This window comes from Equus przewalskii, chromosome X (genome assembly GCF_037783145.1).
Source record: "Equus przewalskii isolate Varuska chromosome X, EquPr2, whole genome shotgun sequence".
NCBI classification, from domain to species: domain Eukaryota; kingdom Metazoa; phylum Chordata; class Mammalia; order Perissodactyla; family Equidae; genus Equus; species Equus przewalskii.
The window spans coordinates 113,981,591-114,053,679 of NC_091863.1; positions in this window are offsets into that span (position 1 = coordinate 113,981,591).

Sequence of the window (72,089 nt, forward strand, 5' to 3'; positions counted from 1 at the left end):
GACCCACAGATCAATGGAAGAGAATTGAAAGCCAAGAAATAAAACCATACATCTACGGAAAGCTAATTTTTGACAAGGGTACCAAGAACATATGAAGTTTCTATGTGCTTTCCATTCTGAGAATGGAGAATGGAAAGTCTCTTCAATAAACGGTGTTGGGAAAACTTGAGAGCCACATGCAAAATAATGAAAGTAGACCATTATCTTACATCATACATGCAAACTAACTCAAATTGGTTTAAAGACTTGAATGTAAGACCTGAAATCATGAAACTTCTAGACAAATACCTAGGCAGTACACTCTTTGACATTGTTCTTTGCAGCACATTTTCAAGTAGCATGTCTGACTGGGCAAGGGAAACGATAGAAAAAATGAACAAAGAGGACTACATCAAACTAAAAACCTTCTGCACAGCAAAGGAAACCATCAATAAAACAAAAAGACAACCTAACAATTGGAAGAATATATTTGCAAACCGTACATCTAATTAGGGATTAATATGCAAAATTTGAAAAGAACTCATCCATCTCAACAACAAAAAACCTAACAAGACAATTAAAAAATGAGCAGAAGATTTGAACAGATATTTCTCCAAAGAAGATATACAGATGGTCAACAGTCACACAAGAAGATGTTCAACATCTCTATCAGGGAAACGCAAATCAAAAAGACAGTGAGATATCAACTCACGCCCATCAGAAAGAGTTTAATTAACAAGATAGGAAACCACAAGTTTTGGAGAGGATGTGGAGAGAAGGGAATTCTCATGCACTGCTGGTGGGAGTGCAAACTGGTGCAGCTACTATGGAAAACAGTATGGAGATTCCTCAAAAAGTTAAGAATAGAACTACTGTACGTTCCAGCTATTCCACTTCTGGGTATTTATCCAAAGCACATAGAAACACAAATGTGTAGAAGTGCATGCACCCCTATGTTCATTACAGCATTATTCACAATAGCCCAGACTTGGAAGCAAACTAGGTGTCCGCTAAAGGACGAATGGCTAAAGATGTGGTGTATATATACAATGGAATACTTCTCAGTCATAAAAAACGATGAAATCAAGCCATTTGTGACAACATAGATGGACCTTGAGGGTATTATGCTAAGCGAAATAAGTCAGAGGAAGAAAGTGAAATATCATATGATCTCACTCATGAATAGACGAAAACAACAACAACAAACACACAGAGACAGAGATTGGATTGGTGGTTACCAGAGGGGAAGGAGGGAGGGAGAAGGGTGAAGGGGTTGATTACTCACATGTGTATGCTAATGGCTTGTAATTAGTCTTTGGGTGGTGAACATGATGTAATCTACACAGAAATTGAAATATAATGATGTACACCCAAAATCTGTATAATGTAGTAAACGAATGTTATTGCAGTAAAAATATATTTTAAAAAAGAAAATAAAACTGTGTGTGTGCGCGTGCACAGATAAAAGCATCACGACGTTATGTAGCCACATGTTTGTACCTTTTCTAGAGAATTTTATATTAATATCAAAAGAAGCTGTACTCACAGGATATATAAATGTGTGGAGAATAACAACCCTCATTTTTTCTTGACATGACCTTATTGGATGTGTGGACAGAGAACAATTTGCCCAGCCAAAGGAATATAATGGTTTCCTTCCTGGCATCTGGCCATTACATTCTGATTCTAGCATGCACATAAATATTAGTCAGAGGCATAAAATGACCCAGAGATTATGATTCTGACAAACCATCTATTTCTATTAGTGTTGTCACAGACATAAATAACCTATTGTTTCTTCAACTCTTAGGTTGGCAATCTGCTAGTCATTCCTGACAAAGTAAAAATAGTTTTCCACAGAGTGTACAGAAAATGGTTTCATATGAAAATACAGCTTCAAGCATACAATCATTGTGCATGTAAGTGTGATATCACTCAGTTGAGAATGAACCATAGCCATAGATCATAAGCATTTTGTTTTTTCATTAATGTACACCAGCTGGCAAGATACGCTGCCAAGCCCCTTAGAAGACTGGATGTGGAAATAATTCTTTACCAAGGTACAAACTGTCAAGATTGCTAAAATGATGAATTGGCACAGATGGAGCACATTGGTGATAAATTGAAATAAGTCTTATTCGACTAAGAGACGCCTAATATCCACATAATATGATTTATGAATTTTTCTGCATTATGGTTGATCTAATATCATATATTTTGCAGAACTCCATTCAAGAAAAATAAAGTAAAAAATTAGAGTCAAAATAATATGACGTAATACAACACCCCAAAATAGTGCGTGGAAATCAGACTGTTCTGAGTGTTCATAATGTTGAGTGTTTCTTCATAAGACAATGATAATCACTAATTTACCAAAATATTGAAAAATGGTCACAAAAAGCAGATGAAAAGACTTTGTGGAGCTTTTCTGTAGTTTCTAGACTTTCCAATAAATCCTATTGCCCCAATAGATGTTTATGAATAAGTTGCTGTCAAAAAGCTAAATTCTCAAAAGCCAAAATCAACATTGTTTTGTGAAAACACACCCACGGCAGACTGAGCTTTTCTTATTGTGGAAAAATTATCTGTAGAGGCAAATATGGTATGCTAAGAAACGTATACACAAGTCATGTGTTGCTTAATGACAGGGATATGTCCTAAGAAATGCATTGTTAGATGATTCCATTGCTGTGCAAACATCATAGAGTGCTGGGGCTGGCCCCGTGGCTGAGTGGTTAAGTTCGCGCGCTCCGCTGCAGGCGGCCCAGTGTTTCCTTGTGTTCGAATCCTGGGCGCGGACATGGCACTGCTCATCAGACCACGCTAAGGCAGCGTCCCACATGCCACAACTAGAAGAACCCACAACGAAGAATATACAACTATGTACCGGGGGGCTTTGGGGAGAAAAAGGGAAAAAAAAAATAAAAATCTTTAAACATCATAGAGTGCACTTACACAAACCTAGATGGTATAGCCCACTACACACCTAGGCTTATGGTACAGTCTATTGCTCCTAGGATACAAACCTGTACAGTAAGTCACTCTGCTGAATACTTTAGGCAAGTGTAACACAGTGGTAAGTACTTGTGTATCTAAACATGTCTAAACATAGAAAAGGTACAGTAAGAATAGAGTATAAAAGATAAAACATGGTACACGTATATAGGGCACTGACCATGAATGGAGCTTGCAGGAGTGGAAGTTGTTCTGGGTGAGTCAGTGAGTGGTGAGTGAATGTGAAAGCCTAGGACATTACTGTACACTACTGCAAACTTTATAAGCACTGTACACTTAGGCTACACTAAATTTCTAAAAAAATATTTTTCTTTATTCAATAATAAATTAATCTTAGATTACTATAATATTTTTACATAACTTTTATTTTTATATACACATTTTAATTTTTTTAACTTTTTGACACTTTTGTAATAACACAGCCTAAAACACACATTGTACAGCTATGCAAAAATAGTTTTTTCTCTATATCCTTATTCTATAAGTTTTTGTCTACCTTTAAAATTTAATTAATTCTAAACTTTTTTGTTAACGACTAAGACTCAAGCACATTAAACATTAGCCTAGGCCTACACAGGATCAGGATTATCAAGACACATCTTGATGTGTCTTCCATCTCCACATCTTTTCCCACTGGAAGGTTGTGAGAAGGTGTCACTCTTTTCAGAAATATGTCCATGGTGGTTTACTCGGTTTCTTTCTCTTTTTCTTCATAGATTTGCTTGTAAGCAGATAATGCACCATGAACCTTCCTCTCTATTAATGAAAACTTTTCAATATTGGAGTCTGCTTTCAAACTTTCTAGGGAGCTTGTTAAGTTCTGCAAAAGCTTCTGCTAAACCCTGCACTGTGAACTTTCTTGGAGGTTCTTCTGTTTCTTTTCCTGCAGTTTCCTTTTCTCTTGCTGTGACACTAAGTTGGCTATGACGTCACTAGGTGATAGAAATTTTTCTGCTTCATTACAATCTTATAGGACGACCACTGTTGACCAAAACATCGTTATGTGGTACCTGTGTATTCAAGTCACCAATGGACTACTTTTTCATTTATGAAACCTCCATGATTGGTTCTACTGGGTAAAAACACCATATCTACCTTTTTGCTAACCACACAAGAGTTTGGATACTTTCATTTAAATCTAACTGGTCCACATATTCATCTCTTTCAGATCATCTGTAAGCATGTTGCTGCCAACTGGGGCTGACTTGGCCTTCTAATGCTTGAAAACTTTTGAGAATTGCAGAAAAGTCACTGCTCTTTTAGTCGCTGGCATCCAATGAGCCCTAATTATAATTGACTAGGGAACAAGGAGGCCCCTTGAGAGAATTTCTTAAAGCTTAGTTGTTTAAATGGTATTGTAAGGAAATGAAATAGCTGAGCAATTTAACTTAATTTCTTCAACCCTGGTTCATGTTTTCTAAGCAGAAGCCATTCATAAGAACCAGAAAAATCTCAAGTATTGATTACAGTGCATTTCTTTCTGAGTAAAATGGGTCCAGGAGATGATTTTTCATATTCAAGATTTTTCATATTCATTTAATAATCAAAAACATTAAAAAGCAAGGCGTTTTTAAAGAAAAATTTGTTTGGAAAACTTTTTGATGGAATTGTCAAATTACCAGTCCTTCCTCCTCTCGTCTATGGAGATTTCCTCTCCAATTTTATTACCTCAAAGCAAAACCACAGAGAGAGGTTCTGTACCTGTTTTTAAATATATTTTTGGAAGAAATTTTCCACAGTTTCATTGTCACACAAAAAAATTAAAGTGTACAATGATTGATAAAAGGATGTGGCATAAGGAGAAGTCCACAAAGAGCAAAAATATATACAAATATAAGAAAACTAAAATAAAGATGAAAACTATAACAAGAGAGATTTAACAATTCTTCTAATTATAGAGGAAAGAGGGTAGAAGAGAGAGGGAGGTTGGCTTAGTAAAGCACTGATGGATAACAAAAATATGGAACCCTGCAAAGTGCACCACATGGGGAATTGGTAGAATTGGGTTGTAGTTTAGGCTGTGCATCTAAGCAAACTTAGGCATTCACACTATCCCTCTGTAAAATGAGGGAACAAGCAGAGTTAGATCTCCTTTTCAACTCAAACGTATAAACTCTAATAAATCATTCTAACATCCACCACTAGTTTTTCAAGTTCTCAAATTCAGAAACAATACTGCTCAGCCTATGGGACTTGCACTGCAAATGAGGAAAAAATATTTTTGAATAAAAATGTACGTATCTACAACTTTCTTAGTCTATATTTCAAATGCAAACTATTTTAGGTGGACTCCATTTTTTAAAAAATTAAACATCTAGAGAGATTTTGCTCATGTTGTGACAAATGAAATTTTTCTTCTTTTGATTAGCGCTTCTTTTTTTTTAAGATTTTTTTTTTCCTTTTTCTCCCCAAAGCCCCCCGGTACATAGTTGTGTATTCTTCGTTGTGGGTTCTTCTAGTTGTGGCATGTGGGACGCTGCCTCAGCGTGGTCTGATGAGCAGTGCCATCTCCGCGCCCAGGATTCGAACTAACGAAACACTGGGCCGCCTGCAGCGGAGCGCGCAAACTTAACCACTCGGCCACGGGGCCAGCCCCCGATTAGCGCTTCTTATGACATATAGACATCATTTTTATCAGTATTGAAGAGAAATCTTGCTGTATGCCCCATAAAGGCAAGGGTTCAACCAGCAGATATTATAGCCCTAAGACCTGTACCACCATCATGCAAGGCTGAAGCCTCCTGTCCTACTCTGCTCCAACTCACAGGTGAATAGAGTAGACAAAACAAAACTTTCACCTAACCTGATAACTTGCTAAGCAACTTAAATGTAAATCTAATTTTGTATCATATGTAAAATAGATTCCTAGCAAACTAAACAAATTTTGATGCTATCATACTGTCTTTCCTGCTTCTTTGTTTTTCTCTTCTTTGCTGATGTATGGACCAAAGGTCCTGCCCTTAAGGCTACAGATATGGAATGAAGTATCTAAGTATTATAAAAGTATAAATTCTCCCATAATTAATATATAACTGCAACACATTTTCATTTATAAGTCAAATGGACTTTTAAATGAAAAGTAATTTTTTAAAGATTTATTTGAAAAAAAATACTCAAGATTAGCCAAGGAAAGTGTATCATAGAGGGATGGTAAGTGGTAGAAGGATGACTTGATATCCATCTGGAAAAACAAATCAGACCCTTACATTAAATTATTCCCCCAAATGAATTCCAGTTGCACTAATGACTTCTTAGAAGAAAATCTAGGAAACTATATGTACAATCTAAGGGAGGATGATCTCTCAATAAGAAGAGTACAAACCCAGCAGTAATAATGAAAAGAGGGATACAGATGACTTTATAAAAATGAAAAAATACAAAATACCACAAAATTATAAACAAACTCTATAAATGAAGCATATGCAGCTTACCTCAATGGTAATACAGTGAAAAACTATAATACAATGTCATAAGCAGGATATTAACATTGATACAAAGGTAAAGAAGAGTTCTGTCATGGCGAGGACCCCTCCTCTTTCCCTTTTATAACCACACCCAATTCCTACTTACCTCCACCCCCTCTTAAATCCCTGGAATCCACTAAATTGACCTCCATTTCTAAAATTTCGTCATTTCAAGAATGTTATATAAATAAAATCATGCACTGTATAAGCTTTGGCATTGTCTTTTTTCACTTAGCATAATTCCCTGCAGAGTAATTCAAGTTGTTTCCTATATATAACAATAGTTTGTTCATTTTTACTGTTGAGTAATATTCTATGATATGGATGTATGATGCTAACAATTTTTGGATATTGCAAATAAGACTGTTATGAACATTCATGTGCCTGTTCTTTGGTACGTGAACATAAGTCGAACATTTCTCTGGGAAAAATGTCCGGGAGTGCAATTGCTGGGTCATTTAGTATTGTCATATTTAGTTGTTTGTGGAACTTCCATACTGTTTTTCTAGAGTGGCTATAGCATTTTGCATTATCACTAGTAATGTATGACTAATTCACTTTCTCCACATCCTCACCAACACTTGGTATTGTCACTACTTTTTGTGTTAGCCGTTCTGCTAGGTGTGTAGTGATATCCCGTTGTGGATTTAATTTGCATTTCTATCATGGCAAATGAAGTTGAACATCTTTTCATGTATTTATTTGCCATCTGTAGTTTTTCTAATTGGAGATTTTCTTTTCCCATTTGTTTTTATTGTGGTAAGACTGTTGAGTTTTGAGAATTCTTTATACATTCTAGATACTTGTTCTTTGTCAGATATGTGGTTTACAAATATGTTCTCTCAGTCCGTATTTTGTCTCTTCAACATTTTAACAAGGTCATTCACAGAGCAAATTTTTTTTAATTTAATTTAATTTTTAATTTTGATGATGTCCAATTTATCAAGTTTTCATTTTAAGGATGGTGCTTTTGGCTTCATTTATATGAACTCTGCCTAGAATTGCAAAAACTTTCTCCTACATTTCTTCTAAATGCTTTATAATTTTACATTTTATCTTTAAATCTATGATCCGTTTTGAGTTACATTTTGTGTAAAGTGTGAAATTTAAGTTGAGGCTCGTCTTTTTGCCTTTGGATATCCAATTGTCCCAACACCATTTGCTGAAAAGACTTTTCTTCTTCCATTGAATTGCTTTTGCACCTTTGCAAAATCAGTTAAAAACAATAGCGTGGGTCTATTTCTGGATTCTTTATTTTGTTCAATTGATCTATGCATCTCTTTCTCTATCAATACCACACTGTCTTGATTACTGTAGCTCTATAGTAGGCCTTAATAACACATAGACTGATTCCACCAACTTTACTCTCTTTTTCCAAGATTGTTTTAGCTATTTGAGGGACTGCGTTATTCCACATAAATTTTAGAATAAGCTATGTCTATGAAAAAACATGCCTAGGTGAGGATAGAAATTGCATTAAACTGGTAGAAAAATTGTGGAGAATTGACATCTTTACTATATTAAGATTTCCAATCCATAAACATGGTATGTCTCTCCATTTTTTGGGTCTTCTTTGATTTCTTTCATCAACATTTTATAAATTTCAGCATACAGATTCTGTATAAGTTTTGTTAAGTTTATATTTAGTTATTTCTTTATATTAGTTTGCAATCTGTGCAATTTTTTTTTTTTTTGAGGAAGATTAGCCCTGAGCTAACATCCACTGCCAATCCTCCTCTTTTGCTGAGGAAGCCTGGCCCTGAGTTAACATCTGTGACCATCTTCCTCTAATTTATATGTGGGATGCCTGTGACAGAATGACTTGATAAGTGGTGGGTATGTCCATGCCTCGGATCCGAACCAGCGAACTACAGGCTGCTGAAGCAAAGTGTGTGAACTTAATCTCTGCACCACTAGACCAACCCCCTAATCTGTGCACTTTTATTTCCTTTTCTTTTTTTAATTCACTGGTAAGAATCTTAAGTACAATGTTGAATAAAACATTGTGACAGTGGACATTTATGTCCTGTTCCTGATCTTAGAGGGAAACCATCAGTCTTTCACTGTTAATTATAATGTAGCTGCAGGGTTTTGCATATGTCTTTTACCAGGCTGAGAGAGCACCCTCAGGACTTCCTTTTCATGAGGAATGAGTGTATGATTTTTCAAGTGCTTTCTCTGAGTATATTGAAATGTTCACATGGTTCTCTTAATTAGTCTGTTATTATGGTGAATTTCATTGATTGATTTTGGAGTGTAAAACGAATCTTATATTCCTGGTATAAATCCTACTTGGTCATGATATCTTTTCATATATTTTAACACATTATATCATAAGTATCATATATATATGAATGTATATATAATACAACGTGTTAAAATTTTATTAATTTTAAACATTTAAACATTATTAATTTGTGCATTTGTGTTCATAAGAGATATTGGTCTGTAGTTTTCTTTCCTGCTAATGTCTTTGTATCAGAGTAATGTTGGGTTATAGAATGACTTGAGATGTAGTCCCTTCTCTCTAATTTTCAAGGAACGTTCATGTATAGAATTCTAGATAGATAGATATTTTTCCTTCAGTACTTCCATGATGTTTCTCCATTGTATTTTCTCTTGCATTGTTTTGATGAGAAAAACCTGTTGTCATTTTTTTCTGTATCTTTCCATACATTATTTGTCCGCTATAATTTTCTAACCTCTTTGAGGATTTTCTCTTAATATCTTTTTTTTTTTTCTTTTTTGGAGAGGGAGATTGGCCCTGAGCTAACATCTGTACCAATCTTTCTCTATATCATATGCGGAACACTGCCGCAGCATGGGTTGATGAGTGACGTGTAAGTCCGTACCCAGGATCAGAACCTGTGAACCCTGGCTGATGAAGCAGAGCTCACAAACTTACCAACTATGCCACTGAGCTGGCCTCTAATCATTGGTTTTGAGTAACTTGATTTTGTTGTTTCTTCATGAAATTTTCTTAATGGTTCTTGTGTTCAGTGTTTTTGTACTTCTTAACTCTACATATTTATAGTTTTCATCAAAATTGAGAAAATGTGTGCATTGTTTCTCTAAATATGTTTCTGCCCCTTTCCTCCTTTGGGCACTCCAGTTACATGTATATTAGGCGGCTTGAATTTTGACGTTCACCTATGCAATATTCACTTTATTCAGTTATGTTTTCTCTCAGCATTTTATTTTAAACAGTCTTTATTGCTGTGTTTACTAAGCTTTTCCTTTGCAACATCTAATTGATTATTCATCCTACCCAGTACATTTTTCTTCTCTGACATTGTAACATCCATCTCTAGAAATTCAAATGGTGTCTTTTTTATATATCCCTTACCTCTACATAACATGTTCAATCTCTCCTCTAGTTTGTTGAGCATATGGAATATAGATATAATAAGTATTTTAATGCCTTTTTTTTTTTTTACTAAATCTATGGTCTTTGTTATTTCTGAGTCAGTTCTAATTCATTCATTTTTCTCTTTATTATGGATCATATTTTCCTACTTAGTAATTTTTGATTTAGACATTGTGATTTTACCATTGTACAGGATATTTTTATATATCTTTACATAGTTTTGAGCTTTGTACTAGGAGACCATTAAGTTACTTGGTAATATTTTAATCCTTCCAGGTCTTGCTTTCTCATTTTGCTAGGCAGGACCTGAGCAGTATTTAGTTCATGGATAATTTTTCCTTGTTACTGAGGAAACACTTTCAGACTTCTCTATCCAATGCCTTATGAATTATGAGGTGGCTGGTCATCAGGGAATCTTCCTAGCTCTTTTTGAACTTTGAGAATTACTTTCTATAATCCTTTTTCCCCATTGGCTTTGGACGTGTTTTCCATACTTATGTGATGGTGAATACTCAGCTCAAAATTCAATCTCCAGAGTTTTCTCTCTGTGCGTCTCTCTACTCTTCAGCACTCTGCCTTGCGTTCTCTAACTGGTCAGTCCTCCATGGAGCACCATCTCCATTTCCTCTAATCCAGGAGAGTGGTGGGTTTCAGCTGAGTCCTCCCTCCTTGTGCTGCAGCCTAGAAACTCTCTCCAGGCAGTTAGCTGGGGGAAACCAGAGGGATCACATCCTTTGTTTTCCATCTCTCAAAGACCACTGTTCATTGTGGCCTGATCTTCAAGTTCTTAAAATTTTTTGTTTTATATATCTAGTTGTTTGTTTGATGTTAATTGTTTCAAAAAGGAGGCTATTTTGGCTTCTGTTATTCCATCTTTTCCAGAAGCAGAAATCTACCCTACAATTTCAAGATCCAACCATCTACAGCAACATTGTTTACCAGAGAAAATATATTTTAATGAGAAATATTAAACACTTAAGCATGTACATAGAAGTATAAAAAGTGATAATGAACAGACTCAAACTATGCCCAATTTGAAATGGTTAGCCAAATGGAAAACAATCATTCCAAAGCAAAAAAAAAAATTATAAGACAGGGGACTTGGGGGACATGTCAAATGTTTTAAAAGATCTCAATTAGTATTATTCAGGAGCAAAGCAAAAGTGTGGAAGAATGTTACAGTAAAACATATATTATAATAAAAGGTTTGCTTTTAACAGGAACCTATTGTCACCATTATGTGAAGATGTCAATATACACTGTTATGTTATTGGAGTTATCTAACTAATCATTTTTAACATTTGTTTATCCATTTATTCATTGATGTTCACTTGAGGGATTTCCACTTTTGACAATTATAAATAAATATATAAATCAATTCTTACAGTAATAATACTGTAAACGCTTAAGTTTTCTTTGCTTTGGTGTGGATGTCTGTTTTAGATTCTCTTGGACATACACCTTGGAGTGGAATTGCTGGACCATATGACAATACTATATTTAACGTTTTGAGGAACTGCAAAACTGTTTTCCAAAGTGGCTGCACCATTTTGCAAACCCATCAGCAAAGTGTGAGAGTTCTAATTTCTCATCATCCTTAGCAACACTTGTTATTATCTGGTGCATTTTTTTTTGGATAATAGCCATCCTAGTGTTTGTAAAATAGTATTTCATTAAAGTTATGACTTGCATGTCCATATAGCTAATATATTGAGCATCTTTTCACATGGTCATGGTATATTTGCATATCTCTTTTGCAGAAGTGTTGGTTTAAATTTTTACCCAGTTTTCAATTGTGTTGTCATTTTATTTTTCAGTTGTAATAGTTTTTTATATATTCTGGATACTAGTTCCTTATCAGATATATGATTACAAATATTTATTACAGTCCATGAGTTGCCATTTGGTGATAGCGTCATTGGAAGAATAAAATATTTAAATTTTTATGAAGTGCTGTTTATCAAATTTTCTGCTTGTGCTTTTTATATTACATTTCAGGAGTTATTGCCTGGAATCCAAGGCCACAAAGGTTTACTCTTATCCTTTCTGATAGAGTTTTATAGTTTTAGCTCTTATATATTGATCTTTGATGCGCTTTGAGGTAATTTCGTGTATGGTATGAGGTAGGGGTATAATTCCATTTTGTTTTTTATATGGCACCCAGGTATCTCAGCAGCATTTGCTGAAAAGATTATTTTTTCCCCATTGAATGTCCTTGGCACTCTTAACAAAACTTGATGGACTGTAAAAGGAAGGGTTTATATCTGGACTCTCACTTCTTTCCCATTGATCCGTATGTCTGTCCTTATTCCATTCTCTCACTATCTTGATTACTATACCATTACAGAAGTTTTGGAATTTGGAAGAGTGAGTCCTGCAACTTTGCTCTTCTTTTCAAGATGTTTTTCGGCTATTCTGGGTCTTATACACTACTATGTCAACTTTAGGATCTGCTTGTCAATTACTGGAAAAATCCAGTAGGGATTTTGATAAGAATTGCATTGAATCTGTAGATCAATTTGTACAGTATTACCATATTAACAATAGTAGGTCTTCCAATATAAATATGGGATATCTTTCTCTTTATTTAGGTCTTCTTTAATATATTTGAGCTATAATTTGTAATTTCTCATGTATAAATATTGCACATCTTCAGCTAAATGTATTCCTAAGTATTTTATTCTTGTTGATGCTGCCATCAATTCAATTACTATGTTGATTTCATTTTTGAATTGTTTATTGCTAATATGTAGAAATAGAATTGATTTTTGTACGTTGCACTGATAGCCTGAAAACTTGTTCATCAGTACTAGTATATTTTATTAATGTATAACTTTTAGAGATTTTCTAGATACATGATCATCTCATTTGTGAATAAAAACAGTTTAATTCTTTCTAATCTGGATTCCTTTAATTTCTTATTATTTCCTAATTGCCCTGGTTAGAACTTCTGGTACAATGTTCAGCTGAACTGGTGAGAAGGTACATCCTTGCTTTCTTTCTGATCTGAGGAGAAGAAATTCTGCCTTTAACCATTAAGTGTGGTGTTAGCTGTTGGATTTCATAAATTTGTCTTCGCCATATTAAAGATGTTCTACTCATATTTTGTTGAGAGTTTTTATCTTGAATGGATGTTGGATTTTACAAAATGTTTTTTTGACATCTATTAATACTATTCTTTGGTTTATATTTTATTTTATAAATATGATGTTTTGCGTTAATTGAAATTCAAATATTAAAACAATCTTGCATTCCTGGGATAAGTCTCACCTCGTCATGGTATGTAATCCTTTTGATATCCTTCTGGATTAGTTTGCTAGTATTTTATTGAGGATCATCCTGTCTATATTTACGAGGGCTGTTGGTCTATAGTTTTCTTGTTTTCATAATTTTTTGGTCTGGCTTTGGTATACGGACAAAACTAGACATCTAAAATGAGTTGGAAACTGTTCTCTCCTACCTTTTTTTGGATAATTTGTGAATAATTTGTATTAATTAATTTTTAAATGTTTAGTGGAATTTTACTAGTGAAACTATCTTGGCCTGGGTTTTCTTTGTCAGATTTAAAAAAATTACTAATTCGATCTGTGCAAATAAAATGTGTCCTTTATAATATATGAAAATTATTCCCTCATAAGGTTAATTTTTAGAGAAAAAGCAAGCAAAACTAATTTGTTGTGAAAAAAATCAGAATAATGTCTATTGATGTGTGGTTATAAATATATATATATACAAGAAAGCACATAGTAGCATAATTAAAAATAAGCTGCATATTTAAGAAGAAAGCATGAAATATCTGAGGACTTTAAAAAGTGAATGTTATACACATCCATATATTTCCTTGTTCTATCAAATTAGAGGGCCTAGAAGCAATGACCTCCCATGACAATGAACACAGCTATCATTGGTCTCTGACATTATTTTCCAACAAAACAAACTATGGCTATTTGCATTCTAGGATTGAGACAAGGAGTATGAAAGATGAGCCTAGGACATTTAGTAACTTGTAGGGGCATAGATAAAAGAAGTGCTCAGAAAAAAACAGCTAAAAATTCACTGGGAGTTAGTCAAGGGGACATTGGAGCCAACTCAAAGAGCTCCCAATGGCCAGAAGTAGAAAAATTTGCACAAAAAATAATAAGTAGTATTAGATTATAACCCAAAGTATAAAATAAATGTCAATGAGTCTATACTTATATAAATAAAATATTGAATAAATAAATGCTGAATAGAAAAATATCCTATGTAGAAGAATCTCAAATCATTTATGTAGCTATTTCACCTTCAAGGAGGGGGAGCATAATTTTCCACTTCTTAGATGTGGGTTGCACATAGTCAGTCCTTTCTGAAGAGTACAGTATAGAAGGAGGGAAACACTAGCAAACACTACATTGCCAGGTGGTCAAAGATAACATCAATCCTTGATATAGTGATGTGAGAATGGCAATTAACTACTCTTATCTTCCTTCTTGAAATCCATAACCTCAGTCTGATTATGTAAAAACATTAGACAAATCCCAATTGAGAGTAATTTTATAAAATATCAAGCACGCTCTTGAAAACTGTCAATTACATAAAACCAAGATAAGTCTGAGAAACTCTCACAGCCCAGATGCCAGAGGAGCCTAAGGAGACATAACTAAATGGATGATGGTATCTTGGATGAGATTCTGGAACAGAAAATGATGTAAAGTAAAAACTAAGGAAATTTGGGGGCTGGCCCCGTGGCCGAGTGGTTAAGTCTGTGCGCTCCGCTGCAGGCGGCCCAGTGTTTCGTTGGTTCGAATCCTGGGCACGGACATGGCACTGCTCATCAGACCATGCTGAGGCAGCATCCCACATGCTACAACTAGAAGGACCCACAACGAAGAATATACAACTATGTGCTGGGGGGCTTTGGGGAGAAAAAGGAAAAAATAAAATCTTTAAAAAAAAAAGAAAAGAAAAAAATTAAAAAAACTAAGGAAATTTGAATGAAATATGGTTTAATTAATAACAATGTATCCATATTAGTTTATTAAATATGACAAATACAGCATACTAATAAAGATGTTAATAATACGGGAAACTGGCATGGATGTGGGAAATCTCCATACTATCTTAGAAATTTTCTGTAAATACAAAACTATTTTAAAATGGAAACTTTATGATAAAAAAATAAACGATGTCAGGAGAATTAGGAAGGAAAACAAAACTCCAAATAAATTTAATGTGGTGATGAATTTCCTCTGCTGTTTCCTTCTGTGTCTTCCAGCCTGGACTCGAAGACACCAAAATTCGAGAACTGCATACATGGTGTGGGCAGAAAGCATTCTAATGAAAGACTACTTTTTCTGTTACAGGGAGTAGGAACGGGGATGTCTATAGGACACAGGGAGTGGGGTGAATTTCCTTATTTCTGCAAGCTCTGCCCTGAAGCAAGCCCCAATCCTAAAGATTTAACCAGCTAGTGAGCATCAGCGAAAGCTAGTAAGGCAATACAAGTCTGAGTGAGGGGCAATCTCTTTTCTGAGAAGAACTTTGATCTAAAAAGTGTGACAGGAAACCTCTATTATTTTTCTTTCTCTATTCTCCCATCACTTATCCAGGGAGGCGAAAATATTCATGGGAAGTGCACAGTAGAGCAGGGAGACAAGAGGGCCACTCTCTAGCTAGAGGATCACAAGCAGGTCCTCTGGGAACCTGAGAGTGTGGGGGAGATCGCTAAGAGGAAAGAATGTGAGAAAGCAATCACATCAAGATATGATTGAAGTCCTGGGTGGATCCAAGTTGGTCATGCAGGAATCTTAACATAAAAAGATTCTATGTTATTCAGGATTTTCCAGAGAAATAGAACCAATAGAATAAAACGTCTAATAGGAGATGTATATGAAAATAAATAAAATATAACTTGTAATCTATAACACCAAAACATTAAGTATCTTAAAATAAATTTAACCAGAAAAATTAAGAACTCTACAGAAGAAATATAAAAATGTTGTTTGGATATATTAATGTAGCCCTACATATGTATAAAATAAGATACACTCATCTATGTGAAGATTCAATACTGTAAACATGTCAATTCTCACAAAAAAGAAAATTCAGATTAACTGCAGCCCCCAATTAAAAAACCCAAAGGGCTTTGTATGAGAATGTGTGTGTACATGGTATGATGGATGATTCTAAAATACAAAGGCGTTTGAATGGTCAAGCAGAGTCAATATATTCCTTAGAAAACTAGAAGACAAGAAAAGCAGTTACTCTCCCAGACAGCATGAGGTACAAAGAAGCTACAGTAACGAAGAGGTTGCAGTTTGGCTGCGGGGACTGACAAGGAGACTAATGGAACTGAATCCAGAATCCTGGAAACACTCACACACACACTCACACAAACACACGCACGCACACACAATTATATGTACCCTTAATTTTCCTATGAAAGAATTACAACTGCAGAGCAGGGGGACAGTCTTTCAAGACTTTTATTTTTAATAAATTATATTAAAACAACTGAGTGTCTATGTAGAAAACCAAATGCAACTGGAAACCTCCTATACACTAGACACAGAAAACAATGACAAGGAAATTGAAGACCTGCTTTAAAAAGATTATTATGGAAATATCCAAACATAAGTAACAGTATACAGAAGAACAAAATGAACCTTTGTACAGTCTATTAGAGGAGACAGCAGTATGGGTCAAGTAGGGCAAAGGCAAGGCTGAGGAGTAAGGACTGAAGGAGGCTGGGGACAAGGTCAAGTCAGTAACAGAAGGAATGGAGATGATATAAGTCGAGGAGGAGGAGAGGAAATGGCAGCGCATTCCATCCCTTTGTCTCAGCCATGGATGGTCATGCTGCTTTCATGGGCCTTCACTTTCAAACAGCGAGATCTGGAATTAGTGGTTTCTTGGGAGAATGCTACTGTGGTCAATGATCTCTTCGTTCCACCTGCTAATGTGATCAGTCTCCCCGCTAACCTCTGGAGTGCAGCCGATCCAAGAACTATAACCTGGACAGAACTGTTCCAGAAAATCATGACTAGGAGATGTTGATGTTGGGTTGACTATTGACACCATGAATCAGCCCAGGAGGCCTTTACTGACTTAGAGCCAGTGCCATGTTGTCCACGTGTGGTGGGAACACAGGCCTCCCTCCCTCCCCATGTGGAGAAGAGTGTCTGCTGGAAGGAGGACCTTGAGTGCCTTGGCCTCTCCTCTGTTTTGCTCAGATGACAGTGTCTGTCCTATCCTGTGGTTTAGCAGAAAGACCTTCTCATACTAGAGCTTAGGGGCACTTAATGGAGCAAAGGAAAGACCTTGCTGAAGTCAGCGGCACTCTGAGTGGAGAGGAGACAGAAAGCTGGGCATAATTCTGAGCTAATTCCACAACAAGTGAGGACCTTCCAGTGACACCAGTGGCAAGGTCTCCTCTTCCAGCATGTACACGACCACGTATCTGTCCTGGAATTGCTTATGGGAGTATCTCCACCATCAAAATGGGATTTAGGACCCATGCTTGGAAAAGTTTCAATCTGAAGTCCATTCCTGAATGAGCATGAGTGTCACCCATAAACAGGGCCACACGGTTAAACTGAGGTATCCTGCAGGAGGAAGTGTGCCATCTTGGTCATGTCACCAACCCACGGTAGTTGCTTATCCAGAACTCTCCCCACCAGCAACCTCTATTGCACATACTTCCTTTCAGCCGCCCTCACCTTTGACAGGACCTTCAGCAAAATTCAGGAACCCGCAGATTCCAAAAGAGGTTTCCTTCAGCTTTGTCATTGATTTCATAGAAGGTTTTGGTCATCTCCAGATGCAGTCTGTCCAGGACCCACTCAGCTGTTCAGGAGTGGACATTTTTCCTCAGCTTGGCCGTCAGTGCCTCAGGTGCAGTCAGGCTCTGCTCAGATAAAATGGGGTATGAGGCTTGATGCTTCTCTTTCCCTTAACCCCCATGCCATCCGTCACCAGTTTCTGTCCCATCAAAGTACAAAATCCATTCTAAATCCATTCAGTTTAGTTGATTTCCATTAATACCACTCTGGGTAAAGCTACCATCATCTCTCACCTACACAACAGCAAAGGCTTCCTCGCTAGTGGTGCTTATCCTTCCACACTTACTCTTGTACAATACATTCTCCTCTCAGCAGTCAGTGATTCATTTTAAATGCTCTTTCAGTTGGTTCTCACGTCTCTTTGACATGCTTTCCTCATGTGTATATATATATATTTTTTTTGAGAACTACCTTACTTTTTGGCACTACAAGTATGTCTTGTATATTTCTTGACCCAGTCTTTGAATGAACCCCTTTCCCCACAGAGCATAGGTTCCTTTTATTGGATTGTGATATCAGAAAACTAAATCTGGGCATTAGGTATGCTCATCACTACCAGAGAGCTGTTGCTTCTAGGCCCTCTCAGCTGATAGAGCAGGGAAATATATGTGTGTATGTTAACTTTTGTATATACACATATCTATAAATATTTATGTATGTAACCATATCTGTCTATATTAAGCTAAACATGAGTTCACACTGATTTCTGCAACTCAAATCCATGGCCACAAGGATCATTCTAGCCTCTTCACCTTTTTGTCTGTAACATTCTACTCCAACAGTGAGAAATCTGGCTCCTGGTAGTACAGATGCATTGTTGTCATTGTTGTTTTCATAATGTTGATTTTGTCTTTGCAAGCATTAAGTTTCACTCTTTATGCTGTGAAGGTCTATGACTTTTGACGACAATGCAAGGTGTCATGTATCCATCATTATAATGTGATACAGAACAATTTCACCACTCCAATAGTGCCCTTTACTTAACCTAATCAACATACATCCCCACGCCTCTAGCAATCATTGATCATGTTCCTGTCTCTATAGTTTTGCCTTTTCAAAAATATTATATAAATGGAATCATACCATATCTAATCTTTTCAGACTGACTTCTTTACTTCAAAATAGACATTTATGATTCATGCATGTCTTTGCCTGAATTGATAACTCATTGCTTTTTATTGATGAATACTATTCCATTGCATGAACGTGCAATAGTTTGTTTAATCATTCACCTATTGAAGGATATCTTAGTTGCATTCAATTTTTGGTGACTATGAATAAGGCTGCTATAAATATTCATTGGCAGGTTTTTTGTGGGCATATATTTTCAGCTCAATTGGGTAAATACCTAAAAATATGAAGGCTGGATTGTGTGATAAGACTATGTTCAGCTTTATAAGAAACACAAACTGTCTTAGAAAGATGATGTACCATTTTGCATTCTCACAAGAAAGGTATGAGAGTACTAGTTATTCTGAATCCTTGCAAACAATTGATTTTGTCAGTGTTTGGAATATTAGCCATTCTAATAGATGTGTAGTGGTATCTCACTGTTATTTTAATTTGAAATTCCCCAATGATAACGATGTTGAGCCATCTTTTCATATGTTTATTTGTTATCTGTATCTCTTCCTTTTTGTGGTGTTGGTTCAGATCTTTTATCTGTTTTTAATTAGGTTCTTTGTTTTCTTTTTGTTGAATTTAAAAGTTCTGTGTGTACTTTAGATAAACATCCTTGATCAGCTGTGTTTTGTCAGTATTCTTTTCCAGATAGTAGCTTGTCTTATCCTTCTCTTAACATTATCTTCCACAGAGAAGTAGTGTTTATATTTAATAAAGTCTAACTTCTTAATATTTTTTATGGCTTATGTTTTTCATGTTGTATCTAAAAATTCAATGCTAAACACAAAATAATGTAGATTTTCTCCTATGCTTTCTCCTAGAAATTTTGTACTCTTGCATTTCATGTTAGGTTCTGTGATTTATTTGGAACTAATTTTTGTGAATGCTGTAATGTGTTGTCCAGGTTCATCTTTTTTCCTATGGATATCTAATCATTCAGTTACTATTTGTTGAAAATGGGTACTTTCTCCATTTTACCTTTGATGAAAATCAGTCGATTATATTTTTGTGGTCTATTTCTGGGCTTTATTTGTTCCATAGACTTATGTATATTTTCTTCCTCCAATACCAAATTATCTTTATTATGGCAGCGTTATAGTAAGTCTTAAAATTGAGTAACGTGACCTTGTAATGTTGCTTTTTCTTCAGTATTGTGTTGGCTGTTCTGTTTGACTTTCGATGTAAAATTCAGAATCAATTTGTTGATATCTAGGAAATAGCTTGCTGAGATTTTAATTACAATTTTGCTAAATCTATTGATTTAGAGGCAGTGACGTACTAATAAAATTAGGTCTTTCAATCCATGAACATGGGCTATCTCTCCATTTATTTATTTAGATCTTCTCTCAGTTCTTTCACCAGTATTTTGTAGTTTCCCCCATACTGATCCTATAGATTTATTTCACTTTTTGGTGCTGTTTCAAAGATTATTTTTTAGTTCTAATTCTGAAAGTTTATTGCAGGTATATAAGAAAGCAATTGACTTTTTATAGATTTAGTAGCACGGGGCCATGCTATCCTGGCTTATTTCTTCTAGGAATTTTGTCTGTCTGAGAATGTTTTTATTTCTGCTTCACTTTTGAAGGAGAATTTCACCAGATGTAGAATTCTAGGATGTTTTTCTTTTCCTTTCAACACTTTAAATATTTCGTTCTACTCTCTTCTTACTTTCAAGAACTTTCAACTTCTTGCTGACAGAAGTTCACTGTAAATTTTATCCTTGTGTCTTCATAGGTAAAGTTTTCTTGTTCAGGCTTCTTCTGAAGTTTTTCACTGTGTCTTTGTTTTTCTGCTATTTGAATATGATATGATAGGATGTGTGTGTGTACATGCATGTATGTGTGTAATGTAAATACATAACCACATTTGTTAACATGTGTTACAAAGCAGGGGCTGTTTAAATGAGGGGAAAGAGAAACCAAGCATTATAAAGAAGAAGAAAATGACGGGACACAGTACATGTGAATATGACCCCAGATAATGCATTTACATAAAATTATATATGTAAATACATTCTAAAAATAAATATTTAAAAAGGAAACTATAAAATAGATTGCTTGTAAGACATGAGGTTTTAGAGATGGTCGATTATATGAGAAGGCCACCTACATAAGATATTTCCTTCTTTTCAAATCAGAAGTAAAACAAAATGAGCTTTCCTGTGTGATTTAGTGATAAACCTGTGTGAATTTGAGCAAACGATTGATTGCTGGAATTACATAAATTAATGTTTTATAGCCTAAGTCAAGCCTGAGCCTTCCTTTGCTGAAGAACCATCAGATAATCCACTTATCGTGACTATAGATACTTTAATCTTAGGAAAAACAGCTGCATGCATTTTGACATTTTCTGATGACAGCAGACTTTAATGTTCTTGTTCCTTTTTCTCCATTAAGTAATATCGCCAAGAAATATCCAGACTTGCATATATGCTTCTCTGAAAAAGCTTAAATATTTGAATGCATAAAGTGTAACTGTCACTCAAAATGGATAATTAATACTCTCACTAGATTTAATTCTTCTAAATTAATACTGCCCCTCTTAGAGTAGTCACTAAGCTTCTATTCATGCATTCATCATACTTTATTTTTTTCAAGATATATACGCTCAGAATCTACCATGTGCCAGATTCTGCTCTGGGTGCTCAGGACACAGCAGTGAAAATCCCCCAACCCATTTGGGCTATATGTTGTGATGGAGAGTGATACAATTAACACATGAGCCAGATAATTTCAGAGCTGTAAGTATTATGAAGAAAACCAAGGCAAGTAAATAGAGTGTGATGGAGTGAGAGTGGGGCCTGTTTCAGGTAGGGTGTCAAGGAAAGCCTCTCTGAGTGGGTGACATTGAGCAGGGACTTGAATGAAGTTGGGGAAAGAGCCATCTGAAGTCTAAGGGGAGAGCATTTCAGGCAGAGAGAACAGCAAGGATAAAAGCCCTGAGGCAGGAACAAGCTTGAAACATTCAAGGAGCTGCAAAAGCCTTGTATGACTAGAGGAGGGAGCAATAAGGAGGGAGTGGGAGGAGAGGATTCAGGAGATAAGCAGGAACCAGAGCCAGCAGGGATTGTAGGACATGGAAGGAGTTTGCGTTATATTCCAATTGTCACAGGAAGCCACCAGAGACCCCAGAAAGGGGAAATGAACTAGAGAGATTTATACTGTAAAAAGATCTTCTGTTACAAAGATTGGATTTAGAATTCTATTTTCAATTCCCCACTTGGGATTCCCTTGAAATCTTTTATCACATTCACAATAATATTTCTAATGGAATAATAGCGTTGTATTTTGAGAATTGATTTTAGTTTTAAAAAATACTTTAAGGTTAAGGCTACTGAATACAGTCCCAAGCAAGCAGAAGCTGGATTAGAGGCTCAAGCTTCTTTGTTTGAAAGGTATGTGCTGGGTTGGTGTTCTTTCTTCCTGAAACTCTGTCCTGAGTAAGGCTTACTCCTTAATTCCCTGATCTTGGAGATTTTCCTAGTTCGTTGTTGTCTTGAGTGAGGTTTTACTTCCCAACTTCTGGACTAGAAATTTTTCCTGGCTTTTGTGAGGCTTTGCTGTTCTCTCTATTTGATCCTGCTACTCTGATGAGAACTTCTCAGTTGATTGAAACCTCTTTCTTGAACACCTGCTGACTATACAATCCACAAACTCTGTTCACCCCCTTCTAGTTGTCATTATTTTCCTAAGGATAATATATGGAACTTCAATGGCCTCTTGGGGAAACTTAAGATCTTCCCAGTCTAGTGCCTCTAAAGTCTCTCCCTTTCCATCACCTCTGCTCTTCTTTCATTCTTTTACCACCTTCAATCTTTAGTTCAATTAAAAATATCAAAGACAAACGTATGCTAAAATTTTAGAAGGGAAAACTATATGGTCTCTATTTGTATCTGTTCATATGATTATGCATGTCTACATATGTATTGTATGCACATGTGATATTTTCTTACCTCTGGACAGTATTAACAAATTAGTTTGTAAAATTCCTTACAGGAGTTCTATTCAAATTGGTTTAGAGATAAATGAACACTTATATAAATTTAATATTCCTAAAACTCCCAGAAATATAAAAACTAACCCAAATGCTTTTCAAGTTCATGAGACTTGGGTAAATTTTCAGCAATTAAGACTAGTTTAAAGTTGTTGGTTTAATACAAGAAAGCTATGTCTTATGAGTTGTCAGCATTAAGTACAATATACGCATGCATTTTTATTCTACTTGGGCTTACTACCCAGATAAGCTAACATTATATTTACTGAATGTTTAAGATTGTCAAATTGTAAATTCAATCTAAGAAAAAATAGTCAATGGGGAAATAAAATGAGATGATAGCTAGCCTTGTTTTGTGTTATAGTATAATTGTCTGAAAGTAGTTCACAAAACCTTTTTGGTAATTTGAAACCTTAGAGTTGCGCTAAGTCAAGAAACAAATATTCATTAAATATCTAGATTATGTTAGAGTAAGATAAACTACTGAAACTTTAATTACTAAGCATGAGTTTAAGGTTAGATACTTTTGGCATCCTATTTTTATACAGTATGGAGAAGCTAAATATATTTGGGTCTATTAATAAATATGTTCTCTTTGGCACATTGAAAATTTGTATTGTGAGGAAGACTATGCATATAAAAATTGTGAGACATTATGTTTATAAAATTTGCTAGTCTGCTACAGAATGTTTGTATGTGAGTGTTGATCCAAATAATTCATAGTCAATCTACAATTCAAAATTGAGGTGAGTTTATTATGAGCCACTTTTGAGAACTACAGCCTGGGGTCTTCTTTCCCCAAGGAAGGAGGGCATCAAAGAAATAGGGTGTACAGAGTGGTATAACTGTCTTGGAACAAAGAGCATACATCACATATGACAGGAACATCTCCTTTACTGCTGTCACAAGATGCTTAGCTGACACAGCAGGCTGGTGGTCAGCAGATCAGTGGTCACAAGGTGAACACAGCAGGTCAGTACTTAATCCTTAGTTTCCAGGAAGAGATGCTTATCCTTAAAGAAATGCTGAGATGAGGGGAAATTGAACGGCTGTTTTTAAGGGCATCATTCTCGTCTTTGGGACATAGTAAATGTTTAAAGTAGATGTATAATGCATGCTCAGCTGGCCACATCAGGCCGTTTTGGGAAAACAAGTTCAGGCTGACTTAGTTTTAAACCAAATGGCTTCCTCATATACTCCAAAAAATCCTATTGTTTTTCATTTCTTTATCATGAGAGACAGCTCATAATTGTTTACTTTCTAGTTTTCTCTATAAAAGAAAGACTTTTAATGGTTAAATCTATAATCAATGTATGTAACTAAAACTACCAGAAATAATGAGGATGAAGAAAAACATCTTTGTAGGAAAGAATGAAAGGAAACTAAGATGTGTCTTTGATTTTAAAAGGCATAGAAAGTATGAACGATGTATTATGTTAAGGGAAAAAGAGAGCAATTTTATCCTAAAGTAGGAGGTCTGGTTGTTTCAGATCGAGAAAGATGGAAAATATATGACAAATGTGAAAGGATGTAGAAAGTTGTAGAAGGTTTATAGAAAGGAAATTTTACAAACTGGCCAAACTGGTAAGACCGAGGATTTTAAAAATGAGTCTTAATATCAAAAGTACCCTGGTACAAATGTAGAGTTTAGTTATCTGTTAAAACTACAAAATTTTCTTAGATTATTGACCTGTTCTTAATAAGATTTTGTAAAAGATTTTTATCCACCTTTTCAATAAGTTGTATAGAAAACAAAGATTTGGTATCTTACTCAAATAATTCCCTGTGTCTTATGTAAATCTTTATCATATTTTTAATTACTTAAGAAAACCAAGACTTCTCGCTTTTAATTGAGCTAATGCTTTTTACATTTTTGGTAATTTTACCTCCCCAAAATAAAATCCTAAATGAAATCTTCTTGTTCTGAAAATGACTTTGAGATTCTTCAGAGGTCCCTTAGAAATCTCAAAGGATTTGTTCTTTAAACTTGTAAAAAGAAATGTTAAAAATTATTCATTTTATTACATATGTTGAATTTCATAAGAAGATGCTGTCAGATAAGAAATGCACAATCTTCCCTAGGTTACATTTGTATGAGTAAATGTTATTCATATAAACTTTTCAGAAATTATATGAAGTTCATAGACGTTTGTCAATACTCTTGCTGCCCGTGATATATCCTGGTCTAATATTGTTATTTCTAATTCTAGTAACTATTTTAAATGTTGTATGGCACATAAATATGCATATTTCCCTGTCAAAATAAGTCTCATCATATCTTTAACCATGATCATTTTAAGTCTTTTATCATTCACAGATAGCTACTGTTTTACTCTGTTTCTTCTCTCAAAACATTTGCAATCAGCTATAAACCAGAATGCCTCATGATAGCATTGCTTTAATAACCTTAAGACCGTACCACTGGACTGAGTAAAGATTTCCAGAATTCTAGTGGAGAAGCTTACGGGTTCATGAAACTGCTAAACCAAGATCAATCAGAACAAGAGCAGTTTCATGGGGCTGAATGAACTGATAAAGGATGATTATGTTTTTTTGTTTGGAACATTGCTAGTTCTTTTATGTTTTATTTTCCAGATTTAAAGAAACTTTTGCCTTTTTCTCTTTGATTATCTACAACTAACAACTATTTAGTAGATTATATTTTGTAAACAGAAATGAGGCATTTATTTTTTCTCCTTGCCTGATACATCTAGAATGCAGAAAGACTTATTGAATATTCTTATTTTCATGACAATGTAATTATCCGTATAATTTCAAAAAGAATCTATTATCCTTGCAGCGGTTCATAGTTGGGAACGTTGATTATATAACCAAGGCTTAGCTGGAATGTCACATTTGAAAATGGTGTACATAGAATCTGGTTTAAGGAACTACGGTTGACTTTTTGAAGCCAATACCTATGAAGCTCTTTTTGGAAGACCAGCATGGTATCTGGACTACAAAGTTCCCAGCCTTACAGGAGAGTAAGGAAGGTCACTTGCCTGTATACCCAGGAAAGTTGGGGTGTCTTGGGGACCTGAATAGGAGAGGAATTCAATCAAATCTAAGGGTACCACAAGTGAAGTCTGATGACAAGTGGCTTGGCTTCCTAGCCTCAAGAGGCATTTAAAAGTCTAATCTGAGATTTCTTATGACAAGTTCTAGTAGAGCAAACTCAAAAAAGGCTTCTCTGGTCAATTACCATTCTTGTTCACTTATGTAAATAATAAGGCCACATCTAATGAGATCAGACTTTTTTTGTAAATGAGAATCATAATGTGGATGATTTTACAGAGAAATTTTATGTTTCAATGGAAACATACAACTTCAAAGAAATCACCACAACAGACCATGTATGGGCACCCTTTAAGCCTGCTGCTATGTGGACCACTCAGAAAGTTCACTGGAATACCAGATGCCATAACCAAAGACATTCAAACTGCAAACCAAGAAATTCATTAGGCTTCCATTGCCATCTTTGAGCTCAACATCTCAAAACTTTGATCGACTACCCTCTGGACTCAGGAACTGTGTTTCCAACTGTTGATCATTGTTTTTCTTTTATTTCCATAGAAATTCCACTTATTAAATTCGTGGCTGCTAGCAATATCTAGCAAATATACTCTACTGCCAAGTCCCAACAGATGGTTCAGCTGATCCTTAATGAACAAAAAAACACTCAAATAAGAAATGGACTTCTATTGTTCAAAGGAAAGAAGAACGCCTCCTCTTTCCTTGAAGCAGAGGAGAGACTGACAAAGATTCTCTCCTTGACCAAACTCCAGTCAGGTTCCTCTGAGCTCGCTTTCAACTAGGCCTTGTCTTTGGACATGTCATCAAGAGCCCAATATTAGCAAGAACCCTGCCTAAGTCAGTTTAGCTGCAATCCCTCACCATCCATATCTGATTACTCTCAAAACCTGATGATATTCCTCACCCTCTACTATCCCCCAGGTGATATCTGATCACTCTGGCCTGCCTTCAGCAAGAATCTTCTTAAGTCAACTTATCCAGAACACTCTTTTACCATTGAGGTTTCCTTTTAGTAACTGTCCATGCACCTGTACCCCACCCCGCCCCCATTCCTTGGCTTTAATTCCCACTTTTCTTTCTTGTATTTTGAGTGGAGTCCAATCTCTCTCCCCTACCCCATTGGAGAAATCTCTATGCCTATATTGATGGTCCTGAAACCAGGGCTAAACTTGCTTTAGCTGTACTCAGTTAAAAAGTAGTTAGAGAATGCATTACTAAAGCCCACCCTATAGACAACATCTCTGTTGCTTGGGTCATTATGGTAACAGGTGAGATGCTTAAGTTTTTCAGGAACAGACAGTCAACTCCTTGTCCAGTTCAGGCCAGCTGAGACCAGAAATTCATCAACTGGGCCTGCACAAATGACCAGTAAGTGACTTCCTGATGTCAGGGAACTAACAACTCCACCCTTAGATCACAGTCATTTTGTGAACATGTGTCCTATGAAGAACCATGAAGCTTGACTATGCCTGCACAGATCATCAATTACTTCACTTCTCCTTACCTCCAATCAGCTATTCCCACACTTTAGATCATCCCACCGCCTTATCCCATAAGTATCCTTAAGTCCCCATTTTTGGGGAGTTGGATTTCCATTGGTTCTCCTGTCTCCTTGATTGGCTGCCTTGTGATTAAATCCTTTCTCTGTGTAAACTCATCATCTTGGTGATTGGCATAATCATGCGGAGGGTAAAATGAACCTTGTTCAGTATTAGTCCTGAATAAAGTTTACCTTACTGTTTCAACAAGTGTCATGAATATTTTTTTCTTTAACATTCAGTTACAATCCCCACTCCAGAGTCTTTCTTCTCTTGGGGTGAGTTTCCTCTCACGGAAGGTTGCCATTATTGGGAAAGAAAAAATTTCAACTCAGTTCACTTTTAGGCATAGCTAACAACTAGAGTCAGAAAGTTCAACCAATAACTAAAAATAAGTGTAAATTATCTTTTAGAACCTGTATGAAGAGAAAAGCAGCAAAGATAAAAGTTAAAAAATAGAAAGTAAGATAGAGGAGGAGAGAAAGAAAGAGAAGAATATAACTTTTGAACCTTTAAGCAGCCACAGAGAGAACAGAGAAAGACCCAGCTAAGCAGTCTTTGAAGCCCTGGCTTCCACAGATCCTGTGTGCACTATCCTTTCTATCACTGTCCTTTGAAATGGTAATTAGTAGATTAACTACCTTTCACAGTTTTCTAAGGACTTTTTCTCCTTAATTTGAAGATTTTTGTTCTGTGAGATCTAAGACTAAGCCCATGACAGACTCAAAATAGTCTTATTTCTTTCTATTGCTTTTGGGATACTTTTGTTTATATGAGGGTTGGGGGCAGATGTGCTCCTAGAGTTTGAACCAGTTGTAGTTAATTCCTCTGGGAAATTCTCCTAGTCTCCCAAGACTTTGCTCACTTTCACCTCCCCAACCCATGCTTGCATTGTACCTAGTTATGCTCTGTATCCTTTACTACCATTGTTAAATTACCTGTTTACTTTTCAGTGTCCCCTGTTATATAGTAAAATTCTCTAGGGCTGAGGTTGTGTTTGCTCATATTTGCCTATGGCAATATGTAGCATACAGTATGAACTCTGTAAATTATTGTTGAATTGCTACTTTATTGATCAACCAACTTAAGGAATGGATTTCTAGAAGATATGACGATGACTTTGACATGCTGCATATAAAATTGCCTCGTCTGACTCTTAGAAGTAAAAACCAAACGAAATATACATCTAACTGGTAACCCCTGCTTCTTGTTGCCCTTATTTTAAAAACCACGAAACTCTAAGTTGAAATTTGACACAAAGCAATGGCAATATATAAAACACATAGAAAAATATAATTGATAGTCTAATTTGAAACAAAACTAAACAGGTTTTTATGTTAATGAAGCAGAGAAAGAGATAAAGAGAAGAGATTCCAAATTAGAGGGAATGGAAATGGAAGGAGAATCAAAGTAGCTATAACCTTTCCACTTTAAATGTAATAGTGATTCAATTATTCATCATTTTAAATCTGTTGATATCTTTCAAAATCTCTTTATTAACAGTTAAATCTTAAGTGTGTCAGAATTAGTTAACAGGTCTACAGTTTACCTATTGATAAAGTTCCCTAAAAATCTGGGAAGGGGGCCTTACCAGCGGCACAGCAGTTAAATTTGCGTTCTCTGCTTCAGTGGTCTGGGGTTCTCTGGTTCGAATCCTGGGCGCAGACCGACGCACCGCTTATCAAGCCATGCTGTGGCAGGCATCGCACATATAAAATAGAGGAAGATGGGCACAGATGTTAGCTCAGACAATCTTTCTCAGCAGAAAGAGGAAGATTGGTGGCAGATGTCAGCTCAAAGCTGCTAATGCTCCTTGTAAAGAAAAATCTGGGAAGGATGATGAATAGGAGGTAATATTAAGACATCCTGAGTATGGGAAGAATGTTCCCTCTCTTAGCTGTGTCACATTGAATGGTGTGCAGTTTTAAAATATCTCATTATCTTTTACCCTTAATTCATTCTGATACTTAAAAGAGGAGAATTTCTGATTATAAAACAATAGAGAAAAGCTAGTCTGATTTTTTTTTCCTGAGGAAATTCTTCCTCAAGCCTACCTTTATTGTATTGCCTGTGTGGATTCATAGTCTATATGGCTCTGGAAGTTGTGTCCCTACAGAAATTTATATAAAAGCTTTTAAATAATGAGAAATTGGTTGGAGAAGGAGAAACAAAGAATAAATGTGGATACTGACTGACAGAATAAGTGTTATGAAATGTATTTGCCAAACAAAATGGTATGAATTTAACAAAGCTAATAATTACTGCTGAGATCCAAGCTACTTGTAGTGTGTACCCATGTGTACACACTTTTCTAGATATATGTTGGGTGTTGGAACAGGCCCACTCAGCTAGGCACTAAAGGGAGTAGAAACAAATATAATTTAGATAATGTGCCTGCCATTAAGTCCCTTACCTTCTTGTGCAGAAGGTGAGACAAATATTGGAATTACAAAATTAGAAGTGGCAGAATATGGTACTTGCCAGAATAAAAGTGTAGGGCACAATGTGTGGTCCAAACAAACAAGAGTACAGCATCCCCACAGGGACAGAGGAAAGTCTTTTTAAAAGACAAAGCATTGCACTTGGGGTTAGACAACATGAAGTGACTCCACCACAGCATTTTATGAATTGTCTAGCAAGGTCCATCAGCTTCAGGCACTCTACTACAGTAACGGATTTCTTTCTCTTTGGAATAATTTTTTTCTAACAAGCTGATGTCAGACAGTGCTCTTTAACCTCTTCATAGGTTTCTATAAAAATATCGAATAGGCTTATACGGGAATAACTTTGAAACTACTCTTTGCCATCTGCAATGTAAGGATCTGAGCTCACTTAACTGTTAAACTCCCAAGTGTGTTTGATTTCTGTTGTAGCACTTATAAATGAATGACACAAGGGGTGCCCGCAGGTAATCCTTCTCCTGCAATATTGCTGGGTTGACGTGCTCTTCTTTTCTTCTCTTCAAAGTTCTTGTGAACTTCTGAAATAGAGAACAGGTACTCAAACCACAGATAGAACAGTTTAATTATTATACACTTGGGAGGGGCAATGAGAGGGCTTCTGGGGAGCTGGTAATATTCTGTGTTCTGATATTTGTTGGTTGCATGAGTCTGTTTATTTTGTGAAAAATTATTGAGATATCCACTATCTTTTGTGAATGTTTCAGTATACAAATGATATTTCAATACAAATTTAGAAAAGGAAAGTTAATTAACAAGAGAACAAGGAAAAGAGTAATTAACTTAAATCAGTCTTACCTCAGTGGTTGCTATATGAAATAGTTCACCCCTTGTTTCCATTCTGCCAGAGTGTCAGTTAATCAATAAATGATGGCTGAGTCCTTGAGGAACTTGTACATTGGAGTTTATTTGATTCCTTGGTATGCTCTTGAGAAGATTCAGATGAATTATATACCTGTATGGAGTTTACACTAATGATGACTGGTTGTCTCTGCTTTGAACAGGCACTCCCCACCCACACACAAACATTTACTTATTCTGGCCAGCTCTTCCAACGAGTTGGGAAAATTCTTCCTTTTCGAAGTTATCAAGACCTTCCTCTGACCTTATGTTGGCCCTGTCCCTTTCTAGATTCTTTATTTTCAGATCTTCCAGAGGTCCTGTCTCTCCACCAAAGCACAACCACTTTCCTGTGATTTAACTTATAATAGAGGGTTGTAGTTCTTTGTCTTTCCTCTATTGTGGCATTAAGTTAGGAAACAGATTGGATTTGGATTTATGATATTTTTCCTTCAATTTACATAGGTCTAACCTCTTTGAAGCACTCCCTGCAACTCTCTCTATCCTTCTATTTTTGAGAGAGCAGGACCTTCAGAGTGAAATCTGATTACTCACATTTCATGGTTCAATGGTCTTATCAATAGTTTCTTTTATTATTATTTTCATAAATAATTTTCAGCTTATATTAAACTGTGGGAGCAAATAATCCTTAAAGCAGCTGTAAAAATGAAAGGAAAATCTAGGCTCACTTGGCATTTTGCAAAACTTACATATTCTGTTTTCTCTAATTTGTACTTTGCACTGAGGCGGTTGCCCCTTCTCCCCAAAGCATAGTGACTGGCACAAAGTGAGACCTCAACAAATGCCCACTAAAAGAATGAATGCTGCTTCTACCATGTTTCTATACCTCTTCTTCTCCTTCTTTATTCCAAAGGACCCTGCACACAAAGTAAACTAAGCAACCTTATCAATATACTGAGAAGTGGTCTGAGTCAATAATTTGAGAATATCACAATTTTATTATAGATCCTTAATGAAAGAGCTTGAGTCAATGGAGGAACAGAAAAAGGGAGTCATACAGGAAGTTTTAGTTTAACCAGTTCTGTTCTATTTTAGTATTACTGTTTTGCATTTAATTCTGGTGACAAGGCTGCCAAATATAAAGATACCCCTTCCTGCTTGGCATTCACATCTATGCCTTTGTTTCGATGTTATTAATATTTCATCTTAAAATATATTTATTTCAATCTGTGATTTCAGAACCATTACTAGATTTTAAATTATAATTCTGCTATTTTAGGAATATATATACTTTGAAAAATAGGTTTACAAAATCTATTGAAAGTCATTGATCAATGAAGGTCTTTTAAGAAGAAAGACATGAGCTGAGATCCTTGTATTCAAGCAACATTTCTTCCAGTTTTATGTGCCACACACACTACTTTGTTTCAGTCCATATACATTTTGACTTCTCTGCAGCATCTGAGCATGTTGACAACCTTTTCCCTGTCAGTTACCTTCCCATGGATTCTACAATACTGCATTCTTCTAGCCTTCTCCCCACCTCTCAGATAGTTCCTTCTCAGGATCCATCCCTAGCTTCTCTAGTTCTCAAAATCTCGGGGCCGGCCTGAGGGCACAGCGGTTAAGTTCGCAGGTTCCGCTTCTCAGCGGCCCAGGGTTCACCGACCCAGATCCCGGGTGTGGACGTACAACTGCTTGGCAAAAGCCATGCTGTGGTAGGCCTCCCACGTATAAAGTAGAGGAAGATGGGCATGAATGTTAGCTAGGGGCCAGTCTTCCTCAGCAAAAAGAGGAGGATTGGCAGTAGTTAGCTCACGGCTAATCTTCCTCAAAAAAAAAAAAAAAGCCTAATATTCCTCAAAGTTTTTTCTTTGCCTTTTCCCCTTTATTCCTTATTGGCATGTACTTCTTTGTCACATGCAGACAAGTATAGCTTTTATGTGAATATCCCCTACACCCATCTCTATAGTGTTTCATATAACAAAGAAGAGCAAGTGTAGTTGTGGAGAGAAATTGGGACATTTCAGTTTAAGATTAGAGAAATGAAGCAGCGTCAGGTGTTGACAAGATCTGGAGGACGATCATGGGAGGTCACTGGAGGAGAGTAGAAATGATGGACTTTGACAATGAAGAAGTCAAGGCACTAAGTGCAGTTTGAGTTATTCTGCAGCCATGAAAGAGGATGACAGGATTAGAGAAAGAAAGAATTGTGTGAATGTGCCAAATATTTTAATGTCAACAAACTTCTTCTATAAGGAGCCAGTTAGTAAATATTTTAGGCTCTGCAGGTCATATGGTCTGTGTTGCAACTACTCAACTCTGTTGTAGTGAAGAAACAGTTATAGACACTACATTAAATGAACAAACATGATTGTGTTCCAATAAAGCCTTATTTCCAAAATAAAGCAGAATAAATTTGGTCCATGAGCTATAGTTCGCTGACTCTTGAATTAGTTAATAGATAGAATAACAACAAGATTTAGGAGGTGGTATAGTTGAATGCCATAAGCTTCCGAAAAGCTAAGAATTTTACATGATCATAGTGGAGTAATGATCTAGAAGTAAGATGAAGATATCACTTCTTGGTCTTGAAGTAGTTAGAAAATGAAAAACATAAGCATCTATTTTGTGAGAGCTTTAAGAAAAGTGATAAATATCCAGAAACAGTAAAGACAAGAGAGGATGTCTAAACAAGAGATTGAAGATACAGAGTAATTTTAAACCACAGTATGAGGGTATAGGTGGCAAGGTCAAGAGTCTACTTAAGTCTTCTAGAGACAAGAGCAATGCTAGTTTCATCTCTTTAAAGCTGAAACACAACTTGTTGTTAAATAAATGCTTTCAGTGCTTTGAAAGGCACGCATTATTTCTCACTGCTTCCTGGATATAATTTAAAGCCAGATAAATTCTGTTTCTGTATTTTTTTTATAACTTTGAAAGGCTCTTTATATTAAGACTCACACAAGGGAAATTTATTTGTCATCTTTTATTTATGTATGTATGTATATGCATTAACACACCACATTCCTTGGATATTGGTCAAAATTCAAAATGTTAAGTATAGTAATAATGATACAATAGCTTTATTTTAAGAGACTATAATTAATCTTCAAGTTCTTTGCTGTTCACTATGGTAACCATAGGAAATCTAGCTTTGAACTTTTGGTAAGTTCCACAATGATTTACTATTCAAAATTATAGCAGAGTAAATTTTATCTGTAAAACATGACCTTTTTAGTGTCCTATTTCCTGAAACCTAGCCCAAAGTTATTTGAATTCAGACAGAGATTCAATATCATAAATTGTCACAATTCTCTTCAAATCAAAATGAGTTGAGCTCTGTTATTTTAACATGGAGCAAGACAACAAGAAGTTGATTTGAATACAAGCACATACATGTGCACAAACACACACAAAGATACCTTTGTACAACATATGTTCTAGGGACAGGCTCCCAAGAACAAAAGCTTTGTCAGAAATGTCATTCTACTTCACTGTCTGTGGAAGTGATTTTGTTGGAAACATGACTTAAGCTCGTATGTCTATCATACCCAGTTATGGCATAGACTTCTATGCTCTATTACCTTTTCCATTCTGTGAGATGCATTGTCTTTCACTGCACTGTGTCCTCCTCCAGTGTATTCTGCAATATGACTTGAGTACTTATACATCACTAATAACAATAACTACCGTTTCACTACTTTGTGATGTGCTAAGCACTGTGCTATCTGCTTTACACACACTATTTAATGTATTCCACACAACAGTTTCATGAATTATTCCAAGTTTATAGATGCAGAAACTGACTTAGAGACAGCACATGAGAACATAACCAGAAAATACTAGGGACAAAATTTGAACTAGAGTCTGTATGGCCTCAAAGCAGATGTTCTTTCTACTATACTGACTCCCCCTGTGAAGTTCATTAAATGTTAAGTAATACATCCACCTCTTAGGGTTAATATAAGAAAACTGAGATTAATGGAATTATTGAAATTATTACCTAAAAGATATTTTGAATAATGAGAAAATGCAAGGAAGGAAAACAACAAATATCCCACTTCAATGAAATAACCACCTTTTACCAATTGGTGTCTATCATTTCAGATATTTTTCTCTGTGTATGTTGTAATGTAATATTTTTACATAAAATGTGATCTCATTGCTGTAACCTGAGTTTTTTCCTCAATTAGTAAGTTATTAACATATCTCCATGTCCCCAAGTTTATGTCTGCCAGGTTAAAATTCAAAAACAGCACATTATTTCATGGTCTGAATATAGTGTCTGGCTTTAATCAATCTTTCATTGTTTGATATTTCATTATGCAAAAGTTTTATTCTTCTCTTATTAAAAATGGTGTGATAAACATCCTAGCACATGCATCTCTGAATATTTCTTTCAGATTAAAAGAACAATCATTTATTATTGATTTGGATTAAACAATTATGAATTGAGAAACTCTGTGCTACCTGGCATGATGCTAGGCACTGAGAAGACAGAATGGAGGATCCAAGAAAAAAGAACATTTATCTATATGTAGAAAGTTGATATATTACAGAAGTGATATTACAAGTCAATGGTGATGGAATTGTTTATGCATCATATTGAAACAATTGTTTACGAACATGAAAAAATACAATTAAAGCCTTAATTTACACCATATCACAAAAATAAATCCTTGGTGGATTAAATTTACATGTGAAAACTTAAAAACGATGAAAATATTGCAAGAAACATAAACACACTCCTTAAAATTTGTGGGTAAGGAAGAATTCCTTAAATAAAACCTAAGGAGCACAAATCATTAAAGGTAATATTGATAATTATGACTACAATAACATTTAAAAGTTCTGTGTATCAAAAGACAACACAAAATTAAATACAGCCAGAGACTTGAAAAAGGTATTTGAAATATAATAACTGATAATATTTGTATATGGAATATTTAAATAACTCCTATACCAGAATATACAATCCACGAGGGCAAAGAGTTTTGTCTGTTTTGTTTACTGCTAGATCCTCAGTTCCTAGAACAGTGTTTGGCAAATAGTGGATGCTCAATTAACATTGATTGAATGCATAAGCTCCTATACAACAAAAAAGAGCAAAATACATTAGTAGCTGATTCATAGAGAAGGAAACCTTAGCCAATCAACATATACAAAGATGCATAAACTCAATTGTTATCAAGAGAATCATAAAAATTCACATCGTGAAAATATTTGACTAAAATAACAATGAAATGTTGAACAATTTAATTCCATTAGATTAGGAAAAAGCAAAAAGTCTGACTATACTAATTATTGATAAAGGACTGGTCAAATGAATTTCTCATCTACTGTAAGTTGACATCAAGACTATCACAACCATTTTGAAGATAAGTTTCACAATATCTGTTCAAGTTGAAGAAACCCATACCCAGAGTACCCTATGACCTACCAATTTTATCTGACATATATATTAATAGGAGAATGTGTAGATCAGTTGTGGTAAATTCATGTAATGAAATTCTAAGAGCAGTTAAAATTAAAAAATTCTATCAAATGAAAACATTTTAAAATAACATCATGTTAAGTGAAAAATGTAAGCTACAAATGGATATGTACAGTGTTGTTCCACTTATATAAACTTTTAAACACAAAACTATATTATCCACTGATCATTGTTTATACTTTATGATGCAAAAGTATAAAAATGCACAGAAAATATAGACAACGACTTCAAGATAGTGATTCCATTGGGGAAGTAGGGAAGGGAAAGGGTTTCATGTGCATCACTGTTGTTAGGTCTGGATCGTGAATACGTAAGTGTTTGCTACAATTATTTTGGTACTTTCTCACTTTGAATGTGGTTCATGTGACTATGAGGTAAGGTCATAATTGTAGCTTGCACAGAAAAGAAAAAAACAGTAAATGTAATATATTGGCTTTCATAATAGAATAGTACCTTTCTCCCTCTCCCTCATCCTCTCCCTCTCCTTTTCTTTTCACCTGCACATGTCTTCATCTCTTTCCTCATTTCTTTCTCCATTTATTGCCTCTGATTTTCACAGTGTTAGCTTTGTTCTCAGTTACAGTCTCTCCATCTTGTGGTTTAGATGCCTCTAGGATTACATGGTCCTTATCACCCTTGATCTTAGTTTACCAGAACTCTCTAGTTCAACTTGTGTCATATATCACTTCCTGAGCACTCTAGAAAGGAAGATGATAAGCTCCTCCTGTTAGGACTGAGTCGTATGCCCACTTCTGGAAATGTGGCTCCTCAAAAACAATTAGAGTGATAATTTCAGTAGAAAATAAGAGGAGGTCTTGGCAGGCAAAAGTGATAGCTATAAAACTACAAGGTCATTGTTGTAGAAAAAGATGTGAGAAAATGAGGGATGGAAGTAGGGTATGGTAGAAGATCTTGTTTAGTTACTAACACTGCATCCTGTTTATTTCTTAAATATCATTTTAAAACTTGTGCTTAGGGGCTGGCCCCATGGCTGAGTGGTTAAGTTTGCGCTCTGTGCTTCAGTGGCCCAGGGTTTCACTGGTTCAGATCCTGGGTGCGGACATGTCACAGCTCATCATGCTATGCTGGGGCGTCATCCCACATGCCACAAGTAGAAGCACCCACAACTAAAAAATATACAACTATGTACTGGGAGGATTTGGGGAGAAAAACAAACAAACAAACAAAAAATTGTGCTTAATTTATTGTTCAATTTGTTGCTTATTGTCCATTTTCCCATCAACCTCAGCATTTCTATGACTATACGGACTATGTCTGTCTTGCCCATCACCTTATCCCCTAGCTTTCACTACAGTGCTAGACTTGCAATGAGTATTTTTTGAACAAGTTAATAGATAGCAGTGGCTTTCAAATTTTTGGTCTCAGGGCTCCTTTACGTTTTTTAAATTATTGAGATTCCAAGAGCTTTTTTAATGTGGGTTCTCTCTATCAAAATTTACCCTATTTGAAACTAAAACTGAGATTTAAAAATATATTTATTTAGTAGGTCATTTAAAAAATAACAATAGTAAGTCCCTACCTTTCAATATAAAGAACATATTTTATGAAAAATAAATCTATTTTGCAAAACAAAAAATATTTATTGAGAAAAATGAAATTCTCATTGAAGTAAGTGTATTCAATCATTTGCAACATGCTGTATTGACTGAAGTATATGAAGCTAAACTTGCATCATATAGATATGATGCTGGAAAAGTGAAGAGGATTTTAATAGACTTTTAAGATAATTATGGCCATTCTTCTTGGATGTTGAACTATCCAAACTTAACAAGGAGTGGTTTCCTATAGATTAGTTACAACATGAAATATGAAACTATATCCATGAACTTTTTATGCTCTGTTATATTAAAATCTATTGCTTTATCTTACAATTTAAATGGATCTTTTAATTATGCACAATTTTGTAATGTCATCAATTGGTCATTTGGGAAATCCTGGTTTACCATGTTACACAGATCTGTATCTTAATACATTTCATTATACTATATCAAAAAATCACATTTGTAAGGCTGGCCCCATGGCCTAGTGGTTAAGATTGATGCACTATGCTTTGGTGGTCCAGGTACGTGGGTTCGGATCCCTGGCATGGACATACACCACTCGTCAGCCATGCTGTGATGGTGACCCACATATAAAGTAGAGGTAGATTGGCACAGATGTTAACTTAGGGCTAATCTTCCTTGGGGAAAAAAACGCATTTGTTAATAGTACCAGTAGTCTCATCTGAAGTGTCTTTAAGAAATGGAAGGTGTCAAGCTTACAGGGGCAGTTACAAATCATTCAAAATTCTATTTATTGTTTGAAAGCTCAAATTTTATCATTAGTAACAAACACTACCAGTTGTTTTCCTCGAAGTGATAGGCTTATTTCTTTCACTTTCGAAAAATGTCTGAATAACAATAGTTTGTCACCTAGTTGTCAAGTAAAAATGGCGCTGTATACAAAAATGCAGATAGTTTAGCATGCAGCTCAATCAAACAACTAGTTGTCCTGAGCCAACCACCACACTTCATTATTTGACAGAAGAGCTTTGTGCGTACTTCCCGTCTCATTGTACAGAATTTTAAAAAGGCTCAAAAAAATGTACTCACAACTTGAGATTTAATAAAAGTAATCATTTTTAGTGCTTTATCAGGACATTAAGTGAAACTGGCAGTTTTCTTTTTCTTCTGTGAATGTGGAGGTGAAGAATGCAAATAAGAACACAGTTTGATGCCACTGCCTTGGTTTCTGTTAAAGTTGCAAAAGTTTTCCCTGCTATTGCTTTTGAATCATCATCAGAAATGTCAACATGTGAGGCCACCCGGTGGCATAGCTATTAAGTTCACGTGCTCAGCTTCGGTGGCCCAGGGTTGGCTGGTTTGGGTCCCAGGTGCAGGCCTAAGCAGCACTTATCAAGCCATGCCATGGTAGGCATCCCACATATGAAGTAGAGGAAGATGGGCATGGATGTTAGCACAGGGCCAGTCTTCCTCAGCAAAAAGAGGAGGATTGGCAGCAGTTAGCTCAGGGCTAATCTTCCTCAAAAAAAAAAAAAAAAGAAAAGCCAACATAGTGAAAAAGGAAAACAATGTCTTTATATAATTATGAAAATAGCTTGACTTCATGGACTCCTGAAAGGGTTGTGGAAACTCCCACTTTGAGAACTACTGATCTCTATAATTCAATTATATTTACACTAAAATTAAATTTCCACATATTTTGTACATTTTGTACTTCTAGCTAAGATTTGAAGAAATATATATTAGGACAATATAAACTTCAAATATATGAGATGCTTTGTAAACACAGAAGCTGAAATACAGATCTTTTTATTATTGATAGGGACAGAGGGGAAACAAACTTAGGACTTGTACAATTCTAATGCCAAATCTAAATTACTATTGAAAAGAGCAGATATGTGTCTCTTTAGATGGTAGATGTGCTCCTGAAAAGCTGTGTGCATATCAATCGTATCATGAAATAGAATCTTATTTTGAATGCACTGGAGGAGTCCATTAAGGGAAACCAAAGTGAACGGTTTTTCAAGGAGAAACATTTTAAATCATAATATTGCAATACAGCCATGCATCACATAATGATATTTTGGTCAATGACAGACAGACTGCATATAGGGTGGTGGTCTCATAAAATTAGTACCATAAAACCTAGATGTGTAGTAGGTTATACCATTTTGTTTGTGTGAGTACACTCACAGCTAAAAATTTACTTAGACGTGTCTCTCAGAATGTATCCCCATCATTAAGCAGACAAAACTGTAAATAGAATACATATATATGGTATAATATTATATCATAATACAGTGGTCACCTTAGTAACTGTTACACTTTTGGGGGTTCTAAAAGATTAAAAATTTTATATGATGACATTACTCCTTGTCAATCCTATTTTTCTGGTATCACATTTATATACAGGCTCAGTAAAAGCATAGGCTGCTCATGAGCTAAAAATGGTCTGCTCAATATTTTAAAAAAATATGTAATAATTAGTTGTAATCAAGAGATGTCACATAAGTGTCTGGATTTCTGGCTCTTTGTGAATAATCAGAGGATCAGGAAACACTGGGCTTATATCCCAATATGGAAACAGTCAGTTGATCACTGCCCCTTTCATATGGGACATTTACTCTCTAGTTCACTCCCATGCCAACCACTCCTTATAGCTCTGCATTTGGCTGAATTCACTCAGTTACATTGACTGCAAGTTTCTTGTAACGTTTGATTATGGAAACAATGTGATGTAAAAAGTATTTTTGTGATATCATCCTGTGTATGGTAAAAAGTTACCATTATTTGTATGGTAAAATGTATCCTTAACTAGGAATCAGGAGGCCTGAGTTTTTGTTTCCACTTCCCTGTCAATTCATTGCATGATTTGGGGCAGATTAGTTAACATCTCTGGGATGCAGTTTTCCCATCTATCAGGTGAAAGTTTTGGCTAGTAACTCGTTTTTTTAAGGGCACTTCCACAAATGTGCTTTTATTTCTTGACATTACAATTTTACTAGAATTACAGCACATGTATTGCCATGTTTTTCCTAATATTGAATGTTAGTACACACTGCCTGAAGCTCACAATGACAATTTATTGTGTCCTCTTGGAAGTTAAGACAACAGTGATTTTAACTTCACGAAAACTTTACCAAATGATACAGCAAATCAGACATTTCTTATTGACTACATTACAATAAAATACAAACATATTGAGGCTTTAAGAATGACTCCATAAATGCTACTATTTAGTTAAATTTTCTCCATAACTTCTTACTCCATACTGCCAATGTAGGTAAAAAGTGGAAATAAAATGAAGAAAAATGATCAGAGTTAATGAAGAGTAAGTTGAAATAATTTTTGCAGTCTCTTCATCAACCTAATAGTACAGATATGTCTTACTGATGCTCTGGGTAACTTCTAGCATTTTTTCCTTGATGGTTAACCTAGTACTGCTCTGTTTTTAAACATATATAATTATAATATCAAAACTTTTTTTTTATTTTTTAAGATTAACCTTTCCAGTCTGTCCATTTTTTCTATCTTCCTTCCTATGTCCTTCTTATCAACTTATCTTCTTATCTATTATTAGTCTTGTCCAACGTGGTGGGCAATATATTCTTTGCCACTAGGAGCTAACAGTATAATTGATGAGAAGACTTATACATACATATATGTGACATAGTATGATAAGTGCAACAATTAAGGGAAGGGCTAGGTGCAGTGTTAGAATAAAGAGGAAGTGATGGCATCTACTTGAGCAAGTCAAAGACTTTTTTTTTTTTGAGGAAGATTAGCCCTGTGCTAACACCTGCTGCCAATCCTCCTCTTTTTGCTGAGGAAGACTGGCCCAGAGCTAACATCCGTGCCCATCTTCCTCTACTTTATACGTGGGATGCCTATCACAGCATGGCTTGCCAAGTCCACACCAGGGATCCAAACAGGTGAACCCTGGGCTTCCGAAGCGGAACGTGCACACTTAATGGCTGTGCCACCAGGCCAGCCCCAAAATACATTTTTACCAAATAAGAGGGTTTTAATCTGTCATTTGAAGTATTTGCCATTTCATCCATGTTGCTGGATCTTTGGAGTTAGTCTGTTTAGTGACAATTGCCAGCTCCATCCAAACCACTTTATTTGGGAGAATAAAGTTTTATAGTGACTATGGATAACTAGTGAATAAAATGACACTCCTCATGCTAAGCAGTAGGTGCAGCTTTCAAGCGGTACTTGTTTTTCCCAAGCTGTTTCACCTGCATTTGGCACCACTCAGCATTAAGCATTCTGTCACTCCCACAGATATCGTATCTTTTGCAATGAAAGAAAAACAAATTTTAAAAGGTTGTGTTGTTGGAAGCTGTACACACAACTGTTGGTATTTGGGCTTGACAAGATGACATTTAGATTTATTTATCTAAACCCAAGGCATACAATATTTCTGGTATGATAATTATTCTTGGCTTAATAAACATTTTTTAAGTCTGCACTAGAGAAAAATTAACCGTATGTCTAATTGCCTTAAAATGATCATGATTCTCTTTGAACTAATCATAATACAAAAATTATGGATAGATTGTCAGTCATGAAAGGATAGCAATGTTGTTAAGATCAAGGCCTTTGGTTCCAGACAAGTCTGAATTAAGTCTTAGGTCAACTTCTACTCATTGGGTATGTGACTTTCACTAAGCTACTTGATCTCACTGAACTTCAGTTACTTCAACTGAACAGTGAGAATGATACCTACTATGTGGAGTCTGTGCGAGAATTCAGGGAGATCATGTATGTGGAGTGCCTGACATAATGATCTCTATAAGTTGTACTATTTGTAGATGCTAATTAGCATTAACCACAAAAAGTGGTACTTGTTATGACTTGAGATTTTTACAATTAGAATTCCCAGCCTGCAGTGCATGGAGGGAAAACTTGGGTGGAGCCAGATTTTAATCAGAAAATTGAGTAGATTGTATTGACAATCTGGAAAAACCATGGCAGCTCGTGCTTATAGAACAGAATACCAGAAAGAAGAGTGCTGTACAGAGAAAACACTGAAGAGATCTGTAGATAATCTCCCTCGAGCATTCAGGAGATTATTAATCAGAGCATGCATGTGAGGAATCTAGCCCAGGCTCAGGGGAACAAAACAACCATGAGAAAGGATAAGAGTAATCATTACTGGATTCTCACGTGGGGCCAGAAATAGTGCCTGTTCCAATCAGCCAAACTGAAAATTCTCAAAGTTCATGGAGCTTTTTGTTGATTACACAGAAGGATTTTGCCCTAGTAGTAGGGAATAATTAGCTATAGACTGAACACATTATTATTCCTACTTAGCAAATCCTAAAAGCAAGATATGAAAAGATTAAGTTGTTTCCAAGTAACTTTACTGCATCCCAGATCAAAGCTTAATTATATTTATAGGAATAATAATATCAGCATTCAACAAGATAAAATTCATAACATTTGGCATCCAATATAAAATTACCAGACAGGTAAAGAAGCAGGATAATATGAACCATTATGAGGAAAAAAAGTTCATCAATCAAGATCAACCTAGGATGGATACAGATGTTAGAATTAATATACAGGGACAATAAGACATTTATTATACTGTATTCCATATGTTCCAACAGTTAACTAGAGACATGGATGATTAAAAATATACCCAAATTAAATTTCCACGGCCAAAATTGCAATGTTTAAGCTGAAAATACACTGGATAGGATTAACACAAGATCAGATATTGCTGAAGAAAAGATTAGTGGACTTGAACTCATAGAATGAAAAACTATTCAAAATGAAACACAAGAGAGAAAAGATTAAAAAACTGAACAGAAAAGTGGTAACTGGTGGAACACATCTAAGCAGCTCAGTACATGTATAATTGGAGTTTCTGGAAGATTGAGAGGCTGGAGGCATCAGAAAACATATCTGAGGAATAATGGCTGAACATTTTCAAAATTTGAAGAAAACATTAAACCCACAGATCCTCAAAACTTAATGAACAGCAAGCACATAAAAAAGAAGGAAATTATTACATCGCACATGACAATGAAATTGCTCAAATCTGGTAATAAAAATAAAAGTTTCAAAGCAAGAAGAAAATAGGAAAACCCATATTATATACAGAGGAACAAATTTAAGGAAGGCAGCAGATTTCTCATTAGTATCTACACAAGTATGAAGAGAGTGGGTGATATACTTGCATACTAAATAACACACTTCTGATAGCTGAAAACTAAATAAAATGTTTCTAACTAACACAGCAGTCAAAGAAAAAATCAAAAGGAGAATTAGAAAATATTTTTATTCAATAAAAATGAAAACACAATCTATCAAAGTTTATGAGATGTAGCTATAGCAGTGGTTATAAGAAAACTTATGTTACCAAATGCCTGTATTAGAAAAGAGGAAAGGTCTTAAATCAATCACTTTAGTTTCTACTCTAAGAAACCAAAACAATAAGAGTAAGTGAAACCAAAAGTAAAGAGAAAAATGAAAATGAGCAAAAATAGAGTAGAAATTGATAAAATAAAATATCAGAGAAAAATCAATGACACTACTAGTTCTTTGATAAGGTTAATAAAATTGATAAGCCTCTAGTCAGATCAGAAAAAAAGATGCAGTTTATCACCATCAAGAGTGATATGTGTGACATCACTGCAGATTTTGCAAATATGAAAACAAAATAAAGAAATTTTGTAAATAATTTTGGGCCAATAAATTTGACAACTTAGATGAAATGAACACATTCCTTAAAAGACACAAACTACTAAAGTTTACTCAAGAAGAAGTAGATAGCATACATAGTCATTTTTCTATTGAAGAAGTTGAATTTTTAGCTAAAAACTTTTCAACAGGGAAAAGTACAAGCCCAGATGATTTTACTGACATATTGTGTCAAACATTTATGGAGGATCTAATACTGATAATACCAATTTTACTAAAGCTCCTCCATTAAGTTGAAGAAGAGGGAATAATTCCCAATTCATTCTGATGGCAAGCATTACCCTGATGCCAAAACCAGACAAAGACAGTACAAGAAAAAAAAAACATAGACCAACATCTTTTGTGAATACAGACACAAAAATTATTCGCAAAATTCTAGCAAATCAAATACAATAATATTAAAGTGAACATATAATCAATACAAAACCAATTTTATATCTATATCTATATCTGTATCTATATGTCTCTGCCAATATACATATATACAATGTACAATCCAAAATTGAAATAAAATACAATGCCATCTGTAGTAGTGTATGTATATAGCTGACCAAAGATAAGCAAGGCTTCTGCACTGAAAGATACTGCTGAGAGAAATTAAAGAAGACCTAAATAAATGGAGAGGCATACTTTGTTCATGGATTTTAAGATTCATTGTTGATTTCCACAAACTGACCTATAGATTCAACACGATGTCAATCAAAACCCCAAGCAGGCTTTATGAAAGAAATTGAAATGCTCATTTTAAAATCATATGGAAATGCACAGAACCTAGAACAGTCAAAACAATTCAAAAAAGAACAACATTGGAGAATTAACACTATGTCATTTCAAGACTTATTATAAAACAACAGTACCTAAGGGAGCATGTATCTGGTTTAAATTTAGAAAAAAATAGATCGATGGAACAGAATAGAGGTCTCAGAAATAAATTGCAGGTAAATGAAAAACTGATTTTTAACAAACTTACAGAAGCAATTCAGTGAGGAGAGGATATTGTTTTCAATAAACATTTTTGAGATTTCTTCTTTTCATGATATACAATAAGCTGTACATAACTGATATATAAAACGTGATGCATTTGAAGATAAGTATATACCCGCGAAACCATCACCACAATCTATGCTATAAATTTATCCATAACCTCCAAAAGTTTCCTCCTGCTCTCTTACTTATAATAATAATAATAGCAGTAATGATGATGATGATGATAAGAACACTTAATAGAAGATCTACCCTCTTAGCCTCTTAACAAATTTTTAAGTATACAATACAATATTGTTAACTATAGGCACTATTCTGTACAGTAGATCTCAAAGATAAATCATCTTGTAAAAGATGAACTTTGTACCCTTTGGCTAATACCTCCCTGTTTCTCCCTTGCCCCAGCTCCTAGAAAATGCCGTTCCACTCTATGCTTTTGGCAGGTTGACTATTTTTGATTCATCATGTAAGTGGTATCATAGAGTATTTGTCCTTCTGTGTCTGGCTTATTTCACTTTGCATAGTGTCCTCCAGGTTCATCCATGTTGTTGCAAATGGCAAGATTTCCTTCTTTTTCAAGGCTAAACATATTCATTGTATGTATATACTACATTCATTCATCAATAGACATTTACTTTGCTTTCATGTCTTGACTATTGTGAATAATGCTGCAATGAACATGGGAGTGCAGATATCTCTTTAAGATTCTGATTTTAATTCCTTTGGATATAAACCTGGAAGTAGAATTGCTGGGTCATATGGCAGTTCAATTTTCAGTTTTTTGAGGAACCTTCAAATTGTTTTCCATATTGGCTGTACCAATCTACATTCTCACCCACAGTGCACAATTGTCCACTTTTCTCCATACACTTGCAAAAATTTATTTATTTTGATAATAGCCATCCTAACAAGTATGAGGCAATATCTCATTGTAGCTTTGATTTGCATGTCCCTGATTACTAGTGATGGTGAACACCTTTTCATATACCTGTTGTCCATTTGTATGCCTTCTTTGGAGAAATGCTTATTCTTTTTTTGCCTACTTTTAATTGGATTATTTGTTTTTTTGCTGTTGAGTTGCAGGAGTCACTTACATATTTTATATATTAACCCTTTTATCATTTATGTGGTTTACAAATTCTGGTCTTGAAACCACTGAATATCCATATGCGAAATAAAAAATAGAACTGTGATATATAGCTCATACTATATACCAAAAATAACTAAAAACAAATTATAGGCTTCAGTGAAAAAAACCGAAGCTAAATTTTCTGGAAGAAATTACAGGAGAAAATCTTTGCTACCTGGGATTTGTCAACAAATTCGTAGGTATATCAAAAAGTACAATCCATTAACAAAAAAAATGGATAAACTGGACTTCATTCAATTAAAATCTTCTCTTTGAAAGACACTTGAGAGAAAAAAGACAAGCTACAAACAGGGATTAAGATATGTTAAAATCACATATGTGATAAAACATTTGCCTCTTTACAAACATACCTCATTTTATGGCACTTTGTTTTATTACACTTTACAGATATTGTGTTTATTTTACAAGACCCTCCAGAAAAAGAAAAATTACTACTTGCTGAAGGCTCAGAGGAAGGTTAGCATTTTTTGCAATAAAGTAGTTTTAAATTAAGGTATGTACATTATTTTTTTAGACATAATGCTATTGCACACTTAATAGACTACAGTATAGTGTAAACATAATTTTTATATGCACTGGGAAACCAAAAAATTCATGTGACTAGCTTTATTGTGATATTTGCTTTATTGTGGTGGTCTGGAACCAAACTTGCAATATCTTATAAGTATGACTGTATATATTTAACAACGTTTGGAAACAAAGCACTCTCAAATAATAAGTGGAGTAGTCCTCCCTTACTCAGGGGTATACACTCAAGACCCCCAGTGGATGCCTGAAACCACGGATAGTACTGAACCCTAAACATACTATGTTTTTTCTTATACACACATATGTATGATACAGTTTAATTTATAGATTAGGCATTTGTAAGAGATTAACAATAATAACTACTAATAAAATAGAACAATTATAGCAATATACTGTAGGAAAATTTACTGTAGTTCTTAGCAGCCTCAGCATACGATTTGTTTTCTTTCTTCATTAAGTTCAGTACTTTCACCTTTTCGCCTAAAGGAAGCACTTGATGGCTTCTCTTTGGTATATCCAACTTGCGATCATCACTGCTCTTGAACTTTGAGGCCATTATTAAGTAAAATATGGGTTACTTGAACACAAACACTACGATACCTGACAGTCGATCAAATAACTGAGATAGCTATTGAGGGACTAATGTATGGGTAGCATACATAGTGTGGATATGTTGGACAAAGAGATGATTCCCATCCCAGGTGGTATGGAGCAGGGCGGTGCAAGATTTCATCATACTACTCAAAATGACGTGCAATTTAAAATTTATGGGCTGTTTATTTCTGGAATTTTCCATTTAATATTTTTGGACTGTGGTTGACTCCAGGTAACTGAAACCATGGAAAGTGAAACTGCAGATAACGGAGGACTACTGTAATCAAACAACCAAATAAAAATAGGCAAATATTTGAACAGACACTTCCCTATAAACGACATTTAGATGGAAAACGATCACCCAAATAGACACTCAACATTATTAGTCATTAGAGAAATGCAAATCAAAGCCACAATGAGATACCACTACACACCTATTGAAATACCTAAAATCGATGACTAATCATACTAAGTGTTGTCAAGGATGTGGAAGACTGGAAATTTCATACATTGCTGGTGAGAGTGCAAAATCTTGCAAAAATTTTGGAAAACAATTTGACAGTTTATTTTTTAAAAATTAAATATACAACTTCCTTATGAGTCACCCATTATAAACATAGGTATTTTTCCAAAAGGAAATAAATCATACATCCATACAAAGAATTGTACACACATTCCAAAAACTGGGAACAACTAAAATATCCATCAAAATGTTTATGAATAAACACATAGTTGTATGCATACAATGGAATACTACTCTATCACAAAAATGAAATTTTGATACACACAATACATGGATTAATCATCAAATCGTTACATTGAGTAAAAAAAATACAAAAGGGAGTACATAATATATGATTCCATTTATGTATAACTTCTAAAAATACAAACTAATGTGCAGTGACAGAAAGCAGATCAGTAGTTGCTTGGCAATGGAAATGCTGGAAGGGGTACTAAGGAGAGATTTTGAAGGGGTAGGAAAGAACTTCTGCGGGTGATGAATATGTTCACTTTTTCATTGTAGCGATGGCTTCACAGGTTTGCATTTGTCAAAACTAAACAAATTTTATACTTTGCGTAATAGTTTATTGTATATCAATTTCGCATCAATATTTTTAAAATCATTTTTAAATTTCATTTTCTGGAGACGATACAAAAACAACGTTGGAAAAAATTAAAGATCATTCTTTTGCATGGGGGAGAGTATTTTATCACTGGCCTTATTAAAAAATGCTGGAGTATAAAGGTGATAATAAAAATAAGAGCAACTGTGACTCAGGTTTATTCTTTTATTAAAATTCTTGTAAACAATGCTCCCCTTTATTTCCTGCGCCAGGGGTAGACCACTCCCACTGTCCCATCCTTGGTAGGCCACTGCTCCACCCTCAGGTTTCTTAGACTTGATTAAGTGATTAAGGTTTAAGAAAATGATCTAATTGGTGTTGGGTTTGTGGACTCCAAATACCATTATTTTCATACTTGGCCGTGCTGTCAGTGACTTTTAGTAGGGAGAGATTTTTGGTCCTTCTAAGGGCTTCATTTGCTTATGAAATAGTATGACATGCAGCAAACACCACTATGAGTTTTGTGGCATGGAGCTGATTTCTTTTTCTGACATTTTTGTGAATGGCACTACTACCCCGTTCACATCACACCTCCCTGCATGTGGATCCACCTCTCCATACATGTAGAAATGCTCAGCCCTCTTCCTCCTTTCCTGTGGGTTAGAGTGTTAAGCAGGGAAATTGGTCTTCAGTTTTCAGTCCTCACCCAATCTCTATCCCTCACGTCTGCTTATCTGTGAACCTGCAAGTCTAGCCTGCATCACCCCAACTCTCTCCCTTCTCACATAATGGCCTTTTCCCTTCTTTCTCTCCCTCCCAACATGAGAGAACTTGCAGAGACACACAAGCATGAGCATACACACAAACACACACACCCCTCCCTTTCACATCTCATCAATTTTAGTTAAATCATCGACTTAAATGCACCCTGTTGGTACAAGATTTGTTCCCTAGGCAGCTGACTATTTCTCCACAGCCTCCTTTGTAGACACACAGCAGACAGTTCCATGTCTCTGGGCCTCGCTATGCACAGGGTATTACTTAGAATGGTTGAACTCTTCAGTGTTTCTTTATCCTGGTCCGCCAATTTTTATTTCCATGTCTTATCCAGCTTATGGTAACAGATAATTACGGCTGGACTTATTGCTTTCCTAGGTTTTCTTTCAGGGGTGGTAATTATTTGAGTATAATTTTTTCTTGAAGTCCCTTGAAGGGGTCTGTTTACCATAGTTATCTTCTGCAGCTGGTATGGAAACAGGGTCAGTCCAGAAGGGCATTGCTTTGGGGAAAAAGGATGGGGACTGGGTGGGAAGAGGGGGGTTCCATGAGAAGGAGTGTAAGCTAAGGAGAGGATTTGTGCCGGGCAAAGACAGGTAGGAGTTGTAAGTGGGATCTATGAAGAAGATGAAGAGCTCGGGTGGAGTCATCTCACATTGTCACCAACTTTGCATCTGGGTTCACAGGTGGTGCTTAGCCCTGATGTTTCCTTAACTATTCTAGGCTTTTGTGGTTTCCTGATCACTTTAGCTATGTTGAAGTCAAGAGTGATCTACCCCAGGCCTCCTGCCTTTCTTATATATCGCCTCCTCAGGACAATGAGCAGCCGTACTCTTCAACTTTCTTTGGTCAGCATGGTTCTTCCTCAGCCAATGATAGCCCTGAGGGGGCTCAGACATGGGAAAGCACCACTTCTGACAACATAGTAGGAGAAGGTGGTGCTTGGAGGTCAAAATTCTCTGGTTGGGGAAAGGAGACTTTTATTTAGCACCACCTAAAGACCTTTCCCCACCTGACCTATCACCTCTTCTCATTTTCTCAGATTAAATTCTGGTGGTATACATGGCAGAGAGAGGGTGTTTCCTCCAACCATTCCCTATGGTCATCCCATTCGGTAGTTCATTCTGTAGTCTCTCACTGTTCAGCATTATCTGGTATTTCAGATATCCTTCAATCTAATCTGGCCATATTTAAATCTCAGTAGACATGTGAATCCTCCTACTTCCTTCCAACAAATTTCCCTTATGCATGTTTCACTTTTTGGATAGTATCTAGGAAATTTCTCATCCCAATGCCTTTCCCTAATGTCTGTTTAGCTTGCCTTAGTTTTCGGTTTTCAATCTACCAAGACTGAAACTATTGATAGGGGCACAAATATGGATGAATCTCAAAATAATTATGTTGAGTGAAAGAAGCCAGACAATAAATATCGAATATTGTATGATTCCATTTATATAAAATTCTAGAAAATGCAAACTAATCTGTGGTGTCTAAAAACAGCTCAGTGGTGGCCTGGAGCAGAGAGTTTGGGAAGGATGAGAGGGAGGAATTACAAAGAGGCATGAGGAAACTTTAGTCATGATGACTAGTCACTATCTTGATTATGGTGATGGTTTCACAAGTGATGCATATATCAAAAATTATCAAATTGTACATTTTAAGTATGTTCATTTTATTATATGTCAATTACTCCTCAATAAGCCTGTTATAAAAAGTCAACAAGGAATGTAATGAGCATGTATTACACAGAATGATTCTCAGGAACCTTTTAAAATATCATTCTAATCAGTATGTTGGTGAAGATTAATAAACAAAGACTTTAAAAAATGTAGCAATTTTCCATAAACTTTTTAAAGTCTTCTTCTAAATTCTGTTTGAGTTGATCAGATTTTTAGAATTACTGTTGTTGTTTTTGCTTTTATGAGTTCATTTCCTTGAAAACGTGAAATTATTCCACGGCAATAAAGCAGTTTCTCTTTCTGGTCAAATACACACTGCTTTAGGCTTAAATTTTTACTAATTGTGCATTCTTTGGTCAGACATTGAACTTTGTTGTTCGATCTCAGGACAGAAAAATCATGTGAACATCTTAAAAAGCTGAAGGATAGCTAAACACAAAATAATGAAAAATCATCCCTACGTTAAGGCCAATCACTGTGTTACATCCCCTCTACCCCTCTTGTGCCACTTAGATGCTTAGGACTACTTTTCTTTAATTCATTTATAGCATTTATTTATCTCATATTTATTGAATTTCTCCTATGACACAAGCACGCTAATCAACATCAAACATCCTAACTTCTAAATCCATCTTTACTACTGTGGTAGGAATAATAAAAGTCCGCAAAAGTTGTCTACAGCCCAATCCCCACAACATATGAATATATTACCTTACATAGGAAAAACAGATTTTACAGATGGGGTCACACTTAAGGAATTTGAGATGGGGAGAGTATACTGGGTTATTCAGGTGGACCCAATATAATTATATGAATCTTCAAAAGAAGCAAGCCTTTTCTGTCTGTGGTCAGAGGAAGATGCGACTACCAATTAATGGTGAGAGAAGTAGAATGTTTCTGGCTTTGATGATGGAGAAAGGGCTTCTTGAGCTAAGAAACATATACAGCCTCTAGATAGCCTGCCAACATTTTGATTTTAGTCCAGTGAGACCCATGTTGGACTTCTGACCTGCAGAATTGTGGGATTATAAATTTGTATTGTTATTAATTATTGTTTGAGGTAGGTTATTATAGCAGCAATAGAAATCTAATATAATCACATGCCAGTTATAGATCCTATGACCGTGGACACACTAAGGGAATAACTATATGGGTACTACCTGTTTCAAATATTGTTGAGTGGATTTTGTGCTAAACTGACTAAAACATTGCCAGTAAACTGATCTCCAAAATTTGTTGTAATAAGTAGAAGTCTTCCAAGAAGTGAACCAGTTAGCTGCTAATAATAATTTGATAAAGAAAGAGAATAGAATTAGAAGAGTGGAGTGTGTCTTTTTTTTTTTCCACTGAAGCTGTTTTGACATTTTGGTATGCAGCTCAGAGACAGATTTGATGACATTTATAAATCTCTAGAAATAAAAGTTCAAAGGTCAAATGCTAGAACAACTTTAATAATAGCAATATGAATACACTTTTATTATTGATTACTTTTTCATATTAACGGGGCATGAATCTATTGTTATTTGTCTACTAATTCCCTATGTTCAAGTATAATAATTGTGTTAAATAAAAGCCATTAGTTCGAGCTAAATGTGATTCAAACAGTAAATCAGCATTTCAAAATTCAACTTGTGGCCAAGAACCTGAAAGAATGCATCTTCTCCAGGATTTTCTCTTTCCTCATCAATGTGTACTCCCTAGTGCCCCCACTGTGAACCTCTTCTGCAAGCTTCTGGTCTTACTTTTCAAATTTCCCTTCTTCAGTTAAAATTCCGTAGGTAGATTTTTTTTCTGTCTCTCCTGAGCACCCGCCAAAGATGAATAGGATTCAGTTTCAATGAATAAGACTTAGGATAAATGTCACAAAGAAATTTTCAATTCTGGAAAGAATTATAGTAAAAAATGAATGACTATTGTTCGACTTGGAAGATATAGGTGCTTGATTGAAGTTTAGAGAAAGGTGTCATCAAAGACTCAAGCTAGTCTTTTAGATCTATAGTTATGTCATTACAGGAATGGCTGAATTAAATTCAACTATGACATCTGCCTAGTACTAATTGCAATGTTTTATTAAAATGGTGATACCATGTAACAGGATGAGGAGTGTGTGAGACTCCATTGGCATTGCATTAAATCATTGATCCAATAGGTGCCATAGTATAGTGAAAAAACACTGGGTTCAGTGATAGAATTTTAGTTCAAGTCTCACCCAATTCTTAAACTTTCTGAGCCTCAATGTCTTTTTATGTAAATGGCTGTAATTCTCGTACTCCACCACACTTGTATGTTGTGGTGGAACTCAAAATAGAGTAATAAATGGGAAAGCAACATTAAAATGGTAGTGCACTTTCTGCCTCAGATTTTATAGAACTTTTGTATCATTTTGCTAATAAAAGCATCCTTATCAAGCAATTATTTTTATCACAATTAATGCAGTTGGGAAAGACTCAGTAGTTAACTGACCACTCATGATCTCACAGTCTATAAACATCAGAGCCAGACTTATGTTTTGAACCAAGAACCTCTTGTTCCAAGTCCTGTGCTCTCACACATTCTTATATAAGCCCCTCCTCAAATTATTGTCTTTGTTTGTTTGTTGAAATCAGGTTTTAGGAATGGAGCAAAGTAAAAAAGAAATATGCAAAATACATTATCAGGGCTTATTACTAGAGTTTAATCTCTCTCTCTTGAAATGTAACAGACTGAAAAAAACATATGGGATCGGTCTTAGAAACTTTGGAAACTTCCAAATTCAAGTAGAATTAATGTCTATAGATGCAGTATTAAAATTAAAATTACTTTTAGAAGAACTATTTTTCTCATGGCTTGCAACTAACTTTACATGGGGTCAATTTTAAGCCATTAATTTCTAATTGAAGGAGTTTGATTTGGTATGTCTACCCTCTAAAAACATCTTTTAAGGAAGCCCTTGAGGTATGATGAAGTAGAATGGTCTTAACAATGTTCTTCCACATCAACATTTCATCCCATATTGAGGACATTTATGATAACACAATGTTGTCACATTCTAGAGTCATATACTAGCCTCTAGTTAGAAGCCTGTGACAAACAACTTTGGTTTTCAATGAATTAAATTATTTTTTTCATTTCAATAACAGAAAAGACATTAAAAAAAAACTTGGTATGTGACATTTGCACATTGTTGGGTTTCAGAAGAACCTCACGCAATTTGACCTTCTCAATTTGGAAATGTAGAGATGAAACATGATCCTTATATACATCTGAGACACTCAAAATTTGGACAAGCTTCCATTATTTTCACAACAGTAAATCTAGATTAAGTAAATGGAAAACTGAGCTGGTCATGCTTAAAACCAGATGCCAGATGATGTTAAAGCATACAAGTAAGAGATTTATCCAGAGAACTGTAGTTTTCTCCACATCAAGTAAATTATAACCATTGCTACAACCGTTGCCGGTGACTTTTACCCCAGTAAAAGGAGTCAATGGATCAATAAGTGGTTCCTGCTTTTGTGATTTGGACATTATTAGACTTAACTAAGTTACCTAGGAGACATTATTCTAGACAGAGCCCAGATGAGAAGGTTGTAATTTTTGCACTACTATTAAAATTGAAGCATTTCCAAGTAAAGATGCTTTCTTTTTATTTTAGAAGGATCACTTTGAAGAAAATGTAACATGTTTCTTTTGGAAAAAGAGGTGGTAATTGAGCACTTAAAGAGGAGGAAATTTGAAAGAGTCACAGTGTGTTATTATCTGCGTAAGAGTCTGCATTAGAGCCACCAGGAAGGCATTTTCTTAAAAAAGCAAATCATTCTAATAATTAAAATGAAGGGTAGTAATAATGAAAATTTGGAATTGTCTTTCATACCCCCTGCCAAGTTCCCACCATAATGGGCTTCTGTTTTATATATATATATCTGTGGTGGTGGATTGTTTAAGTTTCAATAAAATCTAACGGCGTTCAAATTTAAGGACATTATCCACTGCCTATCAAATAATATGAATGTTATCTCTCTTAAAGATAACATTAAAATGTTCTGGCAGTAAATGTAGCATATATAATACATCTAAGTTTTTTTTTTCTATATCTCCTATAGGAAATATATTGGCATCTTGTGAAGCTGGATTATAAAACTTTCCCAAGCACTTTCCTCACATGGCTGAAATTTAATGCTTATCACACATCCACACACAAAATTCAGAGATGAAATGTGGCATTTATTCTCCCATGCCAGGAGCTCAGAAGTTATTCTTGTCGGATTTCAGTTTTGTCTTTCTAGTAAAATGGTTAGAGTTTGTATTACTTCTCTTTCTGTCTCTCTGTCTCTGTCTCCATCTTTCTTTTTCTCTCTTTCTGTTAGACCATGTTCTGAAACACGTTAGAAACCCATTGCATTTTATGTTTGTATAAGTGAAATCATGTGTTACTACAGAGAATATAAGCATTAGTGAATAAGGTTCATAAAATATCAGAAATTATGTAGTTGAGTCTGAGTGCCAACGCAACACTTACACTTGGTTTCATCTGAAGATATAGAAATACAAATTATACATTTTTTTTAAAGATTGGCACCTGAGCTAACATGTGTTGCCAATCTTTTTTTTTTTTCCCTTCTTACCCCCAAACCTCTCCCAGTACATAGTTTTTTATTCTAGTTGTAGGTCCTTATAGTTGTGGCATGTGGGATGCCGCCTCAGCACGGCTTGACGAGCGATGCTGGGTCCGCGCCCAGGATCCGAACCGTTGAAACCCCAGGCAGCTGAAGTAGAGTGCGTGAACTTAACCACTCGGCTACAGGGCTAGCCCCAAATTATACATTTTATTAACATAAAAAGCTCTTTCAACAAGAATGCCTGCTACAGCAGGTGTGTGTTTTTCACAGCATAGTTTTTTTCCTAGGCCCAAGCCTAATAGCTGTTTATTGCAGAGTTCACTTCTAAATGTGCATGAATAGTTAAACTTCTGCAGTGCTTGCCAGTTCATAAATGAAGTCGAGGTATCTGCAATTACTTTTCTTATTGTTGGCAGCAGAAATATCTGTGACTTCCTGGAATAAGTTATCGAAGACTCTCCTGCTTCTAGAGAAAGGTACAAATGCGGGTAAACAGGCTCTTCTAATGGAAACTGTCAAAACATGCTTGATGCAAGATCCTTCAAATATCAGGTGGCAAAGACTGGAGCTATCAGTAGGTAGCTTAATTCCCTGGAGCTCACCAAAATTTCTTCTTTTTTGTTTTGGCTAATTGGTAGCAGCCAACTGGATTTAAGATCCCAAAATCAGATTTTAGGATCACACCAGGAGCTACCACACTTGGGACAGAAAGACATAGTCTCTCGTAGAAGAGGGAACTTGAACTAGAAATTACAGGGCAATAGATTGTGAGCAAATAAATTGCATTAATAACTCCAGATAAAGAATTAAATATTTATGGATCACATTTTGATGGTTATATGTATCTGCATCATGTACAGGTAGCTAATTTTTGTTCTTATGTGGGTACTTTATTTTTGGTGTTTTCTTTTTTCCATAAGAAGAAAGTTTACCAAATGCTATTAAACTTAGATAAATATTATATATTATACAAAATATTACTCTATAAAATTGAAAGTTTGAGCTGATGAATCTTTACCACAATACTGAGAGCATGCTTATTTGCAAAGGACTTGGTGCAGGTCAGGTGTCATACCCTATAGACAGAAAGCTGGGCTCCAAGGAAATACAATTGCCGTGGGTGAAACATGATTTTCCAGCCTGCAGTGTCAGAATTCAAATTAGTATTTTGTGTAATCCAGAGAAAATAATTGAGACCCACAAGTCAGCATATCAAAGGCAGGATGCAAACCGTGTATTTTTAAGGTGATTTTCAATCAATTTTAATCAGTATTCCCAGACCTTTTCCAAAATACATCATTATTAAATGGATCCTATATAGGGAGCAATTAATCTATATATTCCTGTAGCCACCCTATCAAGTACTGCATCAATTTCATATATGCATTTGAGAGTTAAGAGAGTAGAGGGCCAGAGATTGAGTGACCTTAAGTTTTGCCATGGGAGAGTTAGCTGTTGGGGTTGGAATAGGAATTTAATGGATGTACATATATATGGATTTAATAGGAGTTTTGTTTGTTGTTTGTAATAGAGCAGATGAGATACATAGTCTAAACTATTCTAAATGTATGAATTTTTTAAAAATATTTTTAAATTATTTATGTAGTATATTACTATTAATGGATTTGAAATCAAAGAATAAATTCATACATGATTTCACCTCCCCAGTAAGTCCTGATTTATCATTGGTCCACATCCCCTTTTAGTTCTTGTAAGCATGCATATATATAATGTTATACATTTACTAATAATAGCTGACATTTACTGGGTCATTATCATGAGTACTTTTTATATTTTGAATTATTTAATCTTCATAACACCCCTACGGGATGGGTAAATACTACTATTATCCCATTTTACAGATGAGACAAGTGAAGTACAAGGCCATTAAGTATCCTGCACAAGGTCATAACCCTAGAAAGTGACAGAGTTAGAGTTTAATCAGGCAATTTCACTTCAAAGCCTGCGCGCTTAATCATTACGCTATATCATAATTATAGTATAAATACTATTTAACATAACATTACTTTTTTTTTTCTGAAGAAGATTCTCCCTGAGCTAACGTTTGTCGCCAGACTCCCTCTTTTTACATGTGAGCCATTGCCACAGCATAGCCACTGATGAGTTGTGTAGGTCCAGGCCTGGGAATCGAACCCAGGCTGCTGAAGTGGAGCATGCCAAACTTAACCACCAGGCCACTGGGGCTGACCTAACATGACATTACATTTAATAAAGAGTTTTCTTGGAAAGGTGATATAGTCCATCATTGCTTTTCAAATGTTCACTGTGTTCAGCATATGCATAGGTGCTATGGGGACTTGGAACCAATGTAGAAGGAATAGTACCAACCTCCATGGAAATTTGCATTGATGATAATGCACTATACCAAGGTAAATGACTTTTGGGTGATGGTTTTATGAGCTTATTTGATTTTGTAAACAGTGTTTAAAGAGTTAATTTTTATTGCTGGGAAGATGGTGGTGTAGGTGGACTTGAACTCGCCTACTCCCATGGACACAGCAAATTTATAACTATCCTTGGAAGAGCTACCCTGGAGAGAGAATTGGAAATTGGATAAAAATAACCCCCACAACAAAGGACAGTGCTGACTGAGGTGCAAGATGTAGAAATACATTTCTGGAGAGGAGAAAGCCACATTCTAGCTATAGCACTTCACGACCAGTGGGAGAAATCTTAATGTACAAAACTTTTCGTGGAGGAGTGGGGAATATGAGTGGGAGATCTTTGCCACAACAAACAGCTTTTGTTCTCAGCACAACTTAGATGAGTGTCATAATTTCTGGCTTTGCTGGCTATTAACAACAATGGAGAATACTCCCAGAAAAGCTATAATAGACCATAAGAGAATGAATGAAAAGCTTACTCTGAAAGGGCCCAATCACAAATTCACCCATTTCAGAGAGCAACACAAAATCACCAGAAATAAAAATGTACAGTCCTTTGGCAAAAAGAGACTCACTGGATAGGCTCTGGGTGCATCTCAGGGAGTCTGGAAGTGGCCAGGACCACCTCCCCAGGAGCTGAGATATTGGTGGCAGCCATTATTGTGACCTAGTTCAGGCATACTGACACATACCCTGGCAGATGCCATTGGAGTTCTTCCACTGGCATGTTAGCACAGGGGTATGCCCCATTGACTAGAGGATTGATCTAATATAGCTTAGCTAGGGCAGGCAGCCCACCCTAGGGACTAGCCCCACCAAATAGCAAACTCTCAGGCCACTTGTGGGTCTGCATAGGCAGGGTGTGTGGGACCTCTGCAGTGGAGCGAGTGGGTCCACTTCAGTGGGGTGGGACATGTACACAGAGGAGTACAGCACTGATGGTGTGTTTGTACTTGCTTGTGGTGGGGTTTCTCAGCTGCATCAGACTTGTGCTTCTTAAACAGCCACATAGGGGACCTGCTCCACCTTCCAAAGCCTGAAACAATTGTGTGCTGCCATGCCTGGGGCCAGCTCCAGATAGCTGCACTATTGAAAGAGCTGACAACAGCCTTGCTGCCCGGACGCCTTCAAAAATTGTGAACCCCTGAGGCTAGCAACCAGCCACCATGGGGGCCTATTTCCTTAATGGGAAACTTCAGTTATAAAGTGCTATTACAGCTGACTGCCAACTGGGTTGGGGAAGCCCCCACCAAATAAAGTGATGGAAGGGACTGTAGCAGCAGTGCACAGCTGAGCATTACACCCAGCCGGCCAGGGGGACAGCCTAGGTGCCCTGTGCACCTGTAGCAGGGGACACTACTGGAACATTTGGAACTAGTGACAAGAGGGAAGCACACTGCTGGGCCTCATAAGACATCTCTTACATAAGGCTGCTTCTCCAAGATTGGGAGACATAGCTGATCTACCAAATATGTAGATATAAGCACAGAGAAAGAGGCAAAATAAGGAGGCAAAGCAATATGTTCTAAATAAGGGAACAAGAAAAATCCTTAGAAAAAGAGCTAAATGAAACAGAGATAAACAATCTACCTGACAAAGAGTACAAACTAATGGTCACAAGGATGTGCACAGATCTTGGGAGAAGAATGGATGGCTACAGTGAAAACTTCAACAATGAATTGTAAAGTATAAAAAAGAACCAATCAAAACTGAAGAGTATAGTAATGGAAATGAAAAATTCACTAGGGGGAATCAATAGCAGGGTAGATGATACAGAAGAATGGATCAGCAAGCTGGATGAAGGACTAGAGGAAATCACCCAAGGTGAACAGAAAAAACAAAAAGGATTTCAAAAGAATGAGGATGGTAAAAGGGACCTCTGGGACAACATTAATCATACTAACATCTGTATTATAGGTGTCTCAGAAGGAAAGAGAAAGGCAAAAGGGCAAAGAGTAAATTCAAAGAAACAATAGCAGAAAACTTTCCTAACCTAGGGAATGAAATAGACATACAAGTACAGGAGGCACAGAGAGCAACAAACAAGATGAACCCAAAGAGGTCCATACCAAGACACATTAAAATGTCAAGAACTAGAGATAAAGAGGAAATCATAAAGCTGTAAGAGAAAGGCAGCAAGTTACATACAAAGAAAACCCCATAAGGCTATCAGCTGACTTCTCAGCAGAAAGCATACAGGCTAGAAGGGAGTGGCACAATGTATTTAAAGTGCTGAAAGGAAAAAACCTACAGCTAAGAATACTCTACCCAGCAAGGTTATCATTCAGAATGGAAGGAGAGAGAAAGAGTTTTCCAGGCAAGTGAAAACTAAAGGTGATTATCACCAATAAACCAACCTTACAAGAAATACTAAAGGGACTTATTCAAGTGGAAAAGAGAAGAACACAAATAAGAGTAAGAAAAATATTAAAAAGAAAAATAAAATCACTGTTAAAGGCAAATACACCATAAAGGTGGCAGATAATCCACATATGAAACTAAAATGAAGGTCAAAAGAGAAAAGTACTAAAATCATCTATTTCCATGAGAAGAGGGTAATGGATACACACACACATAAAAGAGATTAAATATGAATGTAAAATGTGGGAGGAGAGGAGTAAAAGAGTAGAGCTTTTAGCAAGAGTTCAAACTTAAGAGACCACCAACTTAATATAGATTGTTATTTGTGTAAGTTATTATAAACGAACCTCATAGTAATGAGAAACCAGAAACCGATAATAAATACACAACAAATAAGAGAAAGGAACCCAAACATAATACTAAAGAAAGCCATCAAACAACAAGGAAAGAGAGCAACTGAAGAAGAAAGGAACAGAGAAGAATGACTAAAACACCCCCAAAAAAGTAACAAAATGGCAATAAGTACATATTTGTCAATAGCTACTTTATTTTTTCTCTTCCCCAAAACTCCAGTGCATAGCTGTATATTGTAGTTGTAAGTCCTTCTAGTTCTTCTGTGTGAGCCCCTGCCACAGAATGACAACTGACAGATGAGTGGTGTGGTTCTGCAAACGGGAATTAAACCCAGGATATCAAAGGAGTGAAAGCACTGAATTTTAACCATTAGGCCATTAGGGCTACCCACTGCTGGGTAATTATCCAAAGAACACCAAAACATGAATGCATAAAGATACATGCACCCCTCTGTTGATTGTGGCATTATTCACAGTAGCCAAGACTTGGAAACAACCAAAGTGCCCATCAAGGGATGAATGGATAAATTGTGGTATATATACACACAATGGAATACTACCTAGCTATAAAAAAGAAGAATACTTGCTGTTTGCGACAACATGTATGGACCTCGAGGATATTATGCTAAGAGGATATTATGCTAAGACCTAGAAAGTCAAAAATCATATGATCTCACTCATAGTAGAAGATAAAAACAACAAACACATAGAGACAGAGATTGGATTGGTGTTTACCAGAGGAGAAGTGGGGAGGAAGGAGGGCAAAAGGGGTGATAGGGCATATATTTATGGTGATGGATAGTAATTAGTCTTTGAGTGGTGAACATGATGTAATCTACACAGAAATTGAAATGAAATGATCTACACCTGAAATTTATAGAATGTTATGAGCCAATGTTACCACAAGAAAAATATAAATAAATAAAATAAGACATCAAATAAAAGAGTTAATTTTTAGTTTACTGATTATATTAGTTAGGGTTATCTTTTAAAAAAAATATTTGCTTTCCTTAATGGTCCATAAGCTAACTGAGAGTAGGGACCAGGCAGTTTTCATCTCTGAATCCCCAATCACAGTTCCTTACAACTACTGGGAGCTCAATAAACGTTGCTTATGTGAAATGAAGGATGTTTGCAAGATGCTTGTCTCTCTGCTTCCAGTGTGGTTAATACATGGTTCCCAGCCAAATAATAGGCCTCTGTGTATCAAATGGTCTTTGAGCATTTAGAAAATCTGCAACATTTTTATTCGTCCAAACATTCAATTCAGTCAATTGCACAGATAATTATTTAACATTTAGTTTGTGCTTACCGCTCAGGTCAGAATCTGAAGACATCTTATAAACTGTAAGGCAATATGCAAATAGAAAGTGTTTTATCACAAGGCGCTGTACTAGGGACCACATCCCTGCCTTCATTAGTTCTTCAAAATTGGATAAACAATCACCCTCTCACTTGTCAGCTTGGTCTAAACTCAGTCGCTTGGTTAATATGACGGAATTGGGATGTATAGCAGCAGCCTTCCCACCACAGTTTGGTGGGATAAGGCTAAGCAAAAATCTTCCCTATAAGTGTGGGATCAGTGCCTCTGGAGGTAAAATTCTGATACCTCCGATGCCCTTAGGTCATGGTGTACCTTCATCTGCCCCACGATCCCCCAAACAATGGCACGACGGTCCAAGAAAGAAGGCTGAGCTTGACTCCAGGGCTTAGACTCTTGGACTGAGTAGCCCAGCTACATTGCCACCTAATTGCTTCAGTATCTCCACATTTCAGTCCTCCCTAGCAGATGAATTTCTGCAAAAGCTCTGGCTTTCCGTCCTTCTCTACAGCGTTTCTGCGAATGGACGCATAAGCTTCATACTGATAGCAAATTCTTTCACTTTGTGAGATATTAAAGTTATGACTAAAACACTGTTCTACCCATAATAAGTATAGAATCTAGTGAGTAATTAAAATAATTTATAGAAAGTGATTTCTTCATTCACTGATTAATTCCAAAAATGCATACTGAGTCCTCAGGAAAGAAGTACTGTGGAAGCTCACTTAGAAGGAGACATTTTACCATGAGTGTCAGGGAATCGTTTCTTCAGAAGATCAGATTGCTGTGTGTGAAGGGAAGAGGAGTGGTCCTAAAATGCCATCACAGAGATCTGCACACCTGTACCAAAGCCTTCATGGTAAAGAATATCCATGTTACAGCACATGTAGAAATTGGTTCATTCTGAGTTTGCTAAAGCTGTCTGCAAGTAGCCAGATCATTTCAGATTGGCTGTGAAATATTTGTTATTGACACAAGGGTCAACAGAGTTTGCATTAGTAATTGCCAACTGTTCAAGTTCACGTTGCATCTGACTTGTCTTGTGCAAAATTAGCATGACTGCCTGCAAACAGAAACTATTCATTAGCTCTGTGCCTTTTTTCCCTAGGTGAAAATAGGGTACGAACATGCATTCTTCCTGATATATCTTTTTTCTTTTTTTTTTTTTTTTTGAGGAAGATTAGCCCTGAGCTAACATCTGCCGCCAATTCTCCTCTTTTTGCTGAGGAAGACTAGCCCTGAGCTAACATCCGTGCCCATCTTCCACTACTTTATATGTGGGACGCCTGCCACAGCGAGGCTTGACAAGCAGTGCATAGGTCTACACCCGGGATCCAAACTGGTGAACTCTGGGCCACCAAAGCGGAACATGAGAACTTAACTGCTGTGCCACCATGCCAGCCCCCTTCCTGATGTATCTTATTGGCACATTGAACATCTTAAAAGATCATTTCTATACAGAGCCTCAATCCATGGACAACTTCACTGACACATATGATTAAGCATCAAGTCATTTTTAGTGTATTTTTTGTAAATAAGTCTGATGCACTGCTTGTATTCCAATGGCTGAAGACAGCAATAAATTAATTTCCCTAGAAACTGGCTGTTTTTGAAAGTTTTTGCATTTGAGTTCAGAAATATGTTAAATCTACTTACTCCATGTGTCAAGATTTCTTGATTTTGACCCATGATATTTATTTGATATTTTAGCTGTAATCTCCCTTGTGTGTACTATGAGGATTGTAAATAAATATAGGAGAACAGAGACTAGGTTGCCAGATCTCGTAACATTTATAGTTCTGGGTTACTAGAGAATCTTTGCTACGACACTATACAACTGCAACACAGAACTTTGAGGCAAGAATACCAGAAATTTCTTGCCATCATCATATAGTTCTCATTTTACTGAGGAGGAAGCTGAGGTCAAGAGATATCAAGTGCATTGCTTAAGGTCACACAGCTAGATAATAGCAGAGTTGAGATCACAACTCAGGCTACCATTTCCAAGACTATTTCTCCTTTCACTTTAGTTTTAAGTGGGCTTGTGTTAGAGCTCATTGGGGATTTCCTCAGAAATAACTCATTATAAGATGACTTCTCTTCATGATGTAGACCTGAAAAATGATTTATGAAGTCTGATGAATTTATAAGGGATGTGTGTGTGTGTGCGTGTTTGATCAGACTACATTTCTTGATTAATTGTATATATAATGATGGAACCAAGTTTATAATGAGCCTTCCACATGGAACTGCCTGCAGATGTTTTGTGAATTTTCTAGATATTAGGCCATAGACACTTAGAGCTAAAGTAACCTTGGATCAGTGATTCCTAATCGTTTAGGGGGTTAAGGATGTCTTTGAGCATCAGAGAAAATCTTTCTCCACATGAAAACACACATGTTCACAAAATTTCATATGCTGTATCCAGGGGTTCCTGGAGCCACAACAACTCAGGATGAGCTCCTTCCACCTTTTCTCATTTGCAAAATGAGTGTGTGGGAGTGAGGTTAGATCCTTTCTTATATGTTACATATTCTAACTCCTGTACTTTGTACAGAGAAGGATACATCCAAACAAAGGGAAAAGACTTCCAAAGGTCACACATCCTGTCCCTAATTTGTGGAGTTTAAGCTACTGTTCTTTTCACTTAACCAATTCATTGTAATATTTTTTGTCTTTTTCCTCAGAAGATGACATAGGAATGAAATACTATCATATTTGTTTATATATACTAGGTCATGCTTTCACTGCAAAGTACTGAGACACTAATTTTTTATTCATAACTGCGTAGGTATACATTACAGAAAAGTTCCATACATAAAAATCATCCATAACAGGAGTTTGTATCAATATTTAAAAAACCTGAGTTTAAGGTTTTATATAGATCCTGATTGCAAGGTGTAGTTATTTATACACTCGTCACTGCTAGGTTCAGAATCTGCTGCTGAGGTTGGCCCTATGAGATAGCTTTCTTTCTCAGAACCTCATTCCTGCCATTATTGTATAAAGGTAATTGGAAGTGGTTTCAATCTTTAAGTCTCCAGTGGTTAGCTTGACAATTATAAAATTAGTGTACTTTTTAGATGACATACTTAGCAACGTAATTGTCGCAATTATCCAAATTAATTCCCATGAATGCAGCAAAGTGCATGTGTTCTGAAATCTCCATCATTTGGCTTATTGATGCTGTGCACAGTTGCCCCTCACATCTTTCTGTAGAACAGTTTTGCAGAGGCTTTTCCTTGACATGGAAATCAACAAAGCACTATTACCACCTGATTTACAGGGCATGGGCGGCAGATGGAACTGGCTCATATAGCACTGCAGACTTAGCTCCTCAAAATACATTGTCCTTGAACAGAACCTCCAGGTTTAATAGGCTTTTTGCCAATCCATAGGGAAAACAGGCGGGAGAGGGAGCCGAGAATGCTTAGCGGAGATGGACCAGCACTGAGAACATCCGTGGAGATTGGAATTATACTCTAACTAAAACCCTGAAAGCCAGTTAGCAGTCCTGCAAACATAAGAAACCTTTCCAATAATTGTTTTTTACTTTTGTGATGAAAGCATAAAGTAGAAATGTTATTGCTATTCACATTCATATTCACATTCTTTACCCATTCTAGGCAGAAAAACCCTTTGCTGTTGCTTTTAAGCAGGAAACAGCTATTGTAGCAGAGAGACGTGAAGCTTCCTCTCTCATCATATCTTAAAGAGTTCTGCTAAAACGATCGTCCTAATGGAGTCTGACCAGTTTACCCTCCAGTTTACAAGCCTCTGTTTGCTCTCTCCTGCTATTCTATTGCTGACAAGATTAGATGCATTTTCCTCAGCTTGGCAGAGAAGATCTTTCCCAATCTGATTTCCTCTCCAAATGCACCCTTACCTGCTCCCTTATGTATTACCTATACTATAAGGACACTAAGTTATCTAAAATGTCACCTGTCATGCCAGGCTCTTGATTCCTTTCTTTTAAATTTGCTGTTCCACGTGCTAGAATTGCCGTCTCCTCCCCTGCCATGTAAAACTCATTCTGAAAGACTCTGCACGTTGTTCAAGACCTCCCTAAGGTTCAGTCCCTTCCACCATGACAGTTAGTTAATCTACTTTCTGTGTTCATCGGTGCTTAGAGGGCTTCTGGTACGTATGGCACGTATCAAGTGGTAGTGCAGTTTATCTGTTTATGTGTCTTTCTGTCTTTCTTTTCCCACTAGACTCAAGGTCAGGAAACGTGTTTTGTTTAATTTCGCTTTATCTATGCAGCCAAATTCATAGTAAAAATGTTGCTAAACTCTCATTCCCGCTCTTCCCCTTTCCAGATGGAACATAAACAAATTGTTGACTTTGTGCTCAATAAGATATATAAAATATTTGCTTTCAGCCTTTATGACAACATTATAGTCATTTATTTCTCCCCATTAAAAAAGTAATAGTAAAGTAATTAATGTTTGATAAATCAGCCAAAATGGTTTGATCATTTTTTATAATTCCACCTGTTCCTTGATCGTTTTAGTACTTTAAGTGGTGCATCAGAATAATATACAGTCTGTTAAAAATGCAGAAGCCTCAGTCCCATCCCCCCGAGATTAGATTTCAATCAGCCTGGGATGGAGCCCAGCATCAGCGTTTTTAAAAATCTCCCCAAGACATTGAAATATGCAGTCAGAGTCAAGAATCAGTGGTGTAGAAGCTGGAATTAACAGAACTTGAATTAACATAATTAGTTAACTAGAATTAACAGAAATTGAATCAATGCCAACAGCCTCTACTTGCCCTTCATTGGAAAAGATAACAAACATTGTTTCCTGAAAATACTTACTTACATTGAGTACCTTTCATATCTTACATGCATATTACATATTCTCACATACATTTTAAATATAATACATTACGTATTTATCATTACAGTTATGTACTGCATAACAATGTTTCAGTCAAAGATGGACCACATATGACAGTGGTCCTATTAGATTCCAATGGCTGAAAAATTCCTATTGCTTTAGTGACTTCATATCCATCATAATGTGGTAGCAAGAGAAAAGGGAACAGCAGGAGAATAGAATGAAGAACCTCCTAGAAGACTTACAGTGAAGGGTTTAGTAGAAGCTTTGTAGACCTCAACAAGCTTCTTAAATAGTTTGAAAATGTGGATCCCAACATTGAAAGGTTTTCATTAATAGGAAGGACTGCTCATGGTGCATTATCTTCTTACAAGCAAATCTATGATAAAAAAAAAAAGGAAACAAATCAAGCAAACCACCATGGGCATATTTCTGAAAAGAGTGACACCTCCTTAAGAAGAGCCTCAGGCAGTTCCTTCAGGAAGTGTTCAAGAAGAAGACATTGTTATCATAGGAGATGACAGCTCCAGACAGGTTATTGCCCCTGAAAATCTTCAAGGGGGACAAGATGTGGAGGTGGAAGACAGCGATATTCGTGATCCTGACCCTGTGTAGGCTCAGGCTAATGTGTGTGTTTGTGTCTTAGTTTTCAATAAAAAAAATTAAAAAGTAAAAAAAATAAAAACTTTTAAAAATAGAAAAAAGCTTATAGAATGTGGATATAAAGAAAGAAAATAGTTTTGCACAGCTGTACAATGTGTTTGTGTTTTACACTCTGTTGTTACAAAAGAGTCAAAAAATTAAAAAGTTTATAAAGCAAAAAAGTTACAGTAAGGTACAATTAATTTATTATTGAAGAGAGAAAAATAATTGTTTTTTCTGCTTTATCTCCCCAAATCCCCCCTGTACATAGTTGTATATCTTCGTTGTGAGTCCTTCCAGCTGTGGCATGTGGGACAACACCTCAGCGTGGCCTGATGAGCAGTGTCATGTCCTCGCCCAGGATCCAAACCGGCGAAACCCTGGGTTCCCACAGCGGAGCGTGCGAACTTAACCACTAGGCCATGGAGCTGGCCCTGAGAAAAATAACTTTTTATAGATTTACTGCTACCTAAGTGTACGGTGTTTACAAAGTCTGCATTAGTGTACAGTGATGTCCTAGGCCTTCGCATTCACTCACCACTCACTCACTGACTTATCCAGATTAACTTTCAGTCCTGCAAACTCCATTTGTGGTAAGTGCCCTATACAGGTGTACCATTTTTTATCTTGTACACCATATTTTTACTGTACCTTTTCTATGTTTAGATATGTTTAGATGCACAAATACTTACTATAATGTTACAATTGCCTACTATATTCAGTATACAGTAACATGCTGTGCAAGTTTGTAGCCTAGGAGCAATAGGCTGCACCATATAGCCTGGGTGTGTAGTAGGCTATATCATCCAGGTTTGTGCAAGCACACTCTATGATGTTCTCACAACAATGAAATCGCCTAACGGTGCATTTCTCAGAACATATCCTTGCCGTTAAGTGACGCATGACTGTATATACATATCAATTAGATGTCAGTTGGTAGATGAGCCAGCCATGGTGGCAGGCATCTGTAACAGTAATTAGAGTTGAGCTTCAACATGTAGCAATGATTTCTAGTGATCCATCTGGTTTAGTCATGGGTTCAAAAAATATCGTCTAACCCGGGGATTCTAAATAAGTTTTACCTAAATGTCTGATTGAAGAGCTGAGCTGTGAAGGCTTATTAGAATGTAAGAGGGCTGAGCAGGAAAGAGTACTGTGGTACTGTGATCAAAAAGGCATGTTGCCATAGTCCTGGGTTGAGGGAGTCAATGGATGCATGTGTATGGATACTATAATTGTTTCTCCAGATATTTGTTTTTTTCAGTAGTCTTTTCACCATCCAGCAAATGGAAACTGATATATTCGTCAGTGATTTGGAACAGAGCTGATTCAAGGGTCTGTTGTGAAGTATTGAATATCTCGTGCAAATTAATGTCCTGTAGTTTATGGTTGAAAGAGATTTGTCTCTTATTCCCCAGAAAGGCTGAGAACTGAAGGTGCTATCACATTTTTTCACAACTCCCCCTGAAAGTAGGTTTGGTGGTACTGATAAAGCAGATGAAGCCACCAGAGCCTGGGAATGTCTTAGATATAGATAAAAATTTGCCAGCCAATAAAAATATTATAAGACCTCTTTGTCTCTAACAGAGAGCACATATTGCCCCTTCTTTCACTGCCTATGAAGAAGGAAAACTGATCTATAAAATGAAATTGCATCTGTGTGCCTCTGAGATCCATTCTTATCTGATTTATGGCCTCTGTACACACTGGAATATGGTAGTAAGATATAAATTGCTCAGGTATTTTAATAAATTTTCCTTCTCATCATTTAAGACCAGCCCTACTGCTGAGACAATACATTCTCTTAAAGTGTGTATGACTCTAATCTTTCATTGCATATTGGAAACTATAATCCTAGAGTTTGCTAGCATTTTTTGAACATTTGTGATACCTCCCTGAAGGGCAATATAAGAGATGACATTTATTTCCTTGATTGCAAAGTATTATGAGTTGTAAGGAGTAACACTAACTTAGTCAAATATTTTGGAGCAAAATTAGAAACAATGCAACACTGCATGTACACATTAAGTTTACAGCACATCGCGATTAAGAAACATTAAAGTGTAAAAAAGATACTTAGAATCAAAGAAATGTGAAAGTACCGTCTTCTTGCCGTTATATAGAACGTGAGCATTTACCAGGTATCTTTGCAATTTCTGTCTCATGAGATCTTTAAATAGAAATCTGGGGACTTGGGCCCAGGAAGAAAAAAACAAACTGTGCTTTACCAGTGGGAATGAGGAGAAGAGATCAGAAAGAGGGATCTGGGATACATGACTGTCGATGTCCTTCTTCATGTGGGCCTTTCTCCCTGGATCTCTCCCTGCCATTAGTTCTAAAGCTGCATGCTGATGAAGGAAGCCAGAAGCATCTGAAAGATTCTACTAAAAATCATTCCAGAAGAACTTATTGGCATGTACGAGTGCCAGAATCACTTGTTCTGGTGAAAGTCAGGACGATTAAATATGGGGATAAGCAAATGACATTTTCTTTTTTTTTAGAAGGATTATTACACTGTGTTTTTTGCTGTTTTCTTTTTAACTAAATGGAAAAGGCAATCATGATTAGCCACATAGTGCTATTATGAGCATATGATGAATGTTCTCTAAAGAGAACAGTAAATTTTCTTTAAAATGGTATTTTGCTTTTACCATCATTCAATAATGTTGGATAGTAAATTAAAGAAAATCATTTAATATCTTATTTTAGGCAATATAATAATACATGTATTTTTCGGAACAAACTAATGATTTCTAATTTTTTGTAACTTTCCTGCTACAGAAATAAAAATATGAGAAAAATATTCACTATGACTTACTGTTTTTTTGTATTTAAATATTTAATTCACATATTTAGGTTGATTGGAGGGAGTACTGATATGACTCCATTTCCTCCGATGTTTAACCATGCTTATTAAATAGATTTCTATTTACTCAATTTGAGTTGCCCAAATATGTATTTTTTTATTGTGGTAAGAATACTTAACAGGAGATCTCTCTTTTAACAATTTAAAAATACATAACAGAGTATTATTAATTATATGCGGCGTGTTTCACATAAGATTTCTAGGGCTTATTCATCTTGCATAATTAATACTTTGTACATGTTGAACATCTCCCCTTTCTCTCTTTCCCCCTCCCTCCAGCTCCTGGAAACAGCCATTCTACTTTTTGCATCTATGAGTTTGACTATTTTAGATTTCTCATATAAGTGAGATCATGCAGTATTTTTCTTTCTGAGACTTGCTTATTTCACTTAGCATAATACCCTCCAGGTTTACCCATGTTGTCAGATATGACAGACTTCCTTTTTAAGGCTGAATAATATTCCATTGTATATATGACATTTTTTGTATTCATTCATCTCTTGATGGATATTTAGGCTTTTTCCAAATCTTTGCTCCTGTGAATACTGTTACAATAAACATAGGAGTGCAGATATCTTTTCAAGATACCAATTTCAATTCCTTTGAATATATATTGAGGAGTGGGATTGCTGGATGATATGATAGTTCTAGTTTTAATTTTTAAGGAACTCGCATACTGTTTTCCATAGCAGCTGCACCGTTTTACATGTCCACCAACAGTATACAAGGGTTCCCTTGTCTCCATATCCTCACCAGTACTTGTTATCAGGTGTGAGGTGATATCTCATTGTGGTTATGATTTTCATTTTCCTGATGATTAGTGATGCTGAGCACATTTTCATATACCTGTTGGCCATTTGTATGCCTTCTTTGGAGAAACACCTATTCAGTGTTTTTGCCCATTTTTTAATCAAGTTATTTGTTTATTTTGCTATTGAGTTGTATGAGTTCCTTATATATTTTGGATATTAACTTCTTATCATATATATATGGTTTGCAAATATTTCTTCCCCTTCTGTATGTTGCCTTTTTATTGTTTGTTGATTGCTTCCTTTGCAGTGCAGAACCTTTTTAGTTTGATGTAATCCGGCTTTTCTATTTTTTGTTGTTGCTGTTCAACATGTCTTGGCTTTCATATCCCCATCTCCTGAGGAAGTTATTGAGTCAGTCACCTTCCCCTAGATTTTCTCATATAGCAAAGTTTGGGTTTTCCTATATAGAAAGAAAACTTTGATTACTCCATATATGGCTGCAACAGAGGCAAGTCTAAAATTAGGTAAAATTGTTGATTTCATTCGCATTTGCTGAAGGTTCCTGTCTTGGTTTGCTCGGCCTGCTAAAACAAAATACCATAGACTGTGTGGTTTAAACAATAAACATGTATTTCTCACTGTACTGAAGGTTCTTGGCTTGCAGGCAGCCACATCTTCTTACTGTATTTTCACATGGCAGAGAGAAAGGGCTCTGGTATCATTTCCCCTTTTTATAACTGATTCCATCATGAGATCAACTTCATGATTTTATCTCAACCTAATTATTTCCCAAAGGGTTTATCTCCAAACACCGTAATATTGGAGGTTGAGGCTTCAACATATTCATTT